At 34.5% G+C, this 70,877-nt stretch overlaps 7 protein-coding genes across 14 annotated transcripts; 2 read left to right on the top strand and 5 right to left on the bottom strand.

The window, feature by feature from the left end:
• Positions 1–18,974: 18,974 nt before the first annotated feature.
• Positions 18,975–22,836, bottom strand: DRM3 (S-adenosyl-L-methionine-dependent methyltransferases superfamily protein). Of its 2 annotated transcripts, none has more exons than XM_079025698.1 (12): positions 22,725–22,836; positions 22,208–22,289; positions 21,998–22,123; positions 21,823–21,919; positions 21,688–21,734; positions 21,540–21,617; positions 21,318–21,428; positions 21,112–21,211; positions 20,929–21,026; positions 20,758–20,860; positions 20,586–20,665; positions 18,975–20,483 (listed from the first exon to the last, which is right to left on the bottom strand). In XM_079025698.1, exons 2-12 carry the CDS (start codon positions 22,208–22,210, stop codon positions 19,092–19,094), a joined length of 2,235 nt encoding a protein of 744 aa, XP_078881824.1. In that variant the 5' UTR covers positions 22,211–22,289; positions 22,725–22,836; the 3' UTR covers positions 18,975–19,091. The 2 variants fall into 2 exon arrangements, with proteins under 2 accessions (XP_078881824.1, XP_078881815.1); XM_079025689.1 differs by having other exon boundaries at positions 22,208–22,274.
• An 11,018-nt stretch (positions 22,837–33,854) lies between these two features.
• Positions 33,855–35,702, top strand: LOC145087656 (ADP-ribosylation factor). Of its 2 annotated transcripts, none has more exons than XM_079025679.1 (7): positions 33,855–33,991; positions 34,531–34,686; positions 34,786–34,856; positions 34,926–35,045; positions 35,130–35,248; positions 35,343–35,424; positions 35,519–35,702. In XM_079025679.1, the coding sequence occupies exons 2-7, from the start codon at positions 34,539–34,541 to the stop codon at positions 35,522–35,524; spliced, it is 546 nt and encodes a 181-aa protein (XP_078881805.1). In that variant the 5' UTR covers positions 33,855–33,991; positions 34,531–34,538; the 3' UTR covers positions 35,525–35,702. The 2 variants fall into 2 exon arrangements, with proteins under 2 accessions (XP_078881805.1, XP_078881797.1); XM_079025671.1 differs by having other exon boundaries at positions 33,873–34,010.
• Positions 35,703–42,666: 6,964 nt separating this feature from the next.
• Positions 42,667–44,577, top strand: LOC145087642 (wall-associated receptor kinase carboxy-terminal protein). Of its 2 annotated transcripts, none has more exons than XM_079025659.1 (2): positions 42,667–43,570; positions 44,409–44,577. In XM_079025659.1, the coding sequence occupies exons 1-2, from the start codon at positions 42,778–42,780 to the stop codon at positions 44,513–44,515; spliced, it is 900 nt and encodes a 299-aa protein (XP_078881785.1). In that variant the 5' UTR covers positions 42,667–42,777; the 3' UTR covers positions 44,516–44,577. The 2 variants fall into 2 exon arrangements, with proteins under 2 accessions (XP_078881785.1, XP_078881777.1); XM_079025651.1 differs by having other exon boundaries at positions 42,676–43,570; positions 44,403–44,577.
• Positions 44,349–48,673, bottom strand: LOC145087626 (calmodulin-binding transcription activator 2-like). Of its 2 annotated transcripts, none has more exons than XM_079025631.1 (11): positions 48,527–48,673; positions 48,348–48,426; positions 47,773–47,892; positions 47,565–47,680; positions 47,403–47,491; positions 47,264–47,309; positions 46,879–47,187; positions 45,824–46,815; positions 45,189–45,732; positions 44,833–45,117; positions 44,349–44,742 (listed from the first exon to the last, which is right to left on the bottom strand). In XM_079025631.1, the coding sequence occupies exons 2-11, from the start codon at positions 48,385–48,387 to the stop codon at positions 44,704–44,706; spliced, it is 2,580 nt and encodes an 859-aa protein (XP_078881757.1). In that variant the 5' UTR covers positions 48,388–48,426; positions 48,527–48,673; the 3' UTR covers positions 44,349–44,703. The 2 variants fall into 2 exon arrangements, with proteins under 2 accessions (XP_078881757.1, XP_078881765.1); XM_079025639.1 differs by having other exon boundaries at positions 47,773–48,245; positions 48,527–48,651.
• A 3,078-nt stretch (positions 48,674–51,751) lies between these two features.
• Positions 51,752–54,345, bottom strand: LOC145054669 (uncharacterized). The gene is made up of 6 exons (XM_079002907.1): positions 54,144–54,345; positions 53,651–54,046; positions 53,259–53,402; positions 52,993–53,195; positions 52,439–52,935; positions 51,752–52,214 (listed from the first exon to the last, which is right to left on the bottom strand). Exons 1-6 carry the CDS (start codon positions 54,343–54,345, stop codon positions 51,752–51,754), a joined length of 1,905 nt encoding a protein of 634 aa, XP_078859033.1.
• Positions 54,346–60,980: 6,635 nt separating this feature from the next.
• On the bottom strand, positions 60,981–62,638 carry LOC145087620 (pentatricopeptide repeat-containing protein At3g06430, chloroplastic-like). The gene is made up of 2 exons (XM_079025619.1): positions 62,255–62,638; positions 60,981–62,173 (listed from the first exon to the last, which is right to left on the bottom strand). The coding sequence occupies exons 1-2, from the start codon at positions 62,591–62,593 to the stop codon at positions 61,079–61,081; spliced, it is 1,434 nt and encodes a 477-aa protein (XP_078881745.1). The 5' UTR covers positions 62,594–62,638; the 3' UTR covers positions 60,981–61,078.
• Positions 62,639–64,419: 1,781 nt separating this feature from the next.
• On the bottom strand, positions 64,420–68,674 carry LOC145087595 (squamosa promoter-binding-like protein 1). 4 transcript variants are annotated; one of them, XM_079025599.1, is made up of 11 exons: positions 68,544–68,674; positions 68,397–68,462; positions 67,429–68,298; positions 67,191–67,339; positions 66,783–67,106; positions 66,611–66,685; positions 66,409–66,516; positions 66,141–66,258; positions 65,723–66,018; positions 65,092–65,643; positions 64,420–65,015 (listed from the first exon to the last, which is right to left on the bottom strand). In XM_079025599.1, the coding sequence occupies exons 3-11, from the start codon at positions 68,192–68,194 to the stop codon at positions 64,584–64,586; spliced, it is 2,820 nt and encodes a 939-aa protein (XP_078881725.1). In that variant the 5' UTR covers positions 68,195–68,298; positions 68,397–68,462; positions 68,544–68,674; the 3' UTR covers positions 64,420–64,583. The 4 variants fall into 4 exon arrangements, with proteins under 4 accessions (XP_078881725.1, XP_078881709.1, XP_078881733.1 ...); XM_079025583.1 differs by having other exon boundaries at positions 67,429–68,462; XM_079025607.1 differs by having other exon boundaries at positions 66,783–67,097; positions 67,429–68,462.
• Between the last annotated feature and the right edge of the window lie 2,203 nt (positions 68,675–70,877).

Genomic DNA, 70,877 nt, shown 5'->3' with positions numbered 1-70,877 from the left:
CTTAGTGTTTTGATCTAACCATCGGCAAAGAGTTTCAAGTTGTTATCAGTGTATGGTTTAATACAGTGAATCATTCAACTTTAGTTTAGAAGACTTGAAGAAGAGAGAAAGATAGGAGATCAAACCAAGTACTCAGTATGCAAATATCACCAGCATGTCATCATCAGCACAATGTACATCAGCTTATAAGACAATACCAAACATTAGCACAATTAATCAGCAAAATTAATTACAAGGTAATCATTCCAAGTTCTCCAATAATGTAAGCAGTTGTTTGAGAATCCAGTGCCTTAGTGAAGATATCAGCAAGTTGCTCTGAAGTCTTGACATGTTCAAGAACAACCTTTCCCTTTTCAACATTATCTCTGATGAAATGATGTCTGATTTCGATATGCTTCGTCTTTGAGTGCTGAACAGGGTTTTGTGTGATTTGAATGGCACTGGTGTTATCACAATATATGGGAGTCTTTGAGAACTTGATCCCATAGTCGAGAAGCTGATTTTGAATCCATAAGAGCTGAGCACAACATCTCCCAGCTGCAACATACTCAGCTTTTGCAGTCGAGATGACTACTAATGTTTGCTTCTTGCTAGACCAACTGATGAGACGATTTCCAAGGAAGTGACATCCACCAGACGTACTCTTTTTGTCTAAATTGCATCCTGCATAGTCTGAGTCAGTGTATCCAAAAAGTTCAAATGCTGAGTCGCGAGGATACCACAGTGCTAGGTTTTGAGTCCCTTTCAAGTATCGAAAGATACGTTTGACGGCCATGAGATGGGATTCCTTGGGATTAGCTTGGAATCGAGCATAGAGAATGGTTCCAAACATGATATCAGGACGACTTGCCGTGAGATATAAAAGAGATCCAATCATTCCTCGATACAGAGAGTGATTTACATCAGTTCCAGTTGGATCGGCGTGTATCTTATCAGTCTTGGACACTGGAGTGGAGGCTGGTTTGTAGTCACTGAGAGAATACTTAACAAGCAAGTCAGAAATATATTTACTTTGGCAAATAGAAATACCTGACTTTTGTTGCTGAACTTCAAGACCTAAGAAAAAGGTCATCTTCCCCATCATGCTCATTTCGAACCTTTGAGACATGATCTCTGCAAATTCCTTGCTCAGTTTCTCATTTGGAGAGCCAAAAATGATGTCATCGACATAAATTTGAACAAGAACCATATCTGAGCCTTGGTTTTTGATGAAGAGAGTATTGTCGATTGCTCCTCGTCTGTATCCATTTTCAAGAAGATACGATGTCAGCGTTTCATACCAATCCATGGGTGCTTGCTTCAGTCCATAAACAGCTTTGTCTAATCGGTACACATAATCAGGGTGATCTTTGTCAACAAAGCATGGGGGCTGATTGAGGAAAACTTCTTCTTCTAACACACCATGAAGAAAGGCGGTTTTCACATCCATTTGATAGACAATGAAATTCATGTAGGATGCGTATGCGAGAAACAGTCTGATTGCTTCAATGCGAGCAACTGGAGCAAAGGTTTCCCCGTAGTCGATGGATTCAATTTGAGTAAACCCTTGAGCGACAAGCCTTGCCTTGTTGTGAGTAATGATTCCATCTTTATCAACCTTGTTGCGATATACCCAGCTAGTTCCAGTGATAGTCTTTCCTGATGGTCTTGGGACAAGAGTCCAAACTTTGTGCCTTTCAAACTCATTCAGTTCTTCTTGCATGGCTTTGATCCAATCAGCATCTTGAAGAGTTGTATGTATCTTGTCAGGTAAGATCATTGAAACGAAATTAACATACATGCAAAAGTTATTGGATACACGAGATCTGGTTCGGACACCATCATGAATATTCTCAATAATTTGATCAACTGGATGATATCGATGTTCAGAAACTGATGCTGATTCCGGAGAGTTGGACACTGACAAGTTATCAGTTGCAGGAGAGTCTTCAGCTTCAAGGATTTCATCAGCACCTAATGAATTATCTGCTGATCTGGCTGCAGTATCTTGATTCAAGGAACATGGAACTGGAACGATAGAATCAGAAGAATCAGCTTCATCTCCAGCAGGAGAGACTTCGTCAAATGGACAAGAGAGAAGCTCTTGAAAAATAGAAGAGGAATGAGTGACTTTTTCATCAGTGTATGATTCCTCATCAATTTTCCAATTTTCTTCTTCAGCAACAAGAACGTTATGTTCCAAGTTTTCTGCTTTCAGTTTCTCAATCAGCTTGTTGTACTTCTGCTTCCAGTATTCATCCGAGCTTTGCTTTTTGTGTTTACATTCCTTTGCAAAATGATCAGTGTTTCCACAGTAAAAACACTAAGCCTTCCCTTTCTTATCAGCACCATGCTTTTTGTCAGCATCTGATCCTTTTGAAAACTTTCCTCCCATCTTCTTCTGAAACTTTGAGAAGTTTCGACCTGATTTCTCAAAAGTCTTTACAATCAAAGCTGCACTAGCCACAACTTTTTCAAGATCATCAGTGTCAGTTTTAGAGGAATCAGTATCTGAATTACTTTCAGTGTCTGAATCTGACACTAGCTTTTTGTTTGAGAACAAAGCTACAGATGATAAGCCCTGAGAATCTTTCATCAGTTCCTTTCTTTAAAGCTTAGATTCTTCATAGTATCGAAGATTTCCATAGAGACTTTGTAAGTCCATAGTGTTGATCTTCTCACTGTTTTTCAGCACATCAACATGGTTCTCCCAACCTGCACCCAGAGAATCCAAAAACTTCTGCACTAGAACAGTTCTATGCTTTAACTGATCTAATCTCCGTAAATCATTAACAAGAGTATTGAATCTGTTAAAGGTTTGAGTCAAGGTTTCACCTTTCTTTGCAAAAAAATGTTCATACCTTCTGTTAAGATCATTTATTTGAGTGGCCTTGACTTCTTCAGTGCCTTCAAACGATACAGTCAAGGTATCCATCATCTCTTTCGCTGAGATGCAGTTCTGAACCAACCCAAAGATATTATATGGAAGAGCGTAGCTGATTGCAGCACGAGCACGAACATCTAGACCATGTTTTCTTTTGTCATCTGCTGTCCAGTTTTCTTTAGGTGTTTTCTTCATAGTACCATCAGGAACATTATTTTTCAAAGGTTGATACATCGGAACATATGGACCATTTTCAACGATGTCCAACATGTCTTCATCTACTAACTCTAAGGCATATAGAGCCTTTATTTTCCACATGGCAAAATTTGTTTCATCAAACGGAGGAATTTTAGCGGAAGGATGATTTGATGAGTTCGACGAAGAGGAAGATGAAGCCATTTGTTTGATAAAAGAAACCTGCTCTGATACCAATTGAAGAGGCCTTTAAATCAATCAATTTATCAAACAATGACAGTAAATGAGAATAAGAGGAATTCACAAAGAAAAGCTTTCACTAAGAAAGATAATCTCACAAAGAGATTATCGTGTGCACAATGCAGCGATTAGGGTTTGTGAAAGGCGTAGCCATTCACAAACCTATACAAAAGATTATATACTGCTATTCTAGACAATCCCTACAAATCAGGGATACGCCAGCTAACTAATTAGGCTAACTATGGAAACAAGATAAATACAAGATCTGTTACAATGTACTGACTAAACTATTACAAACTGAGCTGCTGAAACGCTGATGCTGACACCTAGATATGCGCTGATGCTGAGGTCTGTTTTAAACATTATCATATTTCAAGGTTTGACCTTACAGTTGTTTATAGGTGTGAGTGTGTGGTCACTTTCTTCTAACGCATAATTATAAAGTATTTTATACGAAATACGTGTTATGTGAATATTTTGTGTTATATGTGTGAATGTATATTCACTCTCTTCTATCTCATGGATCTGAATTGTTTTCTATGAAATACGTGTTATGTGTGTGTGCCTCATCTGTTATGTGGAATATGTATTGATTAAAGCATGCTATACAGGTTTTTAAACTATGTATAAAAATGTATATTTTTATCTACTAATATGTTGGGTAGAACATGGGTAGATAAGTGGTGTGTAATAAACAGATGAGAGGCCTCGTTGTTGTTTTGATTTAGTAATCTAGCGAAGTTTAGATGACGACCATGGACTTTTCTAGATAGTCTTGTGGAAACATTAGCAGGTTCACCACCTGTAGGTGTTAATGAACTTGGGTGTTCATTCGCTGTACTCCATCCCCCTCATGGTTGCCTTATTTGACTTATATTGCTGAGGAACCCCCGAAGCATGTGTTGTCGCCCCGATGAAATATTCTTAGGCTATGTCCCTTATGTTAGTTGTCTTAGGGACATAAAGTGAGAATAACGGGAATGGGTAATTGGGTTATTGTTGGTTGGTGGAAATTAAATTTAATTATTTATTGTGGGTTGAAAACCCTATATGCTCACCAGGCTCCCAAGCCTGACCCACTCAGTTTTATTTGTATTACAGGAAGTGGCGCAAGGGCATAAGATGGATGAACCATCAAGTTGTTTTGTTTACAAGTCTGTATATGTATATATTTGTTGAATGACTTGTAATGTTATCGTTTATGCTTATTGGTCTGTATCGGAACATTGATGGGTTTTATACAAACAATCCTAAGTGTGCATGCAACCCTAGTTTGGATCTATGTTTTCACTATTAGATACACAACATTATGAACACAAGAATAAAACCCTAATGTGCATTGCTATTTTCGAAATTAACATATAAGGTTGGATTACATACCTCTTGTTCTTATATTGCAATAACAACTTAAATCTTCAAATCCTAAGTCTTGAAAGCAAGCACCACAAGTGTAGTGCCTCTAATGGCTCACAAACACCACAACCAATTGGAGAGGCTTAAGATAGAGGAGGGAGGAGATGGAATTCGTCCTTGGGACCTCTTAGGAGCATGTACACGAATTCTAAAGGCCTAGGGGTCTTTCTATAGGGTTTAGATTAGGGTTTCAGTCCTTATCCTTATCCAGTTGCTTGCCCACCAAGCAACCACAAGATAAACCTTGAAAAACCCTTATCTACTTATCCTTGGACGATTTTAAGGATATCCTTATCCTTGAATTCGTCCATCCTTTAACAAGGATAAATATTTCCCTATCTTGCAACTATCTTATAATTACAATTCAGCCCCTCTAGTTTAATTAATTACACTTGATCACAAAATTAATTCCTAATTAATTATTGACCAATATTAATTAAACAAATGTGATTTTTCCTTTAATATATTATTCTTATAACATATTAATAAATCACAATAACCTCTCTCTCTATTTAATTTCTCCAGTCAAGTTGCTTTGGTGAAGGCAACCCAAAAGGACAATGCACAACCGGGTCAAGTACTTACCAAATATGGTTACGGGCTTAGACATTAATCCAACAGTCTCCCACTTGGATAAGTCTAGTAACCACAAATGTAACGTGCAACCCAATTAGCAATCGTAGCTCTCAAAGACGCTGTCAAACTCTAATCTTATCAGTAACCTGTCCTCTAGATAAGGGATCGTACAGTCCTCTGTTAGATATCATGCTGACAATTCTATGGAATGATTAGTCAAGCATTTAGGTTTCTCGATCTCCGATTTATTTGACATAGAACTTAATCGAACACATCAATTTAGTTCTGACCGGGCCCGGCACATAAGTCAAATCAAATCATCGAGCGGCCGAGATATCTCTTCTACCCTCTTAGGATAAAATTTATAGATAAACTTCGAGTTATATGCATTTACTTATTCAATAATCAACTATACACAACAATGCGTTTTATAATATTGAGTTACCAATGCATTTTCGCATTATCAGTGTACAATCAATTAGCAAATAATAAACCATATATCTAGGTTTTAAGACTATATGATATTATCGTCTTGCGATCACCTCTTATATATCATATTCCATACGGTGATTCCAGCAAGCGCGGGTTTATTCCAATGCTCAAAACCAGTTCATAAGCACTCATGAACGTTGCAACAACCCTTTGCTATGTCTAATACCATTTAGACAATCTACGCACCAATTCATGACAATCTTCATTCATATCTACTTCCAACACATGAACGATTGTGGACAATTTGAATAATTCGATTATTCCTAATAAACTCAATTATTCTGGAAGTCAAAACATGCAAAAATTGAAACAATAGTTAAACAATTAACATATGACAGTAGCTTTACTTATAAATTTATTTAATCATCAAATGTCAATTACATTTATCTATTACACGTTTCTAAAACTATCTAATCTATGCTAATACCATCCTTCAGCCCAATACTCCTAGCATGCTGCAAGTGCTTAACCCTACTCAGTCCCTTCGTAAGCGGATCTGCTGGGTTATCTTCTGATGATATCCTCTTCACTACGAGTTGTCCTTCTTCTACACGATGTCTGATGAAGTGATATTTTCTGTCGATATGTCGAGATCTACCATGATCCCTCGGTTCCTTGTTCAAGGCAACCGCTCCTTCATTATCACAGAAAATCTCCATGGGCCCCTTTATGGCGGGTACAACTCCAAGGTCACCAATGAAGTTCTTCATCCATATTGCCTCCTTCGATGCTTCGCTCGCTGCTATGTACTCTGATTCGCACATTGAATCAACTAGTGTTTCCTATTTGGAACTCTTCCAAGTCACTGCTCCTCCATTTAGGGTAAAGACCCAGCCCGATTGCGAACGATAGTTGTCCCTATCGGTTTGGAAGTTGGCGTCACTGTACCCTCGCACCTTCAAGTCATCACTCCCTCCGAGGACTAAAAACCATTCCTTCGTCCTCCGAAGGTACTTAAGGATATTCTTCACAACAATCCAATGTGCTCTGCCAAGGTTCCCTTGATATCTACTAACCATGCTCAAAGCAAAGGCTACATCAGGGTGAGTACAAGTCATAGCGTACATGATTGAGCCAACTGCGGAAGCGTATGGAACTCGGCTCATTTCAGCTATCTCAGCTTCGGTACTCGGACTTTGAGTCTTACTCAATTTGGCATTGCTTTGTATCGGTAATTCTCCCTTCTTCGAGTTTTCCATACTAAAACGTTTTAGTACTTTCTCTAAGTAAGTGTTCTGACTAACTCCAATTAGTCTCTTACTTCTTTCTCTTACTATCCTTATTCCCAAAATGTAAGAAGCTTCTCCGAGGTCCTTCATAGCGAAGCACTTCCCGAGCCAGGACTTAACCTCCTGCAAAGTCGGGATGTCGTTTCCTATGAGTAATATGCCATCGACATATAAAACTAGAAAGCTTACTATACTCCCACTGGCTTTGACATATACACACGACTCATCTTCGCTTCGTACAAATCCAAACTCTTTGACTTTCTCATCGAAGCAGAGATTCCATCTGTGAGATGCTTGCTTAAGTCCATAAATGGACTTCTCAAGCTTACACACTCTATTCGGATGTTTCGGATCCACAAACCCTTCTGGCTGAGCCATGTAAACATCCTCAGCCAACTTTCCATTAAGGAAAGCGGTCTTGACATCCATTTGCCAAATCTCATAATCATGAAATGCGGCAATAGCTAGCATCACTCTAATAGATTTTATCTTCGCAACTGGTGAGAAGGTCTCTTCATAGTCAACTCCGGGAGTTTGAGTAAAGCCCTCCGCAACCAATCGCGCTTTATATGTGTGTACCTTTCCATCCACGTCGGTCTTCTTCTTGAAGATCCACTTACACCCAACGGTCTTACGTCCGGGCACATGATCAACCAAATTCCAAACTTGGTTATCATACATGGATTGGATCTCGCTATCCATCGCCTCTTTCCATTTCGCAGACTTCGGGCCTGCCATGGCTTCCTTATAGCTATTAGGTTCATCAAGATTTACTAGTGTACCATCACTAATATACGTGTCCCCTTCGGTAGTAATATGAAAACCATAAAACTGGGGTTGAACTCTAACTCTATCGGAACGTCTAAGAGGTAAGGACTCGTCAATTGGTTCAACCGGAGTTTCCTCCTCGGGTTGAGTGCCAGCGGTAGAGGTTCCTTCATCTATCGACTCTTGAATCTCTTCAAGCTCGATTTGCCTCCCACTGTCCTCTTGGCCTATGAGTTCTCGCTCTCGGAAAACTCCTCTCCTCGCAACAAATACAACATTGTCCTTCGGTCTATAGAAGAGATATCCAAAGGATTTCTGCGGGTAGCCGATGAAAATACATCGCTCACTTCGAGGTTCAAGTTTGTCGTGAGTATCTCGTCTTACGAAAGCCTCTCAACCCCAAACCTTGATATGTGCCAACAAAGGAGCTTTCCCCGTCCACATCTCGTGAGGTGTTTTGGCAACCTTCTTAGTAGGGACTCGGTTAAGGATATGGGCGGCAGTCTCTAAGGCATACCCCCAAAAAGAGATTGGTAGTGAAGCACGACTCATCATAGAGCGAACCATATCCAATAAGGTTCGATTACGCCTTTCTGCCACACCATTCAATTGTGGTGTCCTAGGTGGCGTCAATTGCGAAACTATTCCACACTCCTTGAGATATTCGTGGAATTCAAGACTTAGGTACTCTCCTCCTCGATCGGATCGAAGCATCTTGATCTTCCTGCCCAATTGATTCTCCACTTCATTCTTAAACTCTTTGAACTTTTCAAAAGTTTCTGACTTTTGCTTGATTAAATAGATATACCCATATCTACTATAGTCATCGGTAAAAGTCACGGAGAAGTGGTTCCCATCCTTCGTGGTTGATCTAAACGATCCACATACATCGGTATGTATTAGGTCCAATAAACCTTCACCCCTTTCGCACGTACCAGCGAAGGGTGACTTAGTCATCTTTCCAAGCAAACAAGACTCGCACGTGTCATCTTCCCTAAGGTCGAATGACTCCAACACTCCATCCTTTTGGAGTTGGGCTATGCGTTTCTTGTTGACATGTCCAAGACGACTATGCCATAAGGATGCTTTATCCAAACTATTGGAAGAATCTATATTCAAAACATCATTTCCTAAGTTATCAACAATCATAACAGTTTCATAAATTCCATTGCATGGTATAGCTTCAAAGTAAAAGACACCATTTAGATAAGCTAAAATAGAACCATTCTCATTATTAAAAGAAAATCTAAAACCTTGTCTATATAAACCATGAAATGAAATGATGTTTCTAGCCATTTCTGGCGAATAGCAACAATTGTTCAAATCTAAAGATAAATTATTCCTAAGCACTAAAGAATACACTCCAATCTTGGTCACAGGTGACGATCTTCTGTTCCCCATGATTAGATTGATTCTTCCTTCCTCCACATCCCTACTTCTTCTTAGTCCTTGCGAAAGATGGCTTGATCTTTCCTTCTTTGATGGCTTGCAGGTACTCTGGGCAGCTTCTCTTCCAATGTCCTATCTTGTGGCAGTGGTGGCACTCTGCCTCCTTAGGGTTAGGGCAGGGCTTATCGGGATCAACTTTGGTCCCACTAGAAGAGGCACCATCTCGGGCTTTAACCTTGCGATAGTTTTTAGACGAAGCCTTCCTCTTCTTTCCCTTTCCTTGACCAATAGCCAAGACAGGAGCAGCGGGTGGATTGGGATTTGGTGCAACAGACTTGTCCTTGAAGTTGCTCTCAGCGACCCTCAAGAGACCTTGGAGTTTGCTTAGGGTGACCTCTTCTTTGTTCATGTGGTAGGTCATCCTAAATTGATTGTACATCGGAGGCAAAGAGTGAAGCACCATGTCGATCGCCAAATCTTCCCCAAAGTCAACATTCAACTTGCGAAGACGATCGACATACCTTTGCATCTTTTGCAGGTGCACGGTAAGAGACTCTCCATGACCCATCTAGCAGAAATCATGTTAGTGAAAATCTCATAACGCTCTTGTCTCGCGTTTTGGTGGTATCTCTCCAATAAGTCTTGGTGCATCTCGTATGGATACATGTCCTCATAGGACTTTTGGAATTCGGAGTTCATTGTGGCTATCATGATGCAGTGAACCTTCGTTGCATCATGCTCATGAGTCTTAAAAGCACTCATTTCAGCCGGAGTAGCGATTTCTGGATTGATCTTCTCGGTTTTTCATCAAGGACATACTCCTTGTCCTCGTAGCGAGCGATCATGCGAATGTATCTTATCCATTCGCTAAAGTTCGTCCCATCGAAAGTGACCTTTTGACAAAGGCTCATCAATGTGAAAGAACTATCAGCAGTGTTGTTTGTTTTCGACATCTACAAATAGAAAGGACAAAGATAGATTAGAATATGAATCCCTAATTATCACCCAATTAGAAAAATTAGGGCTAGGATCCAACAACAATATTTGCATCTTAGAAAAGGGATGTCGTAATCTAAGTGCAAATAATTTGAAGGTAAGTGAATGACGATTCACTAATTCTCCATCATGAAAAACCTAACTCTAAGTTCTAAATGTATTGAGAATTCCTAGGTTCGGATGAGATTCATTGAAACTTTTCAATGGCATGTTTAAATCTCGATATGCCCCTCTCGTTTGTAACTGGGATACCGATGATCACAAAGTGGGAGTGAATTACCATGCAAATTCACATGGTGCCTTCGTTGTAACGATCACCTATTCGATGTGCCGGTAAACCACACACGCTCCATCGAACTATGATAAACAACGAATCACCCTTTGCCACCTTCGCTTAGAACCAATTAGTGTGCCGGTAAACCACGCACGCTCCACTAACTTCTTAGCAAGGTGCAAAGTGTAATTTCATGGGATTGCATCAAATTCACTTTTCCTAAAGTAACTAAGATTGGGAAATTTTAGAAAACATGTAGTTACTTTGTATTTCTTATTATACTTTTAATGAGAGAATGAGGTTGCCTTATCCTACCCGTTCGGCTAACGACCCTCCACCAATCAAGCAAGCGGTGGGTGTGAGTGTACACCCATTAAGCGCCATTTTATAGGCCGCAACCTTATACCCACCTTATAGACCGGCTTCGTGAATGAGGCCTACTAACGGTAAGACTAGCATTTTAATTATACATATATATATTTATTAAGCTTGTAATAATATAATAGTATAGGGTGTATTTTAAACATTTTAAAAATACTAGGGTTTTAATCTTCAATTAAAATTTTCGAAATTTAATGTCACTTAAATTAAAATTTTAATTATTAAAACTCTTGATTTAATAATTATCTTAAATTAAACTATTAATTTAAATTATCAAATCATAAGGGATTATCTAAATCTAAAAGATAATTACCATTTAAACATTTAAGTTATCCTAATCCCTTAAATCCCTCTATAAATTTCGAAAATAGGGATGGGATAATTCATGATCTTTAATTACCATATTTAACTATTAAAGGATAATTACAAGATATGGGATTATCCAAATCCCTAAAATTTAGGATCTTATCATGGGGAAGGAGACAAATCTCGAAATCTAAGGGTTTGCAAACCCTAGATTTCGAAATCTTGGATTGAAAGGAAAGGATTCAAAAACCCTTTCAAGATTTTCGCAAATTAGGGTTAGGAAACCCTAATCTCTAAATCTATGGCCTCCTAGGGTTTATTGGCTATAAACCCTAATTTGTCAAGTTCATACAATTGAATAAAACTAATTGAAAACAAGTTAACCAAAGGCTCTGATACCACTGATGGGTTTTATACAAACAATCCTAAGTGTGCATGCAACCCTAGTTTGGATCTATGTTTTCACTATTAGATACACAACATTATGAACACAAGAATAAAACCCTAATGTGCATTGCTATTTTCGAAATTAACATATAAGGTTGGATTACATACCTCTTGTTCTTATATTGCAATAACAACTTAAATCTTCAAATCCTAAGTCTTGAAAGCAAGCACCACAAGTGTAGTGCCTCTAATGGCTCACAAACACCACAACCAATTGGAGAGGCTTAAGATAAAGGAGGGAGGAGATGGAATTCGTCCTTGGGACCTCTTAGGAGCATGTACACGAATTCTAAAGGCCTAGGGGTCTTTATATAGGGTTTAGATTAGGGTTTCGGTCCTTATCCTTATCCAGTTGCTTGCCCACCAAGCAACCACAAGATAAGCCTTGAAAAACCCTTATCTACTTATCCTTGGACGATTTTAAGGATATCTTTATCCTTGAATTCGTCCATCCTTTAACAAGGATAAATATTGCCCTATCTTGCAACTATCTTATAATTACAATTCAGCCCCTCTAGTTTAATTAATTACACTTGATCACAAAATTAATTCCTAATTAATTATTGACCAATATTAATTAAACAAATATGATTTTTCCTTTAATATATTATTCTTATAACATATTAAAAAATCACAATAACCTCTCTCTCTATTTAATTTCTCCAGTCAAGTTGCTTTGGTGAAGGCAACCCAAAAGGACAATGCACAACCGGGTCAAGTACTTACCAAATATGGTTACGGGCTTAGACACTAATCCAACAAACATGACACCCCCAGTTTTGATTATATAATGAAAATACATTTCTTTTACGAAATGCTTTGGTAAACATTGTTTTATCATGTTTTGTTTTTGGGAACAAATTCTGCAACTCTTTCAAATCAAAAGGATTTACTCTGAAATTATTTTAAAAGCATAAATGAAAATCGGTCTTTTCTTGCCGAAATTTTGGGGATGTCACACCTGGCAACTCGATCCTAGCCAGGGGCTCTGCCCCTTGGACCCCGCCAGGGGCTGCCGTTCGTTCAGGGGCTTCGCCCCTAAATGACAGTCTACTTTTAATCTTGAATAAACTTAAACAAGTGTGCACTCCACACCTTCCTTACTTGTTTAATATTTATCAAGATCACTTTTGGTCAACAAAAGTAATCCCATTACACTCAAATCACATTAGTGAAACAAATCACCAACAAACCTCCCCCATTTAAGTGTAATCTTGATTAATTTAAAACAAAAACATAACAACAAACTGATGCATAAATGAAATATCGTGATGATTGAATTTCACATTAGTATATTATTCATTCCAAATATTCGAATATCAGGGTGTCACTAAGGATTGAAGCCTTTATATTCTAAGTGAATACATGAAGATAATATACATAACAGTTTACATTCTCTAAGTTCTAGCTTGACAACTATTTCACTAGCTTGTGTCCCATCCCTCAATAAGCATATCAAAGTCAAGTCCCAACTTCTTGAAGCAGCTAAACTTCATGCTTATATAGGTAGTTCTTTTGTTCTTGCACCTGCAAATGCAATTTTTTAAAGAACTATTAAGAAATAAAATTTCAACCTCCTTAACTTGCAGTACTGAACACATACCTTGGGATGATAATAAAATGTGTTCCAATCTTCAAATATCAAGCTTTCCACATTGAATTCAACATCTAATATTGCATTAGATGGGAATTGGGTATCTCAATATAAAAGATTTAAGTGAACTTTAAACCCATCCCTACAGTCGCCTTGTGCACAAGATCTCTTGCTAACCCTTTGGTTAGATGATCGGCTAAATTCAACTGAGTTCTTACAAACTCCACAGATATCACACCAGTCATGATGAGCTCACGAATCATGCTATGTCTAAAACCTAAATGTCTAGACTTTCCATTATACACTTGACTATAAGCCTTAGCCAAGGTTGCAGCACTATCACATCTGATAGAAATGGTAGATATCAGTTTGGGCCATAATGGAATTTTATAAATCAAATTCCTTAGCCACTCAGCTTCTTTACCAGCAGCTGACAATGCAACAAACTCAGACTCTATGGTTGAGTTAGTAATACAAGTCTGTTTCTTAGATGCCCAAGAAATGGCACCTCCTCCAAGAAGAAACACCCAACCACTTGTAGAGGAGTGATCCTCTAAGTTGTTAATCTAGCTGGCATCTGAATAACCTTCCAAAACAGAAGGATATCCACTATAAGTTAAACCATAATTCATGGTCCCTTTCAAGTACTTGAATACTCGACTCACAGCTTGCCAATGATGTGAACTAGTATTACTAGTATATCTACTAAGCCTTCCCACAGGATATGCTATATCATGCCTAGTACTAATCATGACATACATTAGACAACCAATAGCCCTTGAGTATTCAAGTTGAGACATTGGAGATCCTTTATTAGGTAGAAGCTTAAGACTAGGATCTATAGGAGTGCTAACAAGAGAACAATTCTCAAAGTTAAACTTTTTCAATATCTTCTCAATATAATGTGATTGAGAAATTGAAATCCCATTGTTTCCTTTTCTAATTCTTATACCAAGAATTACCTCAGCCTCCCCCATGTCTTTCATATCAAAACTAGATGATAAGAATTTCTTGGTTTTATCAACTTCTTCTAAATCAGTACCAAAAATCAACATATCATCTACATATAAACAAATCATGACTCCTTTACCAGAAGTATCAAATTTGCTATATACACACTTGTCAGCTTGGTTTAATGCAAAACCATTAGACAAGACAACATCATCAAACTTTTGATGCCATTTTTTTGGTGCTTGTTTCAAACCATATAATGATTTCTTCAACTTGCACACTTTGTGTTCATTTCCAGGCATCACAAACCCTTCAGGTTGTTTAATGTATATTTCCTCATCCAAGTCACCATTCAAGTATGCAGTTTTCACATCCATTTGGTGAATCACAAGATTATGTATAGCTGCAAGAGCTAATAATAATCTAATAGTAGAAATTCTTGCAACAGGAGCATAAGTATCAAAGAAATCAATGCCTTCCTTTTGTCTAAAGCCTTGGATAACTAATCTGGCTTTATACTTATCAATTGTGCCGTCCACCATTTTTCTTTTGAGGATCCATTTACATCCTAATGCCTTGCAACCAGGAGGTAAATCAGCCAAAACCCAAGTATTTTTATGCATGATAGAATCAATCTCATCATGAATTGCCTCTTTCCAGAAATGAACATCCCTAAACGCCATAGCTTCACTGAAAGTCTTTGGATCCTCTTCAATATTAAAACAATATTGATGTTGATGTTGAGAAATAGTCTCATTCCTTGTTCCTTCAACTAAATATAGTTGAAAACCAGATCCAAAAGACTTAGCTTTTCTAGCTCTGGTGCTTTTCCTAGGTTCAGGTACAGAACTTGCACCACTAGAAACAACTTCAGCTTGAGTAGTACTCTTGCTAGAAGATTGATGAATCATGTCCCTTGGTCTAGGTATAGATGTAAATCTTTCTTCATCAAAGATAGCATCTCTTGACTCTATCACTGTATTTACAGACACAGAGTCATTAGATTCTAAAACATAGAATCTATATGCTTTGGAATGCTCAGCATATCCAATAAAGATACAATCTATACCTCTCTCACCCAATGTTTTCCGTTTGGGTTCAGTGAGCCTTACAACTGCTCTACAACCCCAAACTTTGAGATAACTCAAATTTGGTACCTTTTTACACCAAAGTTCATAAGGAGTATTCTTACTCCTTTTATTTGGAGTTCTATTCAAGATGTAACATACAGTTAACATTGCCTCACCCCAAAACCCTTCACTTAAACCAGAATATGACAACATGGAATTAACCATTTCTTTCAAAGTCCTATTCTTCCTTTCAGCTACACCATTTTGTTGTGGTGTATATGGAGCTGTGGTTTGATGTATTATTCCAGTTGATTCAAAATAATTTGGATCATAATACTCACCACCTCTATCAGTATGCAATACTTTTATTAATTCATTTTTATGAAGCTCAACTTGTTGTTTATAAATTTTAAATTTATCAAGTGTTTCATCCTTAGAATGTAGCAAATAGATATAACAATATCTAGATGCATCATCAATAAAAGTAACAACATACTTCTTGTTTCCAAGGGAAGGTGTTGCATGGAAATCACATAAATCACTATATATAAGATCCAACACCTTGCTTTCCCTAACAACATCTTTGAAAGGTTGTCTAGTGATTTTAGTTAGCATGCATGTTTTACATTTTTCATTATTTTTCATATCAAAAGCAGGAATTAAACTCATTTTAGACATGTCTTTTAATCTCTTGTAATGAATGTGTCCTAATCTAGCATGCCATAATTCAGATTTATGAAAATTATTGTTACTACTACTAGAAGCCATGCAAATAGAATTATCACTAGAAGGATAACTAATATTAAGCCTAATCATTCCATTACATATATATCCAAATCCCATAAAAGAACCATGTCTTGACAAGATATATTTGTCACTTTCTAACACTTGTTTGTAACCACAATTATTTAATACAATTTCAGACACGAGATTCTTACGAATCCCTGGAACATATAAAACATTGTGCAAACACAAACATTTTCCAGAAGTAAAAGTAAGTAAAACAGATCATATGCCCTTGATTGGTTCAGTTGCAACATTTCCCATCTTCACAACAGATCCATCTTCAATTGGTTGAAAGTTCTTGAACCAATATAGATCTTTGCAAACATGACTTGTTGCTCCCGAATCAACCCACCATGCAATTTTATCATCCTGCACATAAAATTATTCAGAAATCACAGAAATATAATTCTGAATATATTTAGGATTCTGCATGAAAACAGAAATCTGATCTTGTTGCTTTTCTGGATCCTTGGATCCACTTGGTCCAGCACCATCCTTGTTCACTTTGCGAAGACGACAATCTTTCTTGAAGTGACCCGGTTTGTTACAATTCCAACAAACCAACTTAGCCTTCGTGTTGGAAGACTTGTCATCCTTTCCTTTAAACTTCCTTTTTCCATTAGACTTCTTGGGATTCTTTGAACTTTCTCCTTCCACCATGTTCACAGAAGAGGAACCAACTTGGTTCTTGCCTTTAGGATTGTTATCAAGTTCTTGAGTCCTTATGGACTCTTCAATCCTTAAATGGATTCCAAGTTGAGTCAAAGTCAATTCCTCTTTGTTATGTTTCAGATTGTGTTTAAAATCCTTCCAGGAAGGGGGCAGTTTGTAAATTATCACAGCCATAGAAATGGCTTCATCCATTTTTAAATTATGTTGAGCAAACTGTCCCAGAATCCTCAACATTTCATGGAATTGTTCCATAACAGGCCTGGAGTCAATCATCTTGTAACCCATAAAGTTACTAATAAGAAACTTCTTACTAGAAGCATCTTCAGCCATGTACTTGGATTCAAGAGAATCCCACAGTTCTTTTGCAGATTCGAAATTTTGATAAATATCAAAAAGAGAGTCAGACATACCATTGAGAATATGACCACGACATATATAGTCATCATTTTCCCACTTTGATCTTTTTCTTGTTGCCTCCAAAGGTTCATCTTTAACAGATTCTGGTAAAACTGGCATGGGTGTACTCAAAACATACACCACTTTCAGAGTGGTAAGGAGAAACTTCATCTTCTTCTGCCATCTACGAAAATCTTGCCCTTCAAACTTGTTCAGTTTTTCAAACTTACTTGTCATTTCCTTCACAGAATCACCACTCTCCATGATCACAGAATACTTTGATTTTTGTAAGATAATCGGGATAAAATAGTCTTGGAAATTCTGAGAATTGTGATTTCACTATCAAATCAAAGTATTGGGTGATACTCCCTAATCTTTGATTGGATAAGACTCAGAAGAGAAAAGAACAGAGAATGAGTATATGAATTTTCGTAAGTACCAGAAAAAACTGACCAAAATCAGTTAAATACTTTCTTTGTCTGAAAACTGTCATAAAACAGTTTGGCAACAGTCAACAAACTGTCATAAATCCGGATTTTCTATAAGAATTAATACCAAATCAAAAACGGGTCAAATATTCTAAATTTGGATTTCTGATGCATTTTCAATACAGCAATATAACCCAAATAAAAAAAAATTGCGTTGACCTGGCAGCTCGATCCCAGCCAGGGGCTCTGCCCCTTGGACCCCGCCAGGGGCTGCCGTTCGTTCAGGGGCTTCGCCCCTAAATGACAGTCTACTTTTAATCTTGAATAAACTTAAACAAGTGTGCACTTCACACCTTCCTTACTTGTTTAATATTTATCAAGATCACTTTTGGTCAACAAAAGTAATCTCATTACACTTAAATCACATTAGTGAAACAAATCACCAACATTAGAGAGTAAATTTTATTGGTTTTAAGGTCAAGACATTGGAATTTAACGTGGTTGGATGGATATCCAAAGAAATTGCATGGAGTGGTGCAAGGTTTTGATTTATGTGATGGGTTGAGGTGAGAGTAACATAAGCATCAAAATATTTTGATGTCTTTATATGCTGGGTGTTTTTGAAAAAATCGGAAGAATGGTGTGTCATTATTTATCAAAGATGGGGGAATTATGTTTTGGAGTTGGTTTGTCATGACTAAAGCATCGATCCAAAAGAAATAGGACGAAAGTGGGAATTGAAAAGAAGACTACATGTGACTTTATTGCTTTGTTGAGATGTACAAGGGCACAAAAAAACAAAAATTGATGTTTTTTGTTTAAATAAAGAGTGGAAAATATTGTTGTTATATTCACCTTGTTTTCACCCACACTGAATGGATTTTATTGTCGAACCAATTTGATTTTGGGCATAGGTGGCCCAATTTTGGCATTTTGTCGACATGAATAGTTGAGAAATTTGTGGCCTTGTTATTTAATTAAGTTTTAATGAAATAAATTGTCTAAAATACCAACATGAGCTTCAATAGTTCTCAAAGCAAATATCGCACCAAGAAGTTGAACTGATTTTATATTTCATATCAACTAGGTGTGAGACTCATATATTATATGGGTTTATTTAAAAAAAAATTAAATATAAAATTTTAACAATTTAAGAAGTTTGAATTTATAAGAAAAATAAGAAAAAATTTAAATTATTAAATTAATGAGACTTTAATACATTGAATACATTACATATATAAATCATTTCTAATAAATACCTTACATATATATTACCTTACATATTAAATGTGAAATTTTAATTTAATAAAATAAAAATTATAATAAAATGACAAGTGGAAAATAGAAAATTCAAAAAATATAGAAAATGACATGTGTCCAAATGAAAAAGAAGAGGACATGTGGCAAAAAAAACCTTCATTTACTAAGGAGGATATAGAAAATGACATGTGTCCAAATGAAAGAGAAGAAAATGAAAGAGAAAAAGACATGTGGCAAAAAAACCTTCATTTATTAAGGAGGATTTATTTATTATTAAGGAGGATTACTACCAAGGTTCTCATATAAATATTATAGATTAAGTTACCAAATTAACATTTTCATAATAATAAAAGGTACAAAAACAATCACCTAATCTTTATAGAACTCCGAACCCGTTGTAGCACACGCACAAACTCATAAAACAGCGAGAAATCCAACCCTGCAAAGCTTTCGCTTTCAGCAGCAGCCATGGTAACACTTTTTGGAGCATAAGTATACGGGTTTTGACATATTATAAAATCAAAAACGCCGAACTTCTTTATCAAACTTTCAAGCTTTGTACTCGATAGCTTCTGAATATTTTCAATCTGCACCAATTCCCCAATCTGATCCGAATTCTCCCACCACTGCTTCAAAATCTTCCGTTTTATCTCCGATGGCTCGATTGAAACAACCGCCTTCAACCGAATCCCAAGCCGATTCAAAGCAATCTCCGCCCCTCCAACTCCACTGTAAATCGAAAGCACAGTCAAACCTTCCGGAAACATCGACTTCAAAACAGATAAATGATACCCTAAAGCATCTATCTGGAAAGAATGTTTCAAAGACTGTAGCCTTTCCCCTAAACACAACCCATCTGCCCGAGTGTGATACCTCGGGTACCCGAGAATTTTCTCCACGGATTCCGGTTCAATCGGGGCGACCCGGTTACGACCCACCCACATAAGGTTCAAGGTTTTACACTGGTGAAGAAGGTCCTTCTGTTGTTCAACCGAAAGAACACCTTTTGAACTGACCAATATGTTTTTGAGCCTATCACATAGCTGTGTGATTCCAATCGTTTCAGAATTGATACATGTCAACTGTTTTCTTGTATCCCATGAAGGCCAATACTTTTTTGTTTCTGGAATCGCGTCTTCTATTGTCATTGGTGGTTTTGGGAGGATATGAAACCGGTTTTCAGTTGGGAGATTGTGTAGATACCCTTCTTTTCTACTCAAAGCTGAAAAAAACTGAGTGTTGACAAATTCAGGCTCGATTGCGTATAAAAACTGGGAGATTTTGACCCATGAATCATGGGATAAGTTCATGACATTTCCATAGAAAAACAATGGAGCTTTTGCTACCATTTGGTCAACACTGGTGCATGAAGCGGGTTGAATTAATTTAGGCACTCCAACTGCTGCCATGCGTTTTTGTTTATACTTGAGTTGTCTCTGTAAAACCTTGGAACTCATGGGTTTTGATGCACTGCGTGCTGGTGTAGAATAACTATTCAGGTCTTCAAATTCGGGTTTTGGTTTTTGTAATAAACTGATTTGTTCATCGATGCTTTCCTCTTTCGGTTGTTTTGAGTTGAAGCTGTTGATAGTTTCAGTTTCTTTGATCTTAGAAGCTGCAGCCTTACTACTTTCTTCTGTTCTTAATGCTAGATTAGCATAAAAGTTTGCATCTAGAACATTTTTTGCCCCCATTGATGAAGACTTGAATCTATTTCCAAGCATCCATGAGTTGTCTCCAAATGATAAAAAGGGATCCTGTAATTGTGGTCAAAGTCAAACCATGGTTAAATAACATAACGCAAAACTCAAAACTCATCCATGGAGATGGAAGAAGTAGTAAAAAAAATAACTGATAACCTCTTCGTTCTTGATGCTAGGCCCTTCCATTCGATCACAAACAATGGATTCAGCAAGCTCTTGTATGGAAACTTCAGCACCTGATTAAAAAAAAAAAGATTAATCAAATGGTGATATTTTTTACAGAGAGATTTGATATTATTATGTGAAATATTCTCAAGATAATACTCACCATACTTCTCAATGGCTGAAGAAATTTCTTGTTCAGAGAAGCCAATTTGAAGCAATCTTAATGTCTTGTCCATTGTTCCAAACAAGGTCTCTGTAGTGGCTTCCTGTTAATTTTAAGTTGAATTAATGTAAAATTGTGAGAAAAGCTATTGTGAAATGGAAGTAGAAGAACCTCATTTTTTGTTTCATGGATCTTGTTTGAATCATCTGCGTTAGCTAACTGAGCAGCAAAGATGAAATCTACAAGTTCGTTAACAGGAGCATCTTCTCCTATTAAGAATCATATGAGAAAAAGAATAAATTGGTAAATATGTTTTTATCTGATTTAAAATAAATACAAATTACAATACAATACCAAGTTTGTTCATTGCAAACTCGACTTCCTCAATAGTGAAGTTCATCATTAGTAAGGAAGCCTTTTTGTCATCAATGCCATTGCAACCTTCATCAAGATCCTGCATAGTAAATACTTTTAGCAGATTTATCAACTATAATGGAATCATTTTCTACACATATTAATAAAATAAATAAAATATCAAAATCATGATACCAGAAACTTACTTCTTTTACAGAAATATTTCTAGGGTTAGTGCTCCGACTACTTACATCCTGTTCATCACCAAATAAGCAATCCAGGGAACCAGATGATTCCGAATGTGATATAAGAATAGCCTGTTGGATTCACATACAAAGGTCAGTTTCGTCATTTCAAGATAAAAAAAAAATGGCAAACGAAATCTGTAAAGAATCAGTCTTTTTACAAGGTCAGGTGATGATGTTTACCTTCCTTTTCCCGCCACCTGGAGCTGACTCATCATTTTTAGCAGAATGCAATGATTTGGGATTTGATTTTTGAAGAGCCTATTTCATTAAGAAAATGATCATCAAAATCATGTCATTGAACTCATAACAATTTAAAAAGACTACTTACAGTGTATGCAATGAGTGTCTCCAATAATAAATCCATATTATCTTCTCCTACATTACAGGATTTAAATTCAAATCTCAGACAAAAAGTTCAACTATATCTAACTACAGAATTCCAGTTAGTTCATAATGTATTTACCATTTTGTCTGATAGCTTTGTCAATAAGATCTGGTGGAAATCCCATTCCTAGAAGAGATGATCTTATATTGCTTCCAGATGAGCTGGCACCATTGTCCTTCATAAAAACATTAAAAAGATAGTAATTTATAAGAGAAATAATAACTTTAACATACAAAATTACAGGCATATATACCCCAACATGTCTTGAGTACATGTTTTCGTATGGGAAACCATTGTAATCTATTGCCTCTGTTTTTGTGATGGTTTCAGGATCAGGCTTAAACTCATCTTCACTGTCTGATAAATTAGTTATTTCATACTGCACGATTAAAACAGCAAAAAAAACCTGTTATAAAACAAAAGACTACATAATAAAAAGTCTCTGACTAATTATTTTGCATACCATTTTCACATGAAAAGAAGCTGAAACGGGAAACTGGCTAAGCTTAAATGTAGCTTTCTTTCAATCTCTGCAAAAGTAGCAACTGGTATAACTTATAAGCTTAAAGAGCAACATGCAAATCATTATTCTAAAAAGATCTGTAAGAAATTGGGACTATAGAACCCTAATTTCTAACATAAGCATTTGCAAAGGAAAAGAAAAGACGAAGTCAGCAAACAAACAAAATGCACAAACGAAATGCACTAATAAAGAAATAAAAATAAAAACTTTAGCATTACATGAAATCAACAAACTTGAAACCATGAAAATAATGCTTCGTCATGGGTGAGTTTACAAGACGCCAAGAAATCAAAAGTGAGCACGAAGGCTAAGAAATTAATTATTAAAAAAGAAATCGAACGAACGAACGCCAACTCAAAGAGTTATTAAATCGACATTGAACTAAAATTCAGCATATGTTAAGAATTGGGTCGATGAAAATTCGTTGGTAATGAATGTTGGGGTGATCAGAGTGTACCTTGATCGGAGCTATGACCGGAGAATGTTTGTCGTAACGGAGAAATTTGAGGTTGGGGGTGTTGAACACGTGAGGAGATGGAAAACACAAGTACTTGTGTTGTTGAGTTTGGGGAAAATCCTAGAACCCTATATTATGCTTTTAATTTAGATAAACACCTGCATTACTGTTAGACTTACAAAACTAACCCTTTAACTTCCATAAAGTGTTTTTTGCTTTGATAATATTTTGTGTTTCAAAGAACAAATTTTAAGCCGGTAAAATTTAACTTTTTGTCAAACTTTTTGTAAAAATAAAAAAATAAAAATAAAAAAAGTGAATGCGAGAGAACATAACTTACATTTTTATCATCTTTTGTGCAAAATGTATAATTCTTTTGGAATATTCATTAAAAAGTAGGATTGCAATTGATGACACGACATGAAACGAAATTGAAATCAAACTGAAATTCAAATTTGTGTTGGTTTCAAGTGTAAAAAAAGACAATGATGTGTTGTATTTGTGTTCAAAATTCAACACAAAATTGACACGGTTTAACATTTGTTTGTCATGTTTTCGTGTTTGTCGCGTTATATATGATTAAATATTAATTAAATAAACTAATTCTTATTTTATGTTATCTTTGTCGTGTCGTGTTGTGTTTGTCAATTTTTAATTGGTTCGTTTTCATTTAAAAAAAAACATTGTATCGTGTTTGTATTACATAAATATGTGTCGTGTCGTGTCAGACAAAAACACGACACAATGATCCGATTTGTCATCCCTACTAAAAAGTAAAAGTATGTATCAATGTAATCATTTTTTTCAGCATTTATCAATATAATCATAGATTTTGGAATATGTATTTTGACAAGGATTAAGAATATCGGATTTTGGAAACAATGCATGTCAAATTTTGGACAACCATTTTTTTATTTCCTTTATAAATGTTTAAATATGATTATTCAAATAAAACTAAAAAATTAAATATCCTATTACTTTTTGTGTCTATTATCTTTTTACCTAGTTAAGATGTTGACAATTGTCACTCAATTTAATTTAAATTTGATTGGGAAATTAAATTTATAAATTTATTATCATCTTAAATAAATATGAAGAAATATAAGAACAAAAGGTAGGAGAATATTTAATTCCTTATAAAACTATCACTTTTTATCTTTGTAGACTACATTTTTTTTACAAATATCTAAATATTATAAAATAAAATAAAAACACTCTCGCGAGGAGCTAGAGAAAAAAACAAATTACAAAATGTTCAATGGGTGTTGTAACCAACATACCCAATTACGAGAGCATTTAGAATTTCTATTAGTAAACCACAACAAAAGAAAACTCCTTGATTGAATCAACAATAATGTCTTTCTTTATCTTTTTGCTTCGAAACACTTGATCATTTCTATATCTCCAAAGAAAACAAAGTGTAGTAGCGACGACCACCTCAACAATACTTCTCTTTTTCGCAGGAATAGGGATATCATCAATCGAATGGAATAAAGATATAGGAGATTATCGGCATATAAGGAAAACATCTATCCAACTGAAGATTGTGTCCCAAGTTCTGGCAGCTACCTCACACTTCAAGAATAAGTGATCCAGTTGTTCTACCTCCAACTCACACACCGAACAAATAATGGAAGGAATGTCAATACCCCGATTATCTAGATTAAATCTAGTAGGAAGTCTATCCAGACACACACGTCAAACAAATATGTTAACCTTATAAGGCACAAATCGATTCCATCGAATAGGTGTACCACTAGACGGAAGTATATTGTTATCAATCCATTTTCTATTTTTCGCGACTGTAAAAATCCCCGCATCACCTATATCCCACCACCATTTATCATCATAATTGGAAAAAGTAACACTTTCAAGAGCCTCCATTAACCTGTGATATTGCAAATCTTCCTCTCCACCCCTTATTAAACGACGCCGTTGCCAAATCCATTGATACTCACGCCTTATATCCAAAATAATACAATCTCGTTGTGTTTCAAGTTCAAACAAACGAGGGAAACACTCTCTTAACGTTTGATTTCCCAACCAAAGATCCTTCCAAAACATAGTTTGAGAGTCGTTACCAAGTCTTCTTTTCAAAACCGAAAGAGTGATAATGTTTTACTCATGCAACTAGTTTATAACTTTGAGAATCCGAACCAAAGTAGCATTCCAATGAAGTTTGTTTGACTACAAATCAAAGCCACCATTATTCCCATACAAAGCTTTTATGACTTTTTTATCCAAATTTGAGAATTGCCATTAATAAAACACCATTTCCATTCTTATGACTTTGTAGACTACATTAATTTGGAAAAAAAATATATAACTCTCACCTAACATTGTTATTAATACATAAATTCTTACATGTTATTAATGGATCCACCTAACCCGTCACTATATAAAAATTGACACAATTAATCCATGATGTTAAATGATGGATAAGAAACATCGAATGGAAGGTTGAGACTAAAGTGTTAGATTTTTTACATGGGGATATGAATGCTGAAAGCATGAGTTGATTTTGAGAAATCAAATATCGTATATGACTTTTTTGAATTTCAATTAAAAAAGGAAAGTGATTCGTACATAATAGTTTTTTGTCATACACAACAATTTATGTATTATAGAGTTGTACAATACAACATTTTAAAGCACCAATTGTTGTGTATAGAGAAAAATTGTTGTGTACAAATCATCTCCCATTAAAAAAACTTGAAGATAGGCATGCAATCACCTATTAAAGAAAGTGCTATATTCCTGAATATATTTAATTTTAGGTATTAATTTTCTTTGAATGAATTTTTGTATTCGTGAAATATTCACATATGTTGAAACACTCCTTGTATGTGCTACGATTAATTAAGTTATATTTTGATAACATTTAATCATTTAAAATATTTATTGCAAAAATTAGGTCCCACAGCTTAGCAAAATCAATCCAAGTTTACATATTTAGTATGCGAAGGTGTACCAAAAGGTTTCTAAACCAACGGTATCAAGTGTTAACCTTTCTTATTGAGATTGAGGTTTCAAGTCTTGTTGTGGACATATATTAAATTAAGGAGTAGTTTATGAGTAAATTAGGATTTGACGTTTCAATATATATAAGAGAGAGAGAGAGAGAGAGGGGAGCCAAATTGTTTTGAGAACCAAAAGATTTGTGAGATCTTGCAAAATCATAATCAATTCAACATTTTTCAACATCAAAAATATTAATATTCTCTAAATGGTGCGTCTAACCCATATCTAGGCTAAAAAAAAAGATTTGGCGATTTTTTTGTATGATTGTTGATGAGCACAATCAGTAGTCATATGGACTACTGATTGTGCATATCTGCAATCCTATGACTATTAATTGTGCTTGTCAGCAGTCCATACGACTGCTGATTGTGCATACATGCAAATTTCGAAAATAAAAAAAAAATGTCAAATCTTTTTTTAGCCTAAATATGGTTTAGACGCATTATTTTGAGAGAGAGAGAGAGAGAAAGAAAGAAAGAAAAAAGTGAGAGAGAGAGAGAGAGGGCTAGGTTCAGGTGTTTAAATTAATTATTGTATTATTGTATGCATAAATGTGAGCCAATCAAAATTAAATAAAAGATTAAATAATTAAATAAAGAAATAAGGGTAATAAAGTAATTTTATAAATAACTTCCACAAATACACTCCTATAATTATGGTAATTACTTTAACCTACCTTTATCCCTTTTAAAACAATCAACAATCATTGTATTCTATCCCATTTGATCCTCCATAACCCTAGCTCCAAATCAGATAAAATATATGTCTCCCCAAAATCACCGGGTTAAATCAATCTCCCTCTTAGCCGGAGTTGCTTTTGTTGTCGATGTCTTCCCCTTCACCTCTTCATCCCCATTATCCAGCAACACAAAACCTAGAAGTCACTCAATGGCGGAATGAGAGGTATTACAGACGGAGAGTTCCATCGACTAACGCCACAGAAGATCGCCACCACCATCGTTTGTTGTTGTCGCCGACCTCCACCCTCAATTGGAGAGTTTCGCCGATCTCCACCCTCAATCGGCGTCTGATTCTTTTCACATTCTCCTCCCTCTCGATGTTGCTAATCTGGTCTTCTCCTTCGAAATCCAAAAGAGAATCCTCATTTCTGGCTCCATACATTACCCCAGAAGCACCCTTGAAGTAATTCCTTTTATACCCTTATTGCTAAACTAAATTTTCTTTATACTTTGTGTACGTGCTCTTGATGTGTTGTGCTGCATATGTGGGAAGATCTTGTAATTAAAGCGAAAAATGGGGGCTTAGATGTCATTGATACTTATGTGTTTTGGAATGTTCATGAGCCTTCCCCTGGTACTGTAAGTTCTGTAGGGAGAGATGTTTTCTCCATTAAAGCGCGTGTCATTGATTTCGAATTTTGCTGAAAGTTTTCTTCTTTTTTGTTTATAATTTCAGTATGGTTTTTAGTGGAAGATATGATATTGTAAGGTTTATAAAGACAGTAGCAAGAAATGGACTTTATGTGAATTTACGCATTGGACCTTATGTTTGTGCTCAATGGAATTTCGGGTCTTTGAATTTTCTCAAGATCCACCTTTCGTTGTGTTTTATTTCTAGCACCTTCTGTTTTTACAGTTTCTTGATGTTTGACTTTCCAAATTTCAAGCTTTTGTTGACTTTTGGTGTAGGGGTTTTCCTGTATGGTTAAAATATGTTCCTGGTATCAGCTTCATAACAGACAATGAGCCATTTAAGGTTTTATTTTTTTTTCTCATTCACAGTTTTCATGGAGGAATATTGTTGAATGAAAAATATAACCCAGACTTTGTGGCTTAATTACTAGATGTTAATAGGCAGCTATGCAAGGATTCATACAAAAAATAGTTGGGATGCTGAAGGCTGAAAACCTGTTTGAATCACAAGGAGGTCCAATCATCCTCTCACAGGTTCTAAGTTGTTTTATTCACCTTTCCTTTATAACAATTAAGGAAAAATGTCATTTTGGTTTATAGTGTTTCATTATTCAATTGAACTAGATTGAAAATGAGTATGGTGCACAAGGGAAGTCATTTGGAGCAGCCGGAAAAGCGTACATAAATTGGGCTGCAAAAATGGCAGTTGAACTGAACACTGGAGTCCCCATGCGGAGCCATCAGCCGTAGGTGGGTTGTTTGTTTCCAACAGAATGCATATGGTAACTGAATTTTGAATTCCAATTCTATTAGAATGGAATCACGAATTTCAATTCTATTGGAATGCAATATGGATATTTTCTCATATATATATATATATATATATATATATATATATATATATATATATATATATATATATATATATATGCATTGGATGTGTTTCCACATAAATTGATGCTTGAAGAACGGACCACGAAATTGAAAGTGATTCTTAGCAACATTATTCTTTTAGAATGTATTAGTGTCTTTGCTAGTTTTTGATGTTTTTATTCCCAATTTTAAAGTTTTTTTTAGTTTTATTCTTTAACAATAAATATAATTCTTAACAATTGTTACCCGTATTCTATAAGAAATAATGTATTTTTTGTTTTTATTCTTCAATTGATTGTTCAAGAATTTGTTATTCTACAAGAAGTTTTTAAAGTCATGATTAAGAAATAGGTTCAAGAATATTTTTATTATTTATGGTTCAAGAATATTTTTATTTTTGAATATACTCATAAACATATTCTGTCAGAATGTCCGAATTCAAAGAATTATAAATCCTGAAATTCGTAGAGAATATGATTCTAACAGAATCAAATCGGGTTTAATTAAAAAAATTACGTTATTATTAAAATTAAAGTAATTAAAAAAATTAGAATTTTAAAATCAAGAGAATTAATTATCCCAAAAAATATGGAATTTTCCTTTTTTAAATTTATCTCAATTGTCTAAAATACCCTTAGAATGAAATTAGATGGTATTTTTCAATTATCTTTAATTTAATAATATATATTAATCACTTTCTTAAATTAAGTAAAATGATTGGCCCACATTTATGCATACAATAACACAATAATTAGTTTAAATAGAATAACCTAAGTCTATATGTATGTATATATATATATATATATATATATATATATATATACACACACACACACACGAGAGTGTATAGTTATATAAAAACAATAGCCCAAGAAAAAACAATTGCATCATTGTTGTCTACTTAATATTTAATCTTTCATTGACCAATAACCCTCTCATTCTTTTACTACTAGTACATGTCAAAATAATAGTGTCAGGATTAGAGAGCCTAGTGAGTAAACTTAAAGTCAATATTCTTGAATGGAATTTGATAATGGGAATAATCCAATTTCAATTTCAAACTCCCAAAAGTAGTCTCAAAACCTTTAAAAGTGTTTGCAATATAGTTGGAACAAAGAGCATATGTGAAATCCCTATTTTCACGGTCAGAAAAGACATTTTTATTTATTCTTATTTTAAAACATAGTATTCTTTATATTGCGGAATTTGTCCCAAAAAATGTATTTCCGAAGAAATGTTTTTCATTGAATATTAAAAACTTTGGATGTTATAACTGATACAAGAAACATAAACATAAATGTATTCACTACATGGCTTACAACATCTTTTATACTATGGTATATATTTCCTCGAATCTCCCATCGAATCCAAACATCATTATCGATATACTGCTTCTTGTGATACAAAGAAACTGGGTGGGTTAGGTTGGGAAACCCAGTAAGTACATAAGGCTTTCAACACACAATATTATAATCTTTAATCATATATTTTTCAACAATCAAATAACCCAGTTTTCCATTTCCGTTATTCTCACTTCCTAATCCTTAAATAATGATCTCGAGGGATCTCTTCGAATGGATCTTTATCAATAGTGGTCGTCTTCTATTCTTACTTAAACATCTAGGCACAACAGTACGATATTACTTTTGATAAACATAGTAGTACGGTAGTACTTTGGGTAAGCACAATAGTACAATAATACTTTGGTCATAGCACAACATGTCACAACTTATTATTTTGCACAACCCTTTACTAACTTATCTCAACCTCTTATTTATTATTCCACATAGTCCTTCACTAACCTATCACAGCCTCTCATTTATTGCTTCACACAACCCTTCACTACCCAATCATCCTTTAAGTATGATAAATATATAGTTTAATCAAGTAATAGATATATCATGTTGCATATATATATATATATATATATATATATATATATATATATATATATATATATATATAAAGCACAACTAAACAACACACATAACATTTAAGCAATTAAAATACTTGTATCTATGTGTAAGTTTAAATATGCACTCACTTGTTAAAAGTGGATGACTCGTGAATTTGGCAGTGCTTCGCCTAACACCTTGACTTTTCCTTTTATATGACCTAGGTTTAATTATCATTAAGTCTTCGTCTACTATTCAACATGACTAATGATAGTCAAGATTCCTCAACAATCTCAATGCCTACATCAAGATCTACCAAATAAGGAGCAACCATGTAACATCATATTGAAGGTAGAATATGTTTAGTATACAAAGTATACTGTTTGGAAATTCCACTTTAAACACTTCACCAAATCAAGCCTACACATCACCCCTCGTAAGTAGATCAATCAAAATTATGACATGGAATCACTGATAATTTTTATTTATAGATTCATAATAACGACTATAAATATAAATATAAGTTAGACTTGAATTAAGATAAGTGAAGCTTAACTTACAAAGGTTTTAGTGAAAACCGGGAAATATGTGGGCAGAACTCCAACCCGATAGCTTCTAATTGTCGGACTCTCAGGGACCTCCAAGCTAACCAAAATATCATAAATACTAGAAATTTTTTGGATCTAATGAGCGGAAATTTGAGAGAGAATGTTTGGAATGTGTGGGGATTAAAATGGGTGTAAATTTGTATTTATAGGTCAAACATCGAGGAGGCACGCCGCGCCCTAGCTCTGGTCGGCCACTATCCTCGTGACATGTGGCATCATTTCGTTGGACCTACGTGGAACCCTTTTAGAAGCGCGTCATGCCTCCTGTGCGTGGCGCCGCCGAGAAATCTTCAAAAATTCATATATTCTTCATACGGACTCCGTTTCTGATGTTCTTTATATCACACACAGCTATCGACGAGATATACAACTTTCGTTTTAACTACGTCGACTAATTCTCACTTTATTTTTAAAGTTATATTTTTAGCAAACTTACATTGTTAAAGTCCATGTAAAAATCATAATGTTTCCACATGACATCCGTTCTTGACTGTCTTTATATCAACGAACTCCTAATCACAAGATCTTCAACTCTCGTTTAAATTGTTTTTCTAACAATCAACCGATTTGAATTTTGATTTCTATGTTAATATGGTTACGCTAAAACTTTGGAAAATCATAACTTGCTCATATAAAGTCAGATTTGGACGTTCTCTATATGCACACTCTCGAATTTTACGACTACTACGACTTTAGTTAGATTATTTAAGCTAATAAGCAATCTATCAAAAATTCATCTTTTACGATATGTATAGTTGTGCCGATTTGATCGTAGAACATCGAAGGGGCATAACTTATTCATATGAAGTCAGATTTCAGAGTTATTTATATATATGAAATCCTTGTCATATCTAATATAACTTTGGTTAAGATTATTTATCCTAAATAATCTCCTATCAAAATTTATTTTTATCGTTTATCAATAAATTTCCAAAAAGATTTATAATATATAGTATGCAACGCGCACGAATGCGATCTCCTTATTTGAGAGTTCAAATTACAATAATTATCACTTATTATATCTTAATTGTCTATAGCACGAAGTTGCAGGCGTTACAACTTAGCATATTAAACATTTCAAAACAAACATAAGAATCTATGAGTAAATGCATTGTAAATGTTTCTAAGTTGCCACCCTAAATTTTCTACACCTAAAATGAAGCCTTTTTCATTTTTAGGGCCCTGATGACACTCAATGGCATAAACAAGGTAGTAGTACCATACCCAAAATCTATTTAGAGACTCGGTAACAAATACCATCGTTTTGAAAACATGTTATCATCATATATGAATCCATTGATGGGTTGCAAAGTCCAAGCATTTTAGATTATACGGTAACTTATACTGAAAAGAGATAATGAATACCAAAACTAGATTTAATCCCAAAAGTGCATGAGAAACACTCAAATAAACCCCAACTAAGTGATACACATATATTATGCTTACATCAATATCAAAATCAAGTTTGATATGAAATGAATATTTTTAAATTGGATTTCATGCATGCAACAACTTACATATACTGGCCATATAACATTTAGGAGTATTATACAATAGAATAAATCAAACATATTTTTAATAACAGTGATAGGGATATGTATTCTTGGCACTCCCTCATCTTTGAACTTCTAGCTACTTTTAACACTTCACATCCCTTTAGAATGGTTAAAGGACTCAATGATCAACCAATAATAGAAATAGTTTGGTTATGTACCCATTCGTGGTCCGTTAATTAAGTCACTTATTAAGTTCTTAATGTCAATATTAGAAAGTTATTATTCCACAATCACCATAAAGTTCATAGGAGGGTATTGAAAAAAGATTGGACATGATTTTGAGTTTTGTAGCAAAAATTACGAGGCAAAACAAGGTTTTGGTATAGCCTTTTACTCTGTTGAATGGACTCTGACTCGACCTAGCTAACTAGGTAGCTTGGTCAAGTGGACATAGTTGATGACCATTTATGTGTTTTCCAACTCACTAAGTGAATAGAACTCGTCTAAATCACTTCTACACTTGATCCATTCACTTCTAATGGACCTTAATATGTGCTAACACTTTGTTACTTTGATTTTACATTTCCAAAACTTAATTATACTAAGATCCAATGTACAAAAGTGATAATCCATTTGATTAATAACATATAAAAATTATTTACACTCAAATGAATTCCAATGTAACATAAAATCTCTTAAAAACTAATTAAACATAACAAACTATTAAAGCAATAGCAAAATACGAAAACTTACACCGTGACGCTCTACCTTGCTATTCAAGTGGGCATAAATTTGGTCACACGGATTGCATGTACCGAATCATATTTTAGTGGTCGGAGTTACGTAAAATGATTATATATCGACATGATTTGCTAACTTCCTCAAAAGATATGTTTGGATAAAAAACTAAGCACCCGACATGAAAGATAATTCCTTCGGCTTCCAATATTTTCCACTTGTCTTTTTTCGAAAGTTCAAACTTTGTAATAGTAAGATTCTCTTTTACAAATCTAGATAGATTTTTAGGAAGAGTAGAACTTAATGGTTAGGTATGAAATGTATTTATAGAGTAGTATTTGAGATGGGAGAAAATAAAAATGCAAAATAGTTATTTGAGAGAAAAGACAAAGAGACTTTTCTCTTAGATGTCGACTTTATTGGCCCAATTAAGGGTAGATTGGGTCTTTAGATGGACCGGTTGGAGTAAATACCAGTCTAATCTGGATCGACTAAAGACCAACAATAAAAGAAAAACACGGACTACCAATCTTAACCAGCTAAGGACTTGACTGTCTAGGAATGGCTCACAATCGGTCCGGTTCCTAGGCGAAAAACTAAGACCGCTCAATTGTGCACATAAACCCCGGGTGAATCACCTATAATAAATGAAGATCCATTTTATCATATGTCAATCCTTTATGAGTTTTGACACTTGTCATTTTGTAATATTTTTGAAATAAATAATATCCACATGTTAATTTTTAGATTTTTTCAATTTGTAAAATTATAGTCATATAATACATATACTTATATATGTAAAGTATTAAATATAACAAATGTAATAATAAATTGCAATTAATATGTTTTTCATTCTTTATTTCAAAATTTTTATTTTGAAAAATATTTATTATTTATAATTTGATATATAATCTTTTTTAATCATCTCATATATTATACTGGTTTTACACCTAATGTTGTAATAAAGCTTTGATAAAAAAAAATTGCATTAATGGTCCATGTAAGATGGTTTAATTACATATTTCAGCACTTACAGTTTGATGGAATAAAGACATAGTTGGAGGGCTTAACAGCACAATATATAAAACCGAGAGACGTGACTGGGACCATTTGATTTGGTTAAAAACTGACGGTTCTCAAACGTCCACTTTTCTTCTCTCAAACCCCTTCAACTAATAAATACTACGCCTACTCTCAACTCTCTCCGATCCCTTGTCTTCTATTCATCGCGAATTTAATCGGTGATCGCCGGCTTCCCACTCCGTAAGATCTCCGTCCCATCGTAAGTCTTGGATCTCTCTCTGTCTCTCTTTCTACATGTATGAATACGTTATTGAATCATGAATACCTAAGCTTACTTGCATGTACATGCCAGATCCGATCTACTAATTTCCGTCTTGTGAAGATTTCCTAATTCGTTATTGTTTTCTATACAAATGATCCGATTTGTTTGTACAAACGAGATCTCATGTGCTAATTACCTGATTTCAGACAGATGATTAGTGTTTTGCACATCTTAGTTCGCCGTTAATTTTGATTTGTTAGGGTAATTGATGTTTTTGTTTTTGCACCAGCCACATTTTGTGAGCGAACTTGAAATTTTAACCTTTCTTTTGCATTCCTGAAATTAGGTCGCGTCTCGATCCCCTTTTGTTTCTTCAGAGATATTGAAATTTTAAACGTGATCCGTTTTTTGGGAATTATGATAATCCTTTCAGTTTTTCTTCTCAAGACAACTTATAAACTACTTATGATCTGATACGTACATTAAAGATTCACTGTGTTATTTTTTTATTTGGTAGATACAAAGATGGGGTTGTCTTTCACCAAGCTTTTCAGTCGCCTTTTTGCTAAGAAGGAGATGCGTATTTTGATGGTTGGTCTCGATGCAGCTGGTAAAACCACCATTTTGTACAAGCTCAAATTGGGGGAGATTGTAACCACTATTCCCACCATTGGTACATTTCTATATCTCTTCTACTCAACTCTACTGTATGTCATCACATGATTCTTTTTTGGATTTTAAACTTCATCTTAAATGAGTTGTATTTGAGCAGGATTTAATGTGGAAACCGTTGAGTACAAGAACATCAGCTTTACTGTATGGGATGTTGGTGGTCAGGACAAGGTAATCATTCTTTATTTTATTATATTGTTAAAGCTTTACTGTTTGATTATTTAAACCTACAATTTACAGATTCGCCCTTTGTGGAGGCACTACTTCCAAAACACACAAGGGCTTATCTTTGTGGTTGATAGTAACGATCGTGATCGTGTGGTGGAAGCTAGAGATGAACTTCACAGGATGCTTAATGAGGTATTTTTCTCATGCATTTTATATAGTATTTTAATTTCTGCATACAGTTTTTTTATTATTTAAATTTTTGTGTGAGATTCATAGGATGAGTTAAGAGATGCAGTTTTGCTTGTGTTTGCCAACAAACAAGATCTTCCAAATGCCATGAATGCTGCTGAGATTACTGATAAACTTGGCTTGCATTCTCTCAGACAGAGACACTGGTACAATCATCTTATAAAATTATGTTGGATTATTTCAATTATCATCATATAAATATAAATAATGTTTATTCATCATAAAACAATAATGTTACAGGTATATTCAGAGCACATGTGCCACCTCTGGTGAGGGTCTATATGAAGGTCTGGATTGGCTTTCCAACAACATTGCTAACAAGGTAAACAAATTATTTAACAAATAAAATTCCATTTCTTTATTTTTTTAGTCATGATGATAATGAATTAATAATTATTGGTTTGGTGAATTTCCAGGCTTAAAAGAGAGATAGACATCATGGTCTTCTTACTGGGTTACTGCAGCTACTATTAGAGTGTTTGTTTCTAAATCTTTGGAGTTGTGGGTGTTATATGTAAACCTAAAATTTGTGTCACTTTTTACATATTTTCAAGATTGAGATGTCTTACTCTTATGGATGAGTAGTGTTTTGTTTTTTTAGTTGGTTTATGATTAAAATCCATATTCTGTGGATTTAGTTGCAATAAATTAATACAAGCATGCTTATTTTTAGTTTTTAAATAAAAATTAATCAAAATGAATGGTCATGTGTTCATCGTCTTCTTGTATTCAAATATGGTTTTGTTCAAATTACATAACTTTATGCATCATCATCATCATCAAAATTGCACAACCATTAAGATGAGTAAACTATTCTTAACAAGAAATTAGATTTGGGTTTGTAACATGTTCGTCCTCCCAAAGAGAAAGGAAAAATGAAACAATACGAAAAAACTGAAATAAAATAAAATAATGCTATCCTGCATTTAAAACGTTAGTCCCTAATCAAGAAAAAAAGAAAACGAAAATAAACAGCTTAGGCTGTTAGCAAAGTTGGGCAAAGGTGAACAGAAAAGCATTGTATCTGTTAGAACAACACATACAAAAAGTAACGATATTAGTAAATACACATCAGGGGAGGTAAAGATGAAAATAAATACGATGATTAGGTCTGAGCACCTAGCACAAACAAAAGGAAGGAAGATCTAGTACATATTCTATTTTTATCCTACCCCCTACCCTGATACTCCACCTCCACATCGTCCTATTAGAGATCATGTCTTTTGTAAGAGTTAAGTCCTTCATGTCTAATCCCATATTATCTTCTCACTTTCTTCTTGGACATCATCTCCTCCTTGCATCGATAACAGAGATACTCATAAACATGATCACACTTTTTTTTTTTTTTTTTGAATTAGCAAAAATACCAAGATTTTGCCCCTTTACGAAATTAACCACCTATTTTGAAATGGGTCACTCTGAGCCCAAATCTGATGGATACTAGCCTATTTACGTGCTCCTCCCAAGAAATGTGGGTACCCACCGCGCATAAAAACTGCATTTCAGATTCTTTCAAATCAAACTATGGATTTATAGGAGATTATGATGTAACATGTAAGTTGTTTATAATTATAATGTCCATATTTGTTACTACATATCACCTTTTACGTTATTAATATCCAAACGAATGATGTTCGAAATGAAAACCTCGATTCAAAGAGGGGGAAGAACTTGTCTGAAATTGAGTTTTATATATATATATATATATATATATATATATATATATATATATATATATATATAAAGAGAGAGAGAGAGAGGTGGGTTCAATTGAGAAAATAAAAAAGGTTGAGAATTGGGGAATCATTCTCAGCCACTCATTTATCTAAGCATAAAAAGACACGGTGACAAACTTGTAAATATGTTAATAACCTTCAATGTCAAATACGTAACTATAGAGAATTCGATAACCGTTCGTTAATCCTCAAAATTTCTTCTCCAACCTTCAACAATCATCCAAATTTCTTCAACTAAACCATCATCAATGTCATCCAGTGTTAATCAATCATCAATATTCGTAGATGGGAGGTTCGTCGTTCAAGACAAATTCGCAATCCAAATTCATCAATTTCATCGATTTGTTAAAGTTTGGAACTGGAATTTCCCAGATTCGCAAACGAAATCAGTTGGAATCGAAATTTCTTCGTTGTTCATAAAATTGGAATCGGAGTTCTTGACTCGCACTCACGGTCAACATTGAAGGACTCAGAATCGGTACTCACAGGTTCCCAATCGGATTTTCGGAAATCAAAATCAAAATGAGAAATCGATCAGACATAGGTATCGCATCTGAAGTCGAAATCGGAAGTATATGATGATTTTGAATTGATAACTTGATGTTTTTAACATTTTTAAAATAGTTACCTTGTATGCACTCCAACTGTTTGATGAAATGCATAAACTAAATTACCACGTTATATTCATATATGAATATGTTTTCTCGCTTGAATCAGTATATGGTTATTAAAACAAAAAAACGAATATGCAAGTCTGTATGTTATTAATATGTGAATAACATATAAAAATTATATATATTTGTGAAAACACATTGTAATATTCATATGTGAATATATTGTCTAATATTCATAGGTGAATATTTCATCTAATATTCACAAGTAAATATACTATGTATTATTCACATGTGATATACCATGTAATACTATGTAATATTCAGATATGAAAATATTATCTAATATTCATAAGTGAATATACCATCTAATATTCACAAGTGAATATACTATGTAATATTCACAACTGAATGAATCGTCTAATATTTAAATATGAATATACTATGTTTAGCATATGTTATATTCATATATGAATGATACTTAAAATGTAAAAAAAAAAAAATTAATCATAGTTTTTATTCATAAATGAATAACGAATGTACTGTAGAAAAAACTTGATTCATTTTTATTCACTTATGAATAACGATAGCTGAAAATATAAAAAAAAATTTATTTTATTTTAAAACTATATCAATATGGATGTCTATTTGTAGAGAATAAAAAATCATGAATTTTGGTATATTTAAAATATTTTTTCGATAAAAATAGCTTCTTAAAAATTAAAAAAAAAAAAAACGAAAAAGACTATGTTTTTGTATATATTAAGGTAATGATTAGCATAGTTTAAGGAAATATGTTTTGTTGGAAAAAACATGTCTATTCTTTTCCCATTTCTGCTGGTACGACGGAGGCTTTTGCGGCAAAAATAAATGAGTGGCTGAGAATGATTCCTCCATTCTCAACCTTTTTTTTCTCAATTGAACTATCCACTATATATATATATATATATATATATATATATATATATATATATATATATATAAAAGTTATCCACCCTTAGGAACAGTAAAGTTCCTAAGGGGTTTGGAAAATGGGTCCCTAAAGTTATGTATGTGTGCTAAATACCGTCTGTTTATTGCCTTCTTTGAATCAAAGGTCCTTTTAGTTTTAATTACTATAAGTATTTTGTTTGTGTTTTGTAATAGTAGGTTATACTGTTGTGGTTATTTGCCTAGTTAGATATTTGTTTAGTTTAGAACCGATATCCACAATCTTAGTGATTAGGATTTAGGCCCAAACCCTTTAGGGTTTAAGTCTTAAGGTTTTAGGTATTCTTTATGTATTTCTATATAATTGTCTTTTGAGTATCAATCTATCTATTATCTAATATGGTATCATGACTCTAGTTTAAAACCATACTGCTGACCACAACCCGCAGCTGCCGCCATCCATCTCTGACGATCTTCTCTATCCACCCTTAGGAACAGTAAAGTTCCTAAGGGGTTGACAAAATGGGTCCCTAAGGTTATGTATGTTTGCTAAATGTTGTTTGTTTATTGCCTTCTTTTTCAAATGTCCTTTTAGTTTTAATTAAAAGAGTAAATTACACGAATGGTCCTTATGGTTTAGGGTAATTTGCATGGTTGGTCCCTAACTTATTTTTTAACTCGTAAGGTCCCTACTGTTTGTTTTTGTTACGTGCTTGGTCCCTGTCTTACCTAAAAAAGACTATTTTGTCATTGATTTTTTAATTTATTTAAATAAACACAATCCCAACCCCACCCCCCACACCTTACCTTACATACCCCACCATTTTTTCTATTTAAATAATAGTCTTTTTAGGTAAGACATGGACCAAGCGCGTAGCAGAAACAAACATTAGGGACCAAACGCGTAACAAAAACAAATAGTAGGGACCTTTCGAGTTAAAAAATAAGTTAGGGACCAAGCTCGCAAATTACCCCAAAGTATAGGGTCCATTTGTGTAATTTAATCTAATTAAAATAAGTATTTTGTTTGTGTTTTGTAATACTAGGTTATACAGTTGTGGTTATTTGCCTAGTTAGATATTCGTTTAGTTTAAAACCGATATCCACAATTTTAGTGATTAGGGTTTAGACCCAAGCCCTTTAGGGTTTAAGTCTTGAGGGTATTCTTTATATATTTCTATATAATTGTCTTTTAAGTATCAATCAAACTATTATTTAACATGGTATCATGATTCTAGTTTAAAACCATACTGCTGACCACAACCCACAGCGGCTGCCATCCATCTCTGACGATCTTCTCTAACAATCGTCGTAGGTGCCTTCATTATGTTCTATATTTTTTTTCTTTCTTATTTTCTCTGACTAAATAATAAATCAGCTGGCGACACCAAACTAGAACTCTTTCATCGATTTCTTCTACTACCTCATCTATTTATGCCTCCTCGTCATATGAACATTGTCTCTAAGCCTTCTTCATCCTCCTCAGATGGCCACTTCTTCAGATATCTTTTCCGATTCAGACCCTTCTGATGCTATTTTTTCCTCCCTCCGATGGCTCCTTCTCTGTCGGGCAACCTCTGATCTGAAGTCATCTCTTTCTCTATTGACATTACAGTCGCCGATCTCGCCGGAATTGGCTCCCTCCGCAGCATATTGATGCCTTTTTCTTTCTTGTTGCCTTTCTCCGATTTCCTCTGCCATCACGGTTGAATGATCGTTGCTGTGGTCGTCGTCGATCTTTTCGTCGTATACGACATAATCGCCTCTAGCTGCAACTTCTTCCCTCTTCTTCTCCGACGAGCAGTCGATGTTAGTCGCCATCGTCAAAGCTCTATCACCACCGTTGCCGTTATCTTCATTACTTTTTATGTTTTGTTCTTTTTTAATTTTTCCAGTTTAATCGTCTTCTCCCGATCAAACTGCAAAAGATGTTAGTGATTAGGGTTTAGGCTCAAGCCCTTTATGGTTTAAGTCATTAGGGTTTAGGTGTTCTTTATATATATATATATATATATATATATATATATATATATATATATATATATATATATATAATTGTTTTTTGAGTATCAATCAATCTATTATCTAACACACAATGTAAACCACAACCCCAAATACGAAGGACTTATCCAAAATGGTATAGTTATATCCATTATAATAAGATTTTCGTAGAGCTATTCACAAATATATAACAACTTCTGGCTGCACCAATTAATTGTTAAACTGTGCACGTGTTTTTTTTCACAATCCTATTAATTCATTTTGTCACCAAAATTGAGAATTCTAAAGTTGCATGCTTGAGGTTTAAAACAATATTGTTTACAACATTGTGTTGAACTTCATTTCTCAGATTAAAGATTCGTGAAACCACTTACGTGTTAGAAAAATAGGGAATGAATAGATTGTTTGGATTCTCTGAAAGTCGTGATTCACTATCAAATTGAAGTATTTCGATGGTACAGATCGAACACCCAGCCAGGGGCTCTGTCCCTTGGACCCCGCTCTCAGGAGCGCTGCCCCCGGACCCCCGTTCGTTTAGGGGCTTCGCCCCTAAATAACAATGTACTTTGAATATTGAAAAACTTGAACAAGTGTAACTTCTACACCATCCTAACTTGTTCAATATTCAACAATATCATTTTTGGTCAACAAATTTAATCCTATTACACTTAAATAATATTGATGATATAAAATCACCAACATTACGTAACTTATAGACCCTATTATGGACCTCAAAAGTCGAAGACCATTGACTGTCAATCATTCGGCGTATGTCACAAATCTTGATTACCACGTATGATGATATGAAAAAGTTCATAAATTCAATGGGAAGAATTGAAGTTGTGTGTGTGCCGCCTCCACCACTAGAAGAGCAAATTATATTGACCGATAAATCCATGAACTTAATTTAAAGTTACATGGAACTTCTATGAGCCCTGTATCATAGAAGCTTTACAAGCCCTTGACAAGTTCCAACATGCCATATACGTGTATCATTCTCGTCGAGTTTCAAATTTAACATAAATGTGTTTGATTGAATTATGTAACATGTTTAGTGTGTTTTTGGTAAGACACTATATAATTATGCATCATATTTATTTTGAAGCCAAAATAATAATTTGTCATTTTTATACAAACATTTGTGTTTTTTCATGCAAAAACAAACTTTTTGTTTTCACTCTTATTGAATATCAATATAACCCAAACACTGAAACCGATGAAAGTCACATAAAAAGGACAGAACCTTAATATGAAATACGCGACTACATTTGTTTGCTTCAGTTGGTTCTTAAACATTGGGTGTATCTTATTCATTCAGATGTTTATTAATTTTAATATATTTCTCTATGTACCATCGGTTAGATGGCCGTTCATCAAACCACTCAAAATACCCATAATCTCCATCATTATTCAGAAAATATGTGCAACCAAAGAAACGCCTGCATGATATTTTATCAATCTAAGAAACTGAAGATCTAGCTTAAATACCTCACTAGCATCTATGAAATGATCAATCTAAGAAACTTACGCGAATAGACACCGTGTCCGAAAATGTTATTTTATGGGAAAATACTCTGAAATTTGAAATGGGTAATTGAAAATAATGAATTTCGGACAATGCATCATTTTAGAAAATATGTTAAAAGTTAGGTTAGATATAGATATTTCTGATTTGCAACATGATGTAATTGTTAAATAAAACAGCAAATTGTTGTTTAGTGCCATGTTTTAAAAACCGGTTTTTTAATTAAACCGGTCTGGTGACCGATTTTTCAATCACTTGTTCAACCAAAAAATTTCCTACATCTGACGGTGGTGTGCGTCTGTCTTCGAGTTATGTACTTTCTGAAAATGTTCAATTTGCTTTGGAAATATATTGTTTTTTAACAGCTAAGGGATATTCATCTATATAAGCCAAATATACTGATTCAAACGGTTTTTTACTTGTTCTATCACACCAATTCAAATTGGTTTTTGAAGAAACCGTCCGGTTCGATCCGATTTAAAAATTAACATAAAACAGATCGTTGTTGAATGGTTATCGGCCTCGGTTTCTGGTCCACCCGGTTCAAACATGTTTTTACATTGATTTAGTGTTAATCACATAACTTTAGAACTTTAATGTTTTAAAAAGCAAATCGATAATAATTGGTTTAATAATTAACCCATTTTTCTGAAAAAATAGGGTCGAACATTCATTCAAATTTATTTGAACTTTTTTCTTTTCTGGGGCGTACAACCTATCAAGTTATCATCAACTCCTGACAGGGGGCCAAAAAGTCAAAAGGAAATAGAAAGAAGCAGCTTTAAAGAGCAATTTGCGGAAATCATTTTTTCTTCCTATTTCCACCGAAAGCATTCACATTTCATTCTCTCAATTCTCTCCCTACACAAAATATGACTTCACTGTTTCTCGTGTATCTCCTCTTTCTTTTACCTTTTTTATGTCACTCTCTCCCCCTTTGTCGGAATTCATGCGGCAATATCGAAATAGACTATCCTTTCGCCGTCGATGACGGTTGCGGTGCTCCTCTCTACCGGAATATGCTTAACTGCTCCACCACATTTGCCACCAACACTACCATCTCCACCACGGATCTCTTTTTCGAGACCCCTTCAGGCAGCTACAAAGTAGAGTCCATCGATTACGCCTCCAAATCTCTCACCATCTACGACCCTTCCATGTCCACCTGCACCATCCTTCAACCCCACCACGACTTTGTCTTGTCCGACGTCCAGTCCGCCCTCATTCCTCCTTCTCCGGACACCGTCTTCGCTCTCATGAACTGCTCCATCGACTCTCCGGTTCTCAACCACTACAAATCCCTTTGTTTCAATTTCTCCGACGACCACTCGTGTGATGAGCTATATGGTTCCTGCACGTCGTTCAAGATTTTTCAGATGCTCTCCAACGACACTCCTCCGGCGTGTTGCTTTACGTCATACAATACTGTGAAGTTTATGAGTATGAATATACTGGATTGCACGCATTATACGACGTTCTATGATGCTGATAAGTTGAAGGGGGAGAAGCCATTGGATTGGTCGTACGGGATGAAGCTGTCGTATGGTTTGCCGGATACTGGGTGTGATCGGTGCCGGAAATCCGGTGGGACTTGTGGGTTTGACGTCGAAACTGAAGGAACGCTGTGCATTTGCTCCGCCGCCGTTAACTCCACAAGAGAATGTGGTGAGTTTCCAAAATATGTTTTTTAGTTGTCACATCATAATTTAGCAAACTATATTTTTCTCAAAAGCCACTTTTATAAAATGATTTATTCCCATTTATTATTACTTTAATAAAAAAATAAAAATATATTTCTAGATGCTGTAATTTTTTCAAAAGATTTTAATAATTAATCATCATATAATTTGTATCTTTATAAAGTAGTTGGTTATTTAAAACATTTTGTCTTTGTAAAAAAAAAATTTAGTTTATCTGATAAGCTTTAAAAAAAGTGTTTAGATTAATTCTTTCATTTCATTATATTTCTCTCTAACTCAAAAAGTCAAAAACACACTGCATTTCCTTCCGTTCCATTTTCCTTCATTAAAAAAAAAAAAAAAACTCAGGAACAAAAACATTGCGTCTAAAGGATGGTTAAATGGAAAATGAGATAGAGTTTGATAGTGCTTGGTGCATTGTGGGAATTTGATTTAGATTTCAATTTGGAAATTTTTTAATTTTAACAATGATACATTAACCATATTGCTTATATTAATGCGGATTCATTTTGCTATGTAGTAAAAGCTTTTTTCAAAACATGTTAAAGTTGAAAAAAGTTTAATGGACAAATTATATGTTAATAGAACATTAGGAGCATTTGGAGTTTGGACTCACAAATGTTGTTACAAAATATTGGACTCTTAAAACTTTTGGACCTTTACTCTGAAATCCTTTTTGTTAAACCCACAAGTTAAAAAAGTGCATGGTGGTGTCATAAAATTTGGAGATTTAAAGAAACAGATAGATCAAGGCTAATTCTATTTATTATGGATGGATTAATCGATAAAAACTGCAGCTGCAGGTACAGTTGAAGGAGGTATAGGGGAGGCACACACAGGATCAGTGCTTCCGTCACTTCTATCTCTTTCCACCATTCTTTTTGCTTTTTCTACATTCTTCTTTTTGTAATCAATATCAATCAATGTACTCTACTTGTAACACCAATCCAATCTAAAAACATTTTCCTCTCACCTATTCGTTAATTTCACTTTATATATTCATATTCATATTTCTATTTATATATGCATACTAGAATTAGACTACCTACACCCTAGGCCCTAAGGGTTAGACTTACAAACAAACTCTCCAACTCAATGTCATTTGCTGCTGCTGCTATCTTCATGTTCATGGCTCAACTGTCAAACACAATCATCACAAAAAACATCACAATCACCACCACCAGATTAGCAGAGTATCAGTATCAGTAACAGTAACAGTGTCATTACCTTTTCAAACTTCCCCACGAGCCTCATGTACTGTTCCTGGCCTTCAGGATTCCGAGCCATGGAATGCACCCTAGCCAACGCCTTTTCCACCCCAACATATTTCTGTCTCCGACCTATTCTCAGGAAATCATATTCCGATTCCGATTCCGGTGCTCTCAATTCCGGCCGGAATCCTCGCAACCCACGGCTCTTTCGTCTCCATCTGAGTATCGCTTTCTCCACTATCCCAACAGACCACACCACTTTTTTATAATGCTTTCTAACTTTATGCCCACGAAAATGCGCCTAAAAGTAAAACACCACCATTTATAAATTTAACATATATAATTATACATCAAAAACTAACACCAGTTTACCTGAATCTTGACAACACGCTCACGCATCTTTAAGAACTCGTTCCTTCCTTTCCACCCCCTGTACTTTTGCTGGATCTTTGATGCTGCAATGTTCAGATGCAAATAGTCTTCATAATCACGTGTTTTCTTGACCTTCTGTAAAGAAGAAGAAGAAGCTATAGCAACAAGTTCTTCAGTTTCTGCCTTTGTTGCTTGTTGTTGCCTTTGATTGAAAGAACGAGTTCTGAAAGCATCTTGAATTAAAGCAGCTGCATGTGCTGATCTTCTCACTGCTGCAAGTGACCCTTTTAAAGAATGTGAATGTGTAGCATCATCATCATCCACTAACACTTCACTTTTGACACCATTCTTGTCCTTTTCCTTCACAGACAATGCTGAAAGATGAGTGGTGAGATCAGTTTCTGCCAAATATCCAGCAATCCCTTTATGCCCTTTACTTGATGCCAGATCAGCAGCCGTTTGTCCACCTGGATTCATAGGTGTTGGGTCATCAACCGCACCTGCATACGCACCAAATTTCACCAGTGCCACCACTGTTTCCTCTCTGCAAAAAACACACTTTCTCATAACACAAACATTCAAGAAAACGATGCTCTTTTTGATCATTGACTTGAAAATGGATCAAAAGTCAAAACCTGCCATAAAGTGAAGCCCAATGGAGGGCGGTCCGGCCATGTGAATCTCTGAAATTAGGGCTGACACCGGTGGCGGTGATCGGAGCAACCGCCCACTCATAACCAAGAGCTCCGGCCAAATGAATAACACCTTGTCCTTTTTCATCCAACACACGCAATCCTTCACATGCTTCATGGACTTCATAAACTAATCTCTCATAAAGTTTATCTTTCAGCAAATTCTGTATTAGCAACTCCTTTGTGATTCTATTTGAACACCATTCTTTGTTTCTTAAAATCAAATCAAACACATCCTTCATCTTACATTTTTCACAATCTACCACCTTGCAGTCTAACCATTTGTTCACTTTAACCCCCAAAGATAATAATTTCGAAAGACGAATTACTAAACCGAATTCCTCTTCATCCCAAGTTTTATCATCATCACGATGATGATGATGATCTGTTGTTAATCTTGTTGACTTATCAATATACTCAAACTCACGCACTTCACTACAAGCTAATCGATTGCTACAGGTAATGTAAAATGGAATACGCCCTGCAGCATGTAAAGGAACCTGACATCTAATGGCATTTTCTGTCAAAAGTTCAGCTGCCACTTCGATTTCACCAAACATGCAACACCATTTTATGTCATTCATACGTTTCTTGTCACCCAAGAAATTCCCTGTTATTAAAATCTTTGTTTCTGTTTCTAAATATGCCCAATCTGGTGCAAAATCGGTTATAGTAAAGAGCTGTTCTTGGGCTAAAGAGGGACCCACAGGGCTTGTATTCAACTGCATATGGTGTGATAAGCTCGAGACTTCAGTTTTATTGTTTCCAGTTTCGGTTTCAATTGCATTCCAGTAAACCCCGGAATCGGATGCCATCAGGGAATCATCAAACTCTCCACCCAATTCTTTACACATCCACCTTCCAAAGCTGTCCATCTTTTTCAGTCCTCCAGCATCATTATCTTGTAAGTTTATCACTTCAGTATTTACATTGACCTGCATTGACACTGCCATTAAAATGCAACCAAGATTCAAGAAAGAAACAATCTGAAAAGTTACCTGTGATGCAACTTCATGATCAGAAAAAAAGCCATTCCCAGAGTTCAAGAAATCTTGAGAATGTGTGTCAGAATCTAACCTAGCATCTGTTAGTTTGTAAGATAGCAAATCAGTTGTAAATGAATCAATCCCAAAATCTTGTGAAGAGTGCTCGTTATTTGATATTGAAGACACTGATTGTTCGTTTTTATCAACTGAATTCATATCATAACCATATGAAGTATGTGGTGTTTGTTCACTGCTTTGAGAGTTTTGAAGCAGTGTTCTTGAATCTGGATTTAACCCACGGGAGAAACTTGACTTGTATCCCTGTGTATGATGAATCAAAGATGACACTTTAGTCCACATAAACACGATCATCTACCAAAGGGTTTTGGAAATTTACCTCTTTAACCTCCCTATAGTGCACAAGAACAATATTCTCATACTGCCTAAAACATTATAAAGATCAAGTAAGAATATATATATATATATATATAAAGTAAGAAATGAAGTTGAAAAGTTGCAGAAAAAAAAAGACTAACTTATCAAGCATCCAGTAGCTTCTTCTCTGAAAGTTCTCATTATCTTCTCCATGTGCATAGTAACAGTGAAGAACATCCACACTGCCTGCCTATAGAACGAAAATAACACAAGTATTATATCAAGACTCAAAGTATTAGTAAAAGTTATATAAACATGAACACCTTTAATTTTTCATGAGCTTCTTTAACAATCTTTCCATCTTTCTTCTTCCTCCAACGATGACCATCTTTTCGAAAGTATCGAATCACTTTTCGATCAAAGAGAAATAAAGAACCAGCTATCATGAAATAAGAGTGACAGTGTTTAGAAGTTATAAGATGAGTAATCTATATGTATATGTGTATATGTTAAAGTGGCAAAGGTGGATACCTGGTGGCATGACAGGTGGACTAGGTCTCAGTTGAAACTTATGATAGTTGGTTAGAATTTCACAAATTTCAGCAGGTCGCAACCACCGATGCTGTGCTTCTTGCTGTATTTGATCCAAATCTGCCACAGTTCCATGAAAACAAGTGTATAAAAACATATAAACCTGATACTGAATCCAAAATTTCACATGCAACCAACACCGAGAAAACAGATTAAAGAAATCAAGAAAGCTAAATTCAAATTTGATCAACGCTTTCGTGTTCTTCAATTTGGAACCATTTCGTTTCCGATATTCTGAATACGACTGCAGAACGGCAGGCGAAGACGCCGGTGTACCAAGAACGGTACCCTACTGTTGCACCATGGCTCCTCGATTTTGCGCAAAAAAGGGGGGAAATCTGCACCGATTATTGATTGGGGTTTTTTGTACGATCATGTTCTTTCGTTTTCTTTAAATCGAGCTGGTTTATGTGCTAAATTGCCAATACAACGACGAGACGATCATATGAGAGAAACAGAGTCCACAACACTTCGAATTGAATATAACAGATTATGTATAAAGAGAAAGAACTAACCTAACAATTGATTGGGAATGTAACATTTTGTGTCAGCCATCAATCAAACTCTCATGAACGGTAGTCTTCTTGGTGTAATCTGAGTGAAGAACATTCACAAAATGAAAAGGGTCATCGAATAAGAGAGGATTAGAATAAAAAAATAACAAGATTTGATGTTTCGCCTAAAAGTCAATTACCCAGATGAAAAAATATTCATAAAACAGAAACCAAAGATTCTTGAAGAAGAAAAAAAAACCCTAGAGCCAAAGTGTGTCAGTCTCGAGAGACGAAGGTTTTCAAGTATAAAGAGAAAAATATAATAGAGATAGAGAGGGAAGTCAAAAGTTGTGTCCACACCAGAATAAAGAGGATTTGGTATCTATGACCTGACTTGGCATTGGCTACGTGGGTTTGTGTAGACGTGGAATGACGTGTCAAGGGCCAAAAAGTTTTCACTGGAACATTTATACAACTCAAAACAAGTACACTTGGCATCGGCCACGAATAGAGTGCTTTGATTATTTTGTTAGCTTTAGTTATTTAATCAATTTTAGGAAAAAAAAAATTCTAAAAAAACATTAGGGTAATGGTAATATCTCGGCATTGGTTGATGTGGGCACTCGGTACCCACATCGTTCTCATAGTCGATCTATGTTATCATATAAAGACAATCGTTCTCATAGTTGGATGATTGAAAAAATAGAAGAGGTAGAAAGAGAAACGTTAATCTATGTTATCGTAGAGATATAGATGGAGAGATGAAAATATGACCATTCAAACTCTTTTATAATTTGTTTTCTATTTTTTTTTTCTTCATAGAACTTTTTATAATTTAACATAAACATTGCAATTATTAGTTTTAAAGTATACATTGTGATTGGGTCTAATATGTTTTGCCAGTATTTTCTGATATGACATTAACAGTAAATTTTATGCAAATTATTAATATTATTGATGACGGTGAGTGGAAAAACCGTCGTCCAAATCCTAACCCTTAAAACTCCTGCAACTCTCTCTCTCTCTCTCTCTCTCTCTCTCTCTTTCTCTCTCTCTCTCTCTCTCTCTCTCTCTCTCTTCATATAAATAGAGCTCTATTGGTAGATGGAATGATCATCTACGTTTCCTATTCAATTTCAGGTATGTTGTAAAGAAAGTAAAAAACACAAAATCTTCCCAACTTGAACAGTTTATTCACTATAAACCAGTTCGATTATACATCAACTTACACCAGAAACCTCTCTACATTAACACTCACTCTCAGATGTATAAATAAGCACAAGATCTAAAATATATCAGTAGAACAATGAAACCCTAACTGAGAAACCCTAAACGAGAGAGAAAATATCTAAGAAGTAATGTATGCTATATGTCCACAATGAGAGAAGCATTGACTTTAAATACATCGGGTCTCAACAAAAACCGAGCAACCATGACCCATAAAAGATCCGCGTACAAACCCGAATGACTCTTTCGTGCATAAAACTTACACAAACAACCCTTCGGATAATAACAATTAAACACAACATACCTTTCAACAATTAATGTTTATGTTTGAGTATAGAATATATATTTCAACATCCCCCCCCCCCCCCAAACTAAACATTAATTATTACTTTTATTAAAAACATTAATAAGACCAAGACGATTAGAAATATATTCATGCTGACCAACACCTAATGCTTTAGTCAAAATATCAGCATTTTGATTTGATGAATCAATCTTATTTATTTTAAAAACACCTTTTTCAATTTTTTTTCTCTAATAAAATGGAGATCAACTTCAAAATGTTTAGTTTTTTCATGAAATACAGGATTTAAAGCTAATTTAATAGCAGACTCATTGTCACAAAAAACATTCACATGTGTTAAACCTGTAATTCCACAATCACATAATAATTTCAGAATCCAAATTACTTCACAAGCTACAGAACCAAGAGCTCTATACTCAGACTCAGTTGAAGAACGAGAAACGGTACTCTGTTTCTTGCTCTTCCAGGATACAAGACAACCTCCAAAATATACCAGAAAACCAGTAACAGATCTATGACTAAACAAGCATTTAGCCCAATCAGCATCAACAAAAGCAACAAGATCAAGACTACTATTTTTTGTAATATGGATACCCTTTCCTGGACTTTCTTTCAGATACCTCAATAGTCTGAATGCAACATTTAAGTGTGACTTATATGGTTTATGCATATACTGACTCAAAATCTGAACATCATACGAAATGTCTAGAGGTGTCATAGTTAAATAGATTAATTTTCCAATCAATTTCTGAAATTCAGTTATATTAACTACATAATCAGAACTATCCAAGTCAGACTCTCTTTTAATAACTAAGTTTGCTTCCAGAGGGGTTTTTACAGGTTTACACGCAAGCATTCCAAACTCATTCAACAATTCCAAACAATATTTTCTTTGATTTAAGCAAATTCCTTTATCAGCTTTTATAACTTCAATTCCTAAAAAATATTTGAACTCTCCTAAATCTTTTATGAAAAAACGTGACTTCAAGAAAACTTTGACCTTTTCTAATTCAGCATTACAATTTCCAGTAATAACAATATCATCCACATATACCAACAAAACTACAACTGTATGTTCATGTTTTCTAATAAATAAAGAGTAGTCATTTATGCTTTGTTTAAAACCAAAAAGTGAAAGTTTTTGGCACAATTTCTCATTCCACTTCCTGGGGGCTTGTTTAAGTCCATAAAGAGACTTTATAAGTTTACAAACTCTAGTATCACCTTTAGAGTGATAGCCTTCAGGAAGTTCCATATAAACATTTTCAGATAAATCACCATATAGAAAAGCATTATTAATGTCAAGTTGATATAAAAACCAAGAATTGTGAACAGCTAAAGACAAAACTATTCTAACTGAAACCATTTTAGCTACTGGAGCAAAAGTTTCCTCATAATCTATACCTTCCCGTTGACTATAACCTTTTGCTACAAGTCTAGCTTTAAATCTTTCAATCTCTCCATTAGATTTATATTTTATTTTATAAATCCAACGACAACCTATAGCTTTTCTTCCTTTAGGAAGATCAGTAATTTCCCAAGTATTATTCCTATAAAGAGTCTCCATTTCCTCATTCATAGCTTTAATCCAATTTGGATCTAAAGCAGCCTCATTATAGTTTTTAGGTTCAACTATTTTATTAAGATTTGAAACAAAACAATAATTTTCAGTGCTAAGAGAAGAATAGTTTACAGATCGTTCAATGCCATACTTATGAATTCCTTCAACAACATAATCACTAAATCTAGCTGGCATATGTACAACTCTACTAGACCTAGTAGCCCTAGAAGAATGACCATCAGAAGGATCTAAATTACTCTGACCACTTTCCTCAGCCACAGTAGAGGAACTAGGAAACGTCTCACCAGATGAAGGCACATGTGCCTCACCAAACTAGTTGCTGACATTAAGAGGACTAGTCTCATCCAAGAAATGGTATGCACTAGCACCATCCAAATGATGGACATCTCTCAAGTTACTAGTACTAGATTTATCAAGTAAGGAGCTTGAATAAAAAGACTCATCATAGGAAAAACGATCACTAGAGCATGATGGCACACTAATTTTATCACTCACATAAGAAGACTTCATTTTGAAAGGAAACACTGATTCATAAAATTTTACATCCCTGGAAACAAAAATAAGATTTGAATTAAGACTAAGAACTCTATACCCTTTTTTATCAGGTGAATAACCAAGAAAAATACACTTATCAGCTCTTTCAGAAAATTTATCAGAATTATTCAACTTTGTTGCAAAACACAAGCATCCAAACACTCTAAGCCTATCAAAAACTGGAGAATATTTATAAACAAGTTCATAAGGAGAAGCTCCATTTAACACTGATGTAGGTGTTCTATTGATTAAAAAACAGAATTTAAGACAACATCTCCCCAATATTCTAGAGGTAATCCAGATTGAAAAATCAAAGATCTAGCAACATTTAAAATATGCCTGTGTTTTCTCTCAACAACTCCATTTTGTTATGGAGTGTGAACACATGAAGTTTGATGAGAGATTCCTTTAGACTCAAACAAATGTTTCATTTTGTGATTTAAAAATTCAGTCCCATTATCTGACCTAACAGTCTTAACTTTAACTTCAAATTGATTAAGAAGATTGTTAAAAAACACAGAAACATAAGAAAAAACTTCATCCTTTGACTTCAGCAAATAGACCCATGTAGCTCTAGTATAATCATCCACAATGGTCAAGAAATATCTATATCCTTCTGATCTGGTCACTCTATAAGGGCCCCATACATCTAGATGAATTAATTCACCAAGACTAGATGTGATATGTTGACTAACAAAAAATGACTCTCTAGTTTGTTTAGCCCTATGACAAACATCACAAGGAGGAATAGAATCACTTCCAAAATTAAGTTTATGCTTAAGAGATCCTAAGACTTGATCAGAAGGATGACCAAGCCTATTATGCCACGTGAGTTTAGAAACACAACAAATTGATGAAGAATTATGAACACCAAAGGAATTAATACCTGAAGGCACACTATTCATGTAATAGAGACCTCCAGATTCTTTACCATTCCCCACCATCTCCTTTGATTGTAAACCCTGAATTGTACAACTATGTTCATTAAAGACAACCTTACAATTACTATCCTTACATACCTTATGAACAGACAAAAGGTTTACATTAAAGTCTGGGACAGCAAAAACATCAAACAGAGTTAAGGAATTAGATATATTCATATTCCCAATTTTCTCAATTTTAGCAGATGTGCCATTAGGATGACTAACAAGAAGATTCAACTTAGACACATCCACAATATTATAAAGAAGAGATTCAGAAGCAATCATATGTTGATTGGCTCCTGAATCAACAATCCACTTTTGACAATCAAAGGAAGAATTAAATGCTTGAAACAAGCAAGTACCTGCCATGTTAGCACTCGCAGGTGCTTCCTCATTAACTTGTTTATCATTTATTAGTTGCAAAAACTTCATGTACAGTTCCTTAGTGAGCTGATGAAACTCAGAGTCTCCAACAACATCAGATAAGACAGGAGCATTAGAACTCCCTGAAGAAGTGGTAACATAATTAGCAAAAAAAAAATTTAACTGTTTGACTCATTTCGCTGTTTAAAATCTTTTGGATATCCTATAATTTTATAACATTTTTCAATTGAATGACCTTTAATACCACAATTCTTGCATTGTACTACCTGATTTTTATTCCTATTAGAATTGTTTGAATTAAACCTATTATTAAACCTACTATTAAAAGCAGTAGGTTAAGATTTAGAAGACTGAAGAGAAGTCAAAGAACCATTTCTTTGAAGAGACTCTTCTCTAGACAATATAGAAAATGCAGTTTTGACATTAGGTAACGGTTCCATAAGAAGAATATGACTCTTGACTTGACTATATGAATCATCTAGACCACTAAGGAACTGCATAAGTTTCATAAGATTGGAATGGTCCTTAAGTTTAAAAGATGCTTCACATTTACACTCATTAAGACCAGTGAGACCATCAAATTCCTTCCAAAGAGAGTCAAGTTTATTAAAATAGTCTGATAGTGAAATACCATTTTGTTTCAAGGAATTAATCTGTTGATGAATGTTAAAAACAACAGATCCATCCGACTTATTATAGGTTTCAAAAAGATTGTTCCAAATATCCTCAGCAACATCTGAATAAGCTTGACTCTGATAGATGGAATCTGATATGGATGACAAAAGCCAAGAACAGACTACAACATTGGCTCTATCCCATTTAGAACTTTTAGACTCATCTACCTTTGTTTTCTAAAAAAGAACCATCTACAAACCCAAGTTTATTTATGGCCCTAAGTGCTCTAGACATAGAGCTTTTCAAAAGTCTAAAATTCTCATTTCCAGTTAGTTTTATAGTAACAATAGTGGTAATGGAATTATCTGAAGGATGAACAAAAAGAGGATCATCAAAATTAACTTGATCATCCTTTCCACTACTACTAGGAGAATCAGTAGGACCAGCCATAAGAACAAGACAAACAAATAATCAATCAGATAATCAAGAATTACAGACAGAAATCAGACTCGTGTATTGACTTAGAGTCCAGATGGTCACCACGTTTGTCGGGGCCCAAGACAATCAATACAGAGCCACAGAAAACAATCGAAACAAGAAAAACAAACAACTGGTGTATACAAAACAACCAGGATCTCCCAATCACAATATAATAGAGAGAAAAAAGGAACAAGAAAACCCTCACAGTGCTTTAAAGATGAACCGAAGACATAAATCGACTCTGTTTGTCCGTTTTCAACGTAGGGTTTTTCAGTGATGAAATCCGACCCCTAGAGAGTTATTTCATACTTAAACAGATTAATCGAATGGAGAAGAATCGTTGATAGTTTGACTGATGTTCAACTATTCAGGCGAACAGTACAAGAATCAGCCACAAGCACCTGCAATAACATGCAAAAAAACTTCACAGTACCAGGATCGAAAGAACGAAAACAATAAAAGAACTAAATCGATCGATCAACCAGAATCAACAAAAGAAAAAGGGAAAAAAGGTTAGAAACAACCTTTTATGAAACTGTTCTGAGTTGTGAACCTCCGATGAACATCGATGAAGAAGACGAGCCTCCGATGAACATCGACGAAGAAGACGAAGGAGCCTTAAGCTCTGATACCATGTAAAGAAAGTAAAAAACATCAAACCTTCCCAACTTGAACAGTTTATTCACTATAAACCAGTTCGATTATACATCAACTTACACCAGAAACCTCTCTACATTAACACTCACTCTCATATGTACAAATAAGAACAAGATCTAAAATATATCAGTAGAACAATGAAACCCTAACTGAGAAACCCTAAATGAGAGAGAAAATATCTAAGAAGTAATATCTTCTATATGTCCACAATGAGAGAAGCATTAACTTTAAATACATCGGGTCTCAACAAAAACGGAGCAACCATGACCCATAAAAGATCCGCGTACAAACCCGAATGACTCTTTCATGCATAAAACTTTCACAAACAACCCTTCGGATAATAACAACTAAACACAATATACCTTTCAACAATTAATGTTTATGTTTGAGTATAGAATATATATTTCAACATATGTCTATCTTCCTCTCAAATTAATTTGTGATTTAGCACTTAGGGTTTACTGCATTTAGTTTTCAGTCCTTTCATCAATTGCTTGCAACGTTTCATTCAGGCTCGTGTATATAACTGAAATACGCCTTTATAAGATTATGTTTCAAATCTATCTTTCAGAATGAACTTACCTTTGAAGAACACCCACCAAAGTAAATTCATTCATCGGTTCGCTTCAATTCTTCTTGTGTTAGAAAAATTATAGCCTTTTTTTTACATCTGAATTCTATTCTTGGAGCACAATTTTAAGGTTTTAGTGAGAAGGAGAATGCCAAAGATGAATCATTGAAGGTGTTATCGAAAAGGATAACCCCAATGGTGAATCATGGGAACCAGTAATGTTTTTTGTAAACAAGTTTTATGAAGCCAGATGATGGTTTGAGCTAGATTCTGGTAAAAAATTAGTAATTTTTGTGATTTCTAAAGGTATGTAAACTTATCCCTATTTATTGCACCTTCTTCTTCATGATTTGATGTTTTTTTTATCCTAGATGCTTTGTATTTCATATCAACTGAAAGAGGGGTATACAATTCTTGATTGCACATTTTGCTAATAATGGGTTGCTGAGTTTCTAAATTGTACTTTAATGTGTGGTTGGGCCAGGATATGTTGGAGTTTGTAGGGCAGTTTGTTGATGGTTTGAAGTTTACAGGAGGCTCTGGAAGTTTAAAGTTTGGGCCGAATATTTGTTGTAAAAAGGTTCATTTTATTTAAAATTGTATATAGAGGTAATTAGGGTCACAAAAGGTTAAATCACATTTAACTTATTCTTGACCTCCAATTCCACCCTAATAAATTGTATTGTGTGACGATAATAGGAATGCAAGCAGCTAGGACTTGATATAGTTGAGCTAAATATGGATTCACTTGAACTTCCTGAAGAAACTTTGTTGAAATACACAAGGTTAATTAAGAATGAGGGGCTTAAAGCTAAGCCTCAATTTGCTGTTAAGTTTAACAAGGCTGACATTCCTCCAACCCATGCAAAAGCTTATGTTCTTCTGACACCTCGAACATCTGGTAAGACTCCATTTTGTTTCCTTTTTGGTGTGAACATTTGGAGAACTAAAAGTGTTATGCGGGCAAAATGGTCATTTTATATGCTTTTCGGGTCCTTCTAATAACCGTGTTTGACTCGGGTACTAAAATCATTATGAAACAATGAAATATGGATCAAAAGGAAAAAGAGATTAGTTTTTGGGACATTGGTCCTGAAAATAAGTAAAAGTGTTATGATGGTAAAATGGTCATTTTATATACAAAGTCCTTAAGATTGTATCTTTTCTGTATCCAACAATGATTTTTGCCAATATCACTTCTTATAATTGATTATGTTATGCTCCAATTTTGATGAGCAAAACCATAATTTAAACTCCGATTTCTGTTATTTCTTTCAGGAATTGACGAATCAACCCCTTTTTTCTTGATTAACATTCATATGACTGACACAATCTTGTGGTTTCGATGATACTAAATTCCCCCAAATATGACAACATCAAATCTCATGTAATGTTTTGTTTATATATTTAAATTTGTTTATCATACATTATTTATTTTCTTTGTTAAGCCTGAAGAATTAGATTGCAAATAAATCAAAGTTCATTGTGTAGGGTTAGTTAATTGCTTGATTAAATGTTTTCTTATATGTGTTGTGGGTTAAGTGTGAAAAATCTTGACAAGAAGTTTGAAAGAAGTATCCTCCATTCTTATTGCAATGTATATATTTTTTTTCTTTTGACCTTTTTGAAGATACAATGCACATAGATTATCTTTTATTTTATTGTTATTCTTTATTCATTCATATGTAATATAATTGGGTAGATTTGTCATGTACATTGCTAATATAGGAACGAATGAAAGAAATATGCTATAAAAATAAGATAAATCAATATATTGTTTATACATTTGTCAACCTGTCCACCGAACATGTATGACACTAGTTGTTGTAGTTTGTCATTTTTATAGTTTAACTGTCAAAGAATACTAAGCTTGTACATGATAGTAGCATGGGGAAAACAAATTTTACAAAACCATCCGTCCTAAAAGGAAAATAATGTTTGGTAGGTTGTCAAAAACAAGTAAAAGCATGCAACCGAGGATGATGAGAGATACATTTCTTCTAGCAAGGGTCATAATTGCTTTAAAGAAGCTACAACATGTGATCGTGTAAAAGCCGAAATAAAACCCAACCCCAAAGATAAACAAGAAACTTGATAGGCTGTGGTACGTTGTCAAGGCATTGAATGATACCACATTGCCAAATTCCTTGAATTTCACCTTTGTTGTTTTATTTTATCATCCAAAAACAACGCATCCATATGAGGCCCGTCATATTCGAACCGGACGTACCTGAAACCATAACCATAAAACCGTAAGCACAAAGCTTAGTCAGTTCCCCAAAATACCACATACCATACATAAAAGAAAATAAATGTTATGGGCCAAATCATAGTCATATAATCATTTCCTGCCATGGGCCAAACCATGGTTTTTCCGTTCAGTGTCGAGGGCTAAATCCCAGTCTTGCATACAAGTGCTAGGGACCAGATCCAAGTCTTTCATATAATTGTCAGGGGCCAGATCCTGGTCTTTCAAACAAATGTCAGGGGTTAGATCATGGTCTTTAATATAATTATCACAAGGCATCTAACATTTTACACAACAAGCAATGGGCCGGCATTGGTGCCTTCGCCCATGGATCTAATGAGGAAACTCACCTCAAACCACTGAAAATCAGATAAACACTCCGACTGCTGATTTGGATAATCCCCACATCTTGTAGTTGTCAACCTATGAATAAAGTGTTTTCCTTGTAAGTTCTTTTACATGATTTCCTTATCTGGTTGTGATCTCTTTAGCAATAAACTCATGATCGTTAAACACATCTTGTATGGGCTATAAGTAATTAAGTTATCTTTGAAAGCGTTTAATCATTTTAAAATGGATGTTTAGGAAATTAGATCCTAAAAGTGAAGTAAAACAATCCAAGTTTGTAAACCTGTAGACGAGGATGTACAAATAAATCAAAGCAATAGTCCAAGGATAACCATCACAAGGTACGTGACCTTTTAAATATCCATGATATCTTCACTATCCCAAGCTCCAATATGATATTGTTAGTATATGTCAAAATAGTAATGTTAGAATTGAAAAACCTAATGAGTAAACTCATAATTAATCTTTATAATGGAATTAGATAATGGCACTAATTCAATTACAAAGTAAAACTCCCAAAAATATTTCTAAAATCATTTAGACTTATAAGTTTTACGAGAAGCATTAGAAATAATCATTTCAAAATTCAACCAAAATAGTGAATGTGCTTTTAGATTCCCACATAAAACCATGGAATGAGCTTGAAAATTTAATCCATTAAACATTATTAGCTTGCACGGTAAACAAAATTGAAAGTGGTAACCTATACCGACAATAGGATTTAATCGTAATAGTTGTTGAGAAACATCAAGTCAACCCATAATTAAGTGAATAAGTGATATACAAAAATAGGATGCTTAAATAAGTTTTTATTCAAATATGATATTTTCCCCATGTGAAAATACTTTCAAAATATGTTTCATGGATGCAACAACATACATATAGTAGTCACATAGCAACTAAGATCACCATAGTATAAAATAAGTTAAAACATATATAAAAAATGGTGATATGGACATGTATTCTTAGTACTTACTCATATTTGCTCTCCTAACTTCTTCTAAGCACCTTATTTCTCTTCAAGTGTTATATAAACACTTTCTAAGAACCTATGGTTAAAGAGTGAAGCATTTACCAAGGATTAATTATACAAATCAAAACATATACATAATTTTTAACTATATATAATTCATATCAACCATTACATAGCATTAAGGAAGTACTAAGGAAGTTATGGAGACAATTTGGGCGAAAATTGTATTAGTCAAAATTTCCATCCCATCCAAAAGGGTATATGGACCATGTGGATGCCTAGGCATATACATGGCCCGTGTAATGCCTAGTGGGTGCCCAAAACATGTTTTATTAGAGTTTTAGGTAATGTACTTTGGTGTATTGCTTCCAAACCTTTGATAGACTCTAATAATGACTTCACTAGATGTATAAGTCCTAACAACATATTTTTATTGTGCTATTACATCTAATCTCATTTATGACTTGATGATTTAAGGTCTTAAGGCTGCTTTTTAAGCACTCATGAAGACATCAAACCTTCAATCTAAGTTATAAGTTTCTATTGACATCATAGATTCACCTAGATTTATTATACTTCTCTTACTAGTCATCAGTAACATCCTAAACATGTTATTAATCTTTCGAAAACTTGATTACAAATGAATCTACTACTCAAGAGTGTTAATGTGATAATTTGAACATTTAAAAGCTTGATTTAGTTCCATCGTTGACCCACCACATCTCACTACCACTGCAATGTTGATAAAAAAGAACAAATCAAATCGGAGCAACTTCACATATAGAAAATTTTTGAACATAATTTAAACAGAACAACAAACCACATGAAATAAATATATAAACTTAGATCATGCTTAAATAAGTAACATAAAATGTGTGACATATTTAAATTGTCTTGACTAAAAAATATTATGTCTACTCATGTTAATGAAATGAAAGATGAATTTGCTTATGATTAAAAAAAACCTTTGTTTCGTTATGCAATTTTCGTGTTTTTAATAGTTATATACTTATATTGTATATCTTGCATATAAATAAATATATAACCTTAGATCATGCTTAAATAAGTAGCATGAAATGATAAAATGAAAGACAATGAGGTGGATTTTGTGAACGCTTTTAAATAAATTACCAATCATGTATTAGTCAATGAATATATAATAGTTTTATTATTAGAAAAAGACTTGTGCAATTATTTTTCTGATAATCCTTTTATTTAAATAACTAAAATTTAGAACCTAGTGAAGTAGTGGTGGTGGACCAGCAATGATTAAAAATAAACCCTTTATTCACGTCAAATATGTATATTTATGTTTATGACTTGAAGTCAACGTCAACGACCAGAAAATAACTTGAAAATGTATCGATTTGCCTCCGAATACACGTTGTATTCAAGTTTCATTCACATCCACATCCACATCGATCCACTGCTTTATTCTTATAAGTGTTTTTTCTTTTCTTTTTTCTGAAAAGCCAGATACCAGACACCACAGAAAGGTTCAATGAACCCCACAAGAGCTTCAAATTCGCATTGAATTTAAATTTGGCATTCAACAGCTAGCATCCAAAAAAACAAAACCCAATTAAGCAAAAAAAATGTTACCACAAATACTGAAGCTTAAGGGACAATTAAACTAAGAAAAAAAATAAAAAAGACCTAACTAGTATCCAAGAACAATATTCCCAATTTAATATTATCGATTGGTGGTCCTTAAGGGACAATTGGGAAATTGTGACAAAGCCAAAACTTTATGGTCTAATTTAGCATGATTTGAACTTAAAGGACTAAATGGTGATAAAGCCAAAACATTGATGTCAAATTTTATCTATAGTCCAAAAAACAAAATAACAATTCATTTGTTGTAATACAGAAGACCATCTACATTTATACAAAACCTTTCCCTCAATTAACAAACACCAATCTTGAGTCTTTCCTGTTCTAAATCATGCACCTTATCATCCATGGCTTCCTTTTTATAAGCTTCCAGCATTATAGAATAAGTCACTGCATCAGGCCTACATTCTTCCTGTTTCATCTTCTTAAACACTTCCTCCATCTTCATCAAATCACCAGCCTTTACACAGCCATATAACACTGCATTATAAAAACTTGTATTCTCATGAATCTCCATTTCATTAGCTAACTCCACAACACTTGCCACCTTATGAAACACCCCTGCATTTGCATACCCTCTAATCAAACAGCAAAAAGTCTTGGTGTCTGCCCTCATTCCCTCTCCTTGCATTTGCTTAAATGTGTATTCCATGTTCTTGGCATCACCCACATCTGAAAACGCCTCAATTACATTGTTGTAGGTGGATGTTGTCCATGGAAATGAAAGCTTCCTCATGTACTCCATTACAGATGACATTTTGTCATACATTTTGTTCTTCCCGTATACACCTATTAGAATGTTGAAAGTGCGTGTTTCTGGTTCGATTCCAAAGTTTCTCAACTTTTCATACCATCTTTCCATTGATTCGATGTCACCCATGTTGCCAAATAAGCTCAGAATTGTGTTCATTGTCCAGACATCTGGTGTACATGTATCGCTATCAAGCATATTCAAAAGCACCTTTTCCATTTCTTGAAATTTCCCTGCTTTCCCATATCCAGCTAAGACTGTGTTTTGTGTTACAGTGTTGGGAGTGATGGATCTTTCATCCATTTGGTGGTAAATGGATTCGACAAGCTCAAATCTTGCAGCATCAACGCAAGCTTTCATTAGGATGCTGAAGGTGTAAACATCTGGTTGGCATAAAGGAAGGGTTTTCATTTGGTTGAGGATTTTGAATGCTTCGTCTATTAGATTACTTCGACAATAGGCAGCGAGCAAGGCTGTGTAGAGTTGTGATGTTGGCTCTAGTCCCTCTTGGATCATTTCGTCGAACAGATGGCGGGCATGTTTTGGTTGCCCACATCTTCCGAGTAGAACGATGAGCTTCATGTAAGTTCCTTCCTTGGGTTGATAAAATGGTTGTTCTTTCAGCATCTCAAATACCTGGAGAATTTGGATCCAGCATTTTCAGTAGTCAGTCCTAATTCGGGAAATAAAATCCATTAGATTGAAGGATATGATTACCTGTAGAGCTCTTGACCACTGTTTTACGTCGACGGATTCAGATAAGGCTTCAGTAACCGTATTTACCCAAGGATTAAGGTTAGCTTTACGGTCGAGCTTCTTCTTAATGTTCTTAATCGGCGTTCTTTTGTTGGATGAATTTTCCGATACACGTCCCGGGTGCTCACCTTGCTTCCACAACTTGTTCTTCTTTGGGGAAGAAGCTGACGCAATTGCACATCGAATTACGAATCGAGGAGGAGCAATGCCGTAATTGTGATGGTGGTTGCCGTTGCCGTTGCCGTTGCGGTTGTGGTTGTGGAATGGGAAAGAAATTGAAGGCGCCGCCGACGATAACATGATTTGGATCGAGAAAGTCGCAAAAATTGCTACATAAATCAGGTCTTTCCATCGTTTTGTAAACAAAAAAATAATGGAATGGGATAATCTATAGTATTTAAAAAATCTCCAAATTGCAACCAATTTTTTTTTTTTTTAAAAAAAAAAAACATATTTAAGAAATTATGACCTAAAGTTACCTTTTATATCTAAACTATAGGGGTAATTACTAAAACGACCCATCATAAAATATCACTTTTTATATTTTGGATATGTAACTGGTATTTAAGTCTGCGCTTTGCTGCGGGTTTTTACATGTTTTTGTTGTAACGATGTATATTTTTTTAATTAACGAAAAGTATTCAAATAATAGAAAATGTATTATATATGACCCGACTCATATGTAAGAAGCGTATATAAAAATAAGCACCAAAACATACAAAAAAAATAATCAAAACGTAGACAATCTCGAATCTGAATACATTCAAACGTTGACCACCTTTAATTTATACTGACACATACATAACAAAAACAAGTCATTTTTTTTAAAGTTAATGAACAAAAGTTATTAAAGAAAATCAAAATATATATACTATATGGGATAAACACGAAAGTTTAGAAAATAAAAATGGCAATAATGATATTTTATAGAGTTCAAAGTTAAAAGAGTGAAAGTAATATTTTAAAATAGGGGGTAGAAAATGTATTTACAAAATAGAAAAAGTTGAGGGATGAAAATAACATTTACAAAATAGAGGGTTGTAAGTGACGTATTATATAAAATGGAAGTGTTAAATATGTAATTTATGCATTGTCATACTTGTACATTGTGGATTGTGGAGGAACTTTTAGCTACGGTAACCTCACAAAGTAACCTCACAAACACCTCACAAAGTAACCTCACAAACGAAGGTTAATTGTATATATTTATAATATCTAAAATGTTTTGGGACAATAATCCATAAAAAAGTTTAAATGTTTTTGTAATGAAGGTCGTTCATAAAGCAATTTCCCAAATTTAATAGTTAATTTATAACAATGTTAAAAATGTGATAAAGAATTGTTTAATGTGATAAAGAATTGTCTGATGCTATAAAAAAATTATATTTTATATTTTTCTGTTTAAATCTAACTATTTTTTATTTTAAAAAAAAAAAAAAAAAAAAAAAAAAAAAAACCCTATTTCTGACAATTTTAGCAAGCTCAGGAATTGATGTTTTTTCCAAAAACAAAAAAGCCTATCTTTTTTTTTTTTTTCAAAAAAACCCCTTAATTTTGGTTAAAAAAATCGTTTGGATCCATTTTTTTTGTTTTAGATCATAATCAGTTTGTTCTTATTCCTGTTGTTGTTTATAGTGTTTTGGTGGAAGAATATAAAATGTTCAATTGTATATGTATTCGTTAATTTGGAAGTTGAAGGTTCCTTGTTTGCTAATTTTGATGAAATTATATAACAAATGGTTTCGTGTCTCCTAATATAAAGAAAGAAGCTTCTGTGTCTGCTAACCTTGATGGAAATCGTATCACAAAGGGTTGTGTCTACTAACTTAGAGACCGAAGATTTGAGTCAATTAATTTGGATACATCAACTCATTTGAAAACCAAATGTTCTATGTTTGCTAACTGAAACATCAACGTCTTTTAATTTAGAAATGAATAAAATACAATGCCTAAGAAATTCGTTGACTATACCATAATTGGTATGTTTATTGATGTGATTTATGTAGCAATTTGTTGACTTAACTATATGGTTATTGATGTGATTTATGAATGAAAAATCAACTTCAACAAAGCAAAATGAAGAAACAAATTTCCCTACAAATCATATAAAAAATAAAGTATGGAAATCACGAGAAAATACAAGCATCAAAATATACATATAAATATGCAAACACCCAACTTGAAGTTCATATCCATCCATACAAATCCAGCCCTTTTCTATATATAATAATAATACATCGAAAACAAAAGTCTTGAAAAATTACCTGTATATAATATATAAGCTTTTAATTTAACTTGCCCCATACTTGAGCCTTTCCCAAATAAAAGGCTGGAACACAAACATAACCTGGGGCGAACTCTTAAAAAGCAACGCCACACACACACACACCGCAGCAATCGCCACCATGGACAGCATCGCTGGCTTATAAATCGCCAGCGAGGATCTCACCCCACCATAATACCCCAACTTCCCTTCACACTCATTACACCTTCCCTTAAACACCAATGCCTTTTCCATTTCAAATCCCTTAAATGACAATGACAATTCTGCCCCCTCCTTCACCTTTGTTTTTACAGGAATATCAACCACCACATGTCCCTTATTTTTATTCATTTTTCTTTGAACCAAATGAATGTAAGGGTAATGGCCTCTAAGGGATGCGTAATCATAAGGTGTTAAACCACTACTGTCATGACTTCTTCTCCATGCTTCAACTCCCACCTTTTAAATCAATACACAATAATCAGACAATGTTCTGCAACTTACTTAAAATAAACTGAAATTTGAAAACAATTACCATTTGAGGATCATTTGTCAATGCGTCAAGCACATCCTCAGACCCATCTTTACCAGCTGCTATATGAAGAGGTGTCAAACCAGCAGGCCCCACCGCGTCAGGTTTAAACAAAACGGGCCCCGGCACACGGAAGTTCAACAGAAACTCAACCATGGGTCTCGAGTTTCTTCTCACGGCTCGATGGAGTAAACCGATGTCCAGCAAGGCGGTTTCAACTGAAGTGTGGTTTATTACTGTTATACCCTTGAAGATTAGGGTCAATAGTTTGTTGACCACACGACACCAGTCATGGTCAACTGAAAACTCTATGAGCCATCTGAATCGGTCAAACGAAAAAAGATCTGAATTTGGATCCATGGATGATGATAATCTTGATTTTAATTGGCTTCGATGTAGAAGCCAACCCATTTCGTGTATAAACTCTAGTGCTTGATTTCGTGCTTCTAATTTTGAATCGTCTATATCGGTTTCTAGTGTACGGATTTCTGAACACACGTCTTCTTCCGCTACTATAAATGGAAAGAAACTGCTGCTCAGACTGTCATCCTCGATCTAATCAGAAAATAAAAACATAAGAAGATTACTCAAAATCTTTGAAAAAATTAAGGAGGATTTAGAAAATAAAAATCACCTCGATGAAGCCTCTACCATGGATGTTAGGTATAGAGCAGGAGAAGGTTAGAGACTGGAGGTGGTGGTCTTGCTCTTGCTTGATCGACGAATCTCCACCGTCTATTACATCTGAGCAATTTGTTTGGATAAGGTAACTGCCTTCTAGGGCACAAGTCAACCTTGATGTTGACCATGAAAAGCTAAAGCCTTTGACTGAAAATTGAGCAGTTTCAGAGAAAGAAACTGCTATGGGTTTAACACTCAAAATGGTTGAGTTTTTATTATGAGGTAAAGATGTGTTCAGAACAATCTGGCCTGTATAAGCAAGAAATCAAGAATCTTGGTGAGATTAAGAATTTAAAAAAAAAAAAAAGTAACCTTTTTTTTGTTCTTGAAAAAATATATTATGTGTGTATAAAAAGATTACAAGAACTAACCATCGCATGCAAATGCAACATGATCCAACACCCTAGTGTAAATCCATCCTGTTCTCCAGAAAGAATCACTAGATGCTTCCAGAAGCTTCCTCAAATTACTGCTTAAATCATAGCAAAGCTGCAACAAACATATACTCATTTTACAAACGTTACAAAAACCTCAAACCACCTTTAGGAGCAAATTTGATAATATCAGCTATACTCAGGGACCAAAAATGTAATTAACTGTAAATAATATTATTGGGAATGGAGTGACAAGGAAATGTACCTCATCCCAAGAGGAATTATCCATTCGAAGATAAACAGATAATATGATGCATCCAGGCTTGATATAACCTTCAATATCACTTGGACTTTGTGACAACCAATCAAGAATCTGTATTTTAAACAGTTTACCAAATTCAGCACAAAAATAAAAATATCAGAAGCTCATATAGTCTTACAACAAGTAAAAAAAAAAAAAAAAAGACCTGGTTTCTGAGGAGAACAGGCAACTCGTTTGGATCTTTTCCAAATAGCTTGAATACAATCCTGTCTGTACGACTCTGAAAATTAGAAAAAAAAAATCTCTTTAAAGATATTTTTCATAAAAAAAAAAGCAAAGGATTGTACTATTTTAGACGTATATATAAAATTTAATACCTGTGCCTCGCCACTGGAGCTAGATGGTGACTGTGTTGCTGTGGAGCCTGAGGTCTGAGGTGGACTTGACTTGTGTGGGTCCCCCCCACGTAACCACATGGGGACATTGTCTGTATTTTCAAAGGTATCAAAGGTTTCCATGCAATCTTGAGAATCATCATAAGCATTGTTAAGGTCAATGGTGTTAAATTTCATCCTTCCAACTCCAACAGTATCTTCCATAGGACTGGATTTAGGTGGGAATGGGATGATGTTGTTTGAGGGGTCAGTTATTTGTAAAGCTCCTCCATTTTCCATTGTTTCATATTCTAAAGGCTGTGAAGCCTCATATAAACAAATCTTTTCACTCTTAGATGTTGAATTCAGTTTTAGAGATAATTAATTTATGCAACCTGTGTCTGTATTTACCTTTTCAAGGGTTGGAATGGATGTGGAAGCATTCATGAAATTTTGAGATCCAGTTATTAATCTAGATAAGTTACTAGCATTGATGTTGCCAAGATTCTTCAGTAGATGAGTGACCAAATCTTGCTCACTCCTTTGATCTGAGGTATTGGCTGCAATAAATAAAAAGTTAACATATAAATTACAGAGTAAATACTAAATAGGCATATGCCAATATATAGTATTATGTTCAAACACTTACAGTGTATATTGGTGAGTATTCTCAAAAGACTAATGAGCAAGTAACTACTCCCATGTTCATCATTCAATGACACACCATTAACTGTATTTTCTGGATGTGTACTCTTCCTTCTCCTTCTATTATGTCCAGCTAGACGCCTGCGACAGCTTCTTTTTCCTTCATCAAACTCCTGAAGAACATGAAACCTGCTGCACTGTTGACAAAACCTCTGCATCACATTCAGCACCAGTGCTTTGGTGGCTTTAGAATGCAAATCACAAACTTTATGCCTTCTATGATAATCCTTAGCATTGCTTAAATCCGTTCTACAATCATCCACTTGACAAACTGCACGATTGGATGTGGTTCCAGCAACTTTGGTCTTCTTCCCAGTCTTCCCCTCCCATCTCTCAGCCTCGTCTTCAGTTATGGGGTATACTTGACCACCAGCACCAAGTTTGAGGTTTAGAGCTCCAGCTTCACCACATACCTCTTCTTCATCAAGGACCAGAACCCTCCTCTTCCCTTTCTGATTTTGCAGATTGATTTCGACAGAACAAGATGAAGAACTGTTAGACGCACCTGTGTTTGTCTGAAGTTCCGATGTAGTAACGGGAAACAATTGTCTGCTACTGTAATCCGATGGAGTGGCGGTAAACAGATCAGCGTCCCATTTCCAGTCATTTAAATCCCATTCCATTGTTCTCTTGCCGACAGCCTTTAAATCGGACACGACTGGGACTGGCCCATAGTAATGATGGGACTTTTCCCCAAATCTAGCCTCCATTAATCAAAATCCAAAATAAATCAATCCAACTCCAAGGTGCTACATATGATCTCGTGAATTAATCCTTATCCGAAACACCTAGTAAATAATAGATTCCCAGTTTCCTTGAAAAAAAAAAAAAAAAAAACCTAAATCCACAACTGTAAGTTGCAGCAACAAACTCTCCTTTGGTAGAATTAAAGGTACCGTCGAAATCTCTTACATTGCCGGAGTCATGAAACAAGCAACCAACAATATATCCATGAATCCGAACAACAGCCAAAGTGCGCTGATGAATAATCATATAAAAATGAATGGTATAGCTAATAATAAAGAAAACATAGGGAGCTTTGAATTCATGAACAACTACCTGGAGTTACGGAAATAAAGGGGACATAAGGAAGACGATGATTGAGGAATGAGGAGAGATGTAGTGAGAGAGTTTTGGCCTTTTGGGGACGGCAGTCTGCGGAGAAATATGTGAAAAATAAAAGAATAAAAGGGAAATTAACAAGACAAAATGGAAAAAGTGTGGGAGGGTGGTGGGGCCTGATTGTTATCGATCATTTCATAATAATAAATGATAACTGAAAATGAATTCTTTTTTTTTTTTTTGAAACGGACTTAAAATGAATTCAGTTTTTCTTTCTCGTACACCATTTCTTGTATCGGTTAAAAGGTATTTATGACCGTCTAGATTTTGTTCATGGTAAAGGTGTGTTTATCAAATTAGGATAAATTACACGAATCGTCTCTCGTGTAAGTGTCAGAAAGCACGTTTGATCATTATTTTCAAAATTAACTCGGAACGTTCCTCGTTTGTTTTATACTTGCACGTTTCATCCCTGAAAGACGAATTTGTTGCGCTTTTAGTCCGTTCCAAATTTAAAATGATCAATAATGTCCTTATGTATTTAATTTTCAATTAATCTAATAATATTTACTATTATTTTTAATTTAAAAAGAAATTGGGTCTCACTTCCACCCTTTCGTCCTTTACCTTCACTTCACCTACCCCTTTTCTCTCTAAACCTAAAGAACACCACACAAACACCGGCAACAACTACCTCCCTGATATGTTAAAATCCGGCCACCGGCGGTACATTTAGCCTTCAATCTGCCACCTTCGCCTCTACAATCCGAATTTCCGTTCAAAACCTTCGCAATCGCTGTCAGAATCAACAAATCCACAAGTGGATCTATGCATTCGTTGTCTTAGATTTACACCATCTCAGATCTACTTGTGTTCGATGGAAAACCATTGTCTTTGTCACCACCTGTTATTCGTCACCATGTTTTCGTCAGAGATGGAGCCCAATTTGCATTGCTTTGCGCTTAGGTCTTGAGAGTTACAAACCCGATTTGCAGATGTGTGGCCGTCGACATATTTGAACAAGATAGGAGAATGTGGCTGAGTGGATCTTCTTTCTCGGAAGTCATCGATCTCCTTCACCTGTACGCCACCATCGGAAGTCGTCATCGGAGTTTCAGACGTGTTTTCAGTGATCAGTGGTAGTATCGGAGGAAGAAGTCAGGTGCAAAGGTGACACTTTAAACATAAGCGGATGTAATTTAAGGGTGAACGAAGCCAGTAGCAATTGGTGTAAGGTGGTGATGGTGGTTTGGTTCAATGGTGTTAGTCTGTGAAGGAGGTGTGAGAACAGGGGAGAAGGAAAGTGACGTAATGAGGGGTTAGGATATTTTGTTTTTTTCTTTGTTTTTAATTTAAAGTTGATAAGGAAATAAAAGAAAATGAAAAAAAAAATTATCAAGGATAAAAAAGTCATTTCATGTCAATAGGGACTAAGTGTGCAAGAAAAAACAAACCGAGGGACGGTCCGAGTTAATTTTTGAAAATAAGAACTAAACATGTTTTTTGACATATGCACGAGGGATGAATGGTGTAATTTATCCATGAAATTATATAACTGTCTAGATATTGCATATTAAGTTATTTACAAAAATACAATCTGGAAGCACATCTTTCAATTTTCTGACTTTAAGAAAATAACCAACAACTTTATGAAAAATATTATCTCAAACTCTTGTTATTTTGATTTGACATAAAACGCATTCCATTAACCATTTTCTAGATATATTTTGTTTTTTTACAGTTATATTAACGAAACAGTCAACGATCACACCTAATAAGGTTTGGTACTTGTTTGCGAGAAACTATTTCTTGGTGATAATTGATGTGTTGCTCGTTCTCGGCATAAATTTCAATCACGTTGGAGTCATAATTTCAACTCGATAAAGCATCACAAGCGTCTTTATTTCCATCTATTTAAGAGACTAGATATCATATCTTTGGTTTTGTTTGGTTAATTGTAACATACACGTTTTGAAATCGTGTTTTAAGAAAATAATATTATGAAATATTATGTGAATTTGAATGTTGAGTTCTAATAGATAGTTTTTACTAGAATTGAAGTAAAACTATGCTTAGAATCATTCAAAAAGTATTGGAAGTCTTATGAGATTCCAATCAAATGTCAAATAGTGAAATTTAACGAAAATATAAATTTTGTAATAAGTAAAATTTTATTATTTAAAGTTGTAGATAATCTCGTTAGAAACATTTAGGCGAAAATCTTATCGAAATCCGAGTTATAACGAATAAATTATGACCAATCGAAGATCCGCGACAAAATCGGTACGGCGTCGAATGACGTAAAAAGTGAGTTTTTGATAACCTACATTT

The sequence above is a fragment of the Lactuca serriola genome, chromosome 1, assembly GCF_051521515.1.
Source record: "Lactuca serriola cultivar US96UC23 chromosome 1, Lser_US96UC23_V15, whole genome shotgun sequence".
Taxonomy (NCBI): Eukaryota; Viridiplantae; Streptophyta; class Magnoliopsida; order Asterales; family Asteraceae; genus Lactuca; species Lactuca serriola.
The sequence above is the reverse complement of the archived record's forward strand: the minus strand, read 5'-3'. Positions and strand labels throughout refer to the sequence as shown.

What these genes read in the sequence shown, in the direction of transcription:
- DRM3 (XM_079025698.1), bottom strand. An exon ending in CAAAGCTATCAGACAAAATG is followed by an intron (nt 21,735 to 21,822) that starts GTAAATACATTA and finishes CCTGTAATGTAG; the next exon opens with GAGAAGATAATATGGATTTA. An exon ending in AGACACTCATTGCATACACT is followed by an intron (nt 21,618 to 21,687) that starts GTAAGTAGTCTT and finishes TTAATGAAATAG; the next exon opens with GCTCTTCAAAAATCAAATCC.
- LOC145087642 (XM_079025651.1), top strand. Translation starts at nt 42,778, where the DNA reads ATGACTTCACTGTTTCTCGTGTATCTCCTCTTTCTTTTACCTTTTTTA. An exon ending in TAACTCCACAAGAGAATGTG is followed by an intron (nt 43,571 to 44,402) that starts GTGAGTTTCCAA and finishes TAAAAACTGCAG; the next exon opens with CTGCAGGTACAGTTGAAGGA.
- LOC145054669 (XM_079002907.1), bottom strand. Translation starts at nt 54,345, where the DNA reads ATGGCTGGTCCTACTGATTCTCCTAGTAGTAGTGGAAAGGATGATCAA. An exon ending in TAAACTTGGGTTTGTAGATG is followed by an intron (nt 54,047 to 54,143) that starts GTTCTTTTTTAG and finishes CATCCATATCAG; the next exon opens with ATTCCATCTATCAGAGTCAA. An exon ending in AGAGTCTCTTCAAAGAAATG is followed by an intron (nt 53,403 to 53,650) that starts GTTCTTTGACTT and finishes CCACTTCTTCAG; the next exon opens with GGAGTTCTAATGCTCCTGTC.
- LOC145087620 (XM_079025619.1), bottom strand. Translation starts at nt 62,593, where the DNA reads ATGTTATCGTCGGCGGCGCCTTCAATTTCTTTCCCATTCCACAACCAC. An exon ending in AGTGGTCAAGAGCTCTACAG is followed by an intron (nt 62,174 to 62,254) that starts GTAATCATATCC and finishes CAAATTCTCCAG; the next exon opens with GTATTTGAGATGCTGAAAGA.
- LOC145087626 (XM_079025631.1), bottom strand. Translation starts at nt 48,387, where the DNA reads ATGGCTGACACAAAATGTTACATTCCCAATCAATTGTTAG. An exon ending in CATTCCCAATCAATTGTTAG is followed by an intron (nt 47,893 to 48,347) that starts GTTAGTTCTTTC and finishes GAACTGTGGCAG; the next exon opens with ATTTGGATCAAATACAGCAA. An exon ending in AAGCTCATGAAAAATTAAAG is followed by an intron (nt 47,492 to 47,564) that starts GTGTTCATGTTT and finishes TTCGTTCTATAG; the next exon opens with GCAGGCAGTGTGGATGTTCT.
- LOC145087656 (XM_079025679.1), top strand. Translation starts at nt 34,539, where the DNA reads ATGGGGTTGTCTTTCACCAAGCTTTTCAGTCGCCTTTTTGCTAAGAAG. An exon ending in TTCACAGGATGCTTAATGAG is followed by an intron (nt 35,046 to 35,129) that starts GTATTTTTCTCA and finishes TGAGATTCATAG; the next exon opens with GATGAGTTAAGAGATGCAGT. An exon ending in TCTCTCAGACAGAGACACTG is followed by an intron (nt 35,249 to 35,342) that starts GTACAATCATCT and finishes ATAATGTTACAG; the next exon opens with GTATATTCAGAGCACATGTG.
- LOC145087595 (XM_079025583.1), bottom strand. Translation starts at nt 68,194, where the DNA reads ATGGAGGCTAGATTTGGGGAAAAGTCCCATCATTACTATGGGCCAGTC. An exon ending in CTGTTCTCCTCAGAAACCAG is followed by an intron (nt 66,517 to 66,610) that starts GTCTTTTTTTTT and finishes TTTAAAATACAG; the next exon opens with ATTCTTGATTGGTTGTCACA. An exon ending in ATGGTAGAGGCTTCATCGAG is followed by an intron (nt 65,644 to 65,722) that starts GTGATTTTTATT and finishes TTTTCTGATTAG; the next exon opens with ATCGAGGATGACAGTCTGAG.